This window comes from Phycodurus eques, chromosome 13, assembly GCF_024500275.1.
Source record: "Phycodurus eques isolate BA_2022a chromosome 13, UOR_Pequ_1.1, whole genome shotgun sequence".
Lineage (NCBI taxonomy): Eukaryota > Metazoa > Chordata > Actinopteri > Syngnathiformes > Syngnathidae > Phycodurus > Phycodurus eques.
The window spans coordinates 21,396,790-21,468,521 of NC_084537.1; the positions used below are offsets into that span (position 1 = coordinate 21,396,790).

Sequence of the window (71,732 nt, forward strand, 5' to 3'; positions counted from 1 at the left end):
CTCCTCCGGGCGTGCCCCTGCTCGGCCTTTATGACACGGCTGGTTAGGACAAGATAATGTCAAAGATGAAGACCACCCAACCCCCACCAGGCTTTGCAGGCAGAGCTTTGTTATTGTCTTCCTTTGGATGGATGGCAAGCCGGATTTTCGTGCCCTGATGGGAAAACTTGGGAAGTTGAAGTTATGACGTGGGATGAAAAAAGATGCAAAACATTAACTCGACTTCAGGATGTAAAAGAGGTCACTAGGGTAGAAATAAGATAATTACACAAAGTATTTGTGTAAATGACAGCAGTAATATCTCAATTATTGTATACAGTTTATATATTCTTATTCATAGCAGTAATGAAATTCTTTTCAGCATATTTCATCAATTCCTAGCTCAATTATTTAATTGATGTCCGTAATAATTTATAAACTTCCATCAATAATATCAATGGCATGTTTTTCTATACACGTGAGTCACTATGTTCATTAAATCTTATTTACCATAATTTATCATTTTGTGCAGTCACATAAATACTTCCTATCTGTTAAAAAAAAAAGGTATTTGTGGGACAATCTATTTTAATAAAAAGAAGAGAATAAACTGCACGACACCAACAGCAAGTGGTTTTGGATTATTGCGATGTAAAGCTCGTTGTCACCGAGATACTATGCATCCACATCACGTCATGCTCAATGAGAGTGCGACGGTCTCCAGCGCACTTAGCAGCTGACAAAGGGCCAAACACGGGATGGCGTCACTGCGAAACGGAGCCCACAGACACACAACAGTGCACATGTAGCGGATGCTACTGAAGAAATCATTGTGCGCTGCTTTCAACTCAAACTGTGTCAGGAACATGAGAAGGGTACCAGTGATGCCCCAAAAAAAAAAAAAAAAGTAACTACCTGTGTTGACCATTACATGTCTGTTAGCTGTCTTCAAAATGTCAGTAGTTTTATTTATTTTTTATATCATTATCACATTCACAAATTACGACCAACATAATCACATTCACAAATTTTTCAGAATGATTGATCAACTCACTATGCAGTATATTAATTCTTATCCCTGATATTATTATCCCTATACTAAATTGTGAGTACTGTTACTTTAAAATAATATGTAGTAGCTCTCCAAATTGCTTGAATAAAAGTACTCAGTGAAAAAAACTACTTAAGTACTGAGGAAATGGTAACTTCTGATTCATTGTTTTTATAATCAGAGCACTTATGTGAAATAGATAATATAAAGTACAAATGTGCAACTTCAGATATTGCACAACATCACTTCAACTAAAACAATAATAAACTAAATCTTCATAAAATAACATGATAATGATAACAATAAACACTTTGCTTCTGTGTGGGGTTAGGGTTGGTGGTCACTGTGTGCGGTCATGTGACTCCCTGGCTCAATTTCATTGGTCAAATGGGGGCCAACGTCACTCGTAAATTACGTTGCATTGGTGAAACAGTCATGCGACACGAGTCTCTCTGACGTGACAAAATCGATTGCGCAAGCAATAATAAACACCTGTCGATGAAAATACAAGTAGCGACCAGAATGTAGCTCAATGTAACTGAGTAAAAGTAGCGTTTCTTAAACTGAAAAATACTCAGGCAAAAGTAAAAAGTATGGCAGCATGTAAGTAAGTCCGACAAGCACAATTTATCCAAGTTACTTAAGTAATGACGTAAATGGAAGGTTGTTACTCCAGACTACCAACCATCAACAAGACTGTATCTAGATTATTTATTTTAATATGAATTCTTCCCCCTCAGGAGAATTTATTATCAAATTCCATCAATCATATCTAGACCTTTGAACTGTGTCATTATTAAGGATAATTAAGGTCTTCATTTTTGGATGCGCAGTTTGGCATTTACTACCCGATCGTCGTCAAGGCTTCCAAACTGCCAGCTATTCGCCACAATGCAGTTGGACAAACGTTGTTGAATTAAAAACTTCCTCACTTTTCTGAAACCGTTCAGCCTTGGCGGAGGTCTGCTCTCTAGCGAGTGCTATTCTAGTTTAGCATGTAGCTTAGTGTGTGTTTCCAGAGGCACTCGCCTTGCTGGAGAATAGCGCAACCGACTTTTCGTCATTCTGTGCCATCCGCTGCCACATTATTGTCATAGCGCTCTTTGCTGATTGCACAAAGTGCTGCTCGCCATAGTACGATTTTAGACAAACGCTAAGCCATTATTTGCCCCACACACTTTTGTTGATACTTTCGTCCAGTACGTTCTTTTTGTACGATTTGCTATTAAATATCCAGATAGGCCAGCAGGTTTTACATTGACTCTGCATGGTGGCTCCCATTGTCTTTTTGGGTGGGAGATTTATAACGGCGACACACTCGCGCAGAAAGCCAGTAGCCATGGCTCCTGCGCGCGAGACGCAGTGCAAGTTTGCCGGCGCCCACCTCAAGGCTTTTTCATCTCCGTCGCTTCAGTGGAGCCGGGCCTTAGTCAAACTGGCACGGGACGCGCTGGGCCCGCGGGTAGGATAGTCTCGGCTGAGAAAACGAGGAGCCAGATGAGCAAATGAGATAGGACTGCCACCACTCTCAGGCAGCCTATGGGATAACTCACCCCCACCGAACCCACCCAGACCGCAGCAATTGAATGATAGTGCCACACAGCACAGGCGGCGCAGGAGCAGTTGCATGTTTTGGCTTTGGTGTCTTGTGTCACTCTTTTCTCCGAGGGGGGGGGGGGGCGTAGGGGTTCGGGGGGGGGGGGGGGGGGGCATTTCCGAGTCACACGGGGGCAGCTCGATCTGTTACATAAATGCAGACCTCCACAGCCCCGCAGTCTGCTCGCATCAACTCTGCTCAGCACGACCGTGTGGTTTAAAAAAAAATACAAATAAATAAACTTGCGATGACATTAGTGGCAGTCAAGGAGAGTTGCCGTCGCGTCGACATCTTAACTCGGCTGCGCTGCCAACCCTCACAGCTCACACTGACCTCTTAAAAGGTGAAACACGCGTGACAGACAACAATGTCGAGGCCTGTCTTCCATTCGATCGTTAGAAAAATATTTTGTCCTTTTTTTCTCGGGCAAATTCAACTTCATTCATCAAATATTATAACTCTTCTCTCGTAACATTACAACAGGGCTTTCACCATTGAATCTTTTGAGAATCAATTCTCCTATTGATTATTGATCAAATAACCCAAAAATAATCGCCCTCCTACTATTACTAAAAAAATAAATCCTTAAACTGCATATGTTGGAACTGAGTGTATGATATAAATTAGGTGTACTTCTCGTAATATTACAACTTTATTCTAGTTATATTGAGAAGTTATTCCTGTCAGTGATTACTGTTATGTTAATTATATTAAGTTTGGTAGCATTGTGAGCATGTAAGTATTTTACATGTTTATGTTTCACTGCACGTAGCTAGCATAGGTAAATGAACAAAGATACATTATTTGTAGTAAGCAAATAATACTTTTCGGATCAATTAAGCGGAATTGGATCATTTTCCACAGCACACCTGATGATGTCATGACAAATTAATTTGCAACGGCATACGGTTTGGGAATCACTGAGGAGGAGTGCGCAAGTTATACACATTTCCGTTAAAATATAAATGTCTGTTCTACATGTCACACCCAAATATAACCTTATGAATATTAAAGAGTGCTGTTTGCCTGTCGCATGTTGCCAGACCTTGGACGGCGAGCAATGTCAAAACATGTCTTACAGGAGAAAGGCTGCTGGCGCTTCAATCAATAGTTATCAACATGAAGCACACTGTCCCACAGCTAGAACAGCCCGAATTATCTGAGGACACCAGGGCGACCGTCTCTGTTGTCATTGCTCGGAATCTGCTGCTGGTTTGGTTTCAAGCTGCGCTGACTTTTGAATGTTCGGAGACAGTCTCAGAAACTAGTTCGCTGACCGGCCACAAAATTGGGTACACCTAATTAGATACTAGATTGTCAGGTACATTGAATGAAGTCTTCAGAAAGTGTATCATGTTTTGTCCCCCCCCCCACCCCCCACACACACACACACATAGAAATCTTCAGTGCAAATAGCACTTGGCTTTACTAGTAACATAGTTTGGACCTTGAAGAGAAAAAATATATATATAAAATACTTTTGTAATTAAAGAAATAATACAAAGGTCTGAAAATAAATTTTTTTTAAAGTATGTTTGTAAGCTATTATTAATTGTATTATTTAATTTTAAAGTTATTCTAATGATATACTTTTGTCAAATTCATACAACAAACAATGGCGTGCATGGATTGTCACAAATGTTTTATTCACTCTCATTTAATGTATTTTTTAAAGCAGATTGGCATTTGTGTAGAGCAAGTGAATACTTTTATGTACGGTTATTTTTTCAAAAAAATTAAAACAATTATTAGAACAAAAATATATGCTTTGCCATTTCTTCTTGTTAAATCGTTTGTTACAGCAGGCAGTTGCGTAATCCAGCTACACACATTTTTCAATTCGTGTTTTTAATAAAAACTTTACAAAAAGTATTTTGTAGCCATATATTCCTCTATACTCTCATTTTATTGATTATAGCAAATTGGCTTTGATGCAATTCCAATTACAAAATGTTAATGATAAAAACAGAAAATGAAATATTTACGGTCAGGGCGGAGTGGGGAAAAAAAAGAATAAAGCTTACTCTATCTTTCAAATGACGCTATTTAAAGAGTGGATGTGCATGTCAGTATCATGTTTCATTAAATCACTGCGACCTGCGAGTGTTAATTGTCCATCACAGCCAGCCACTTCCCCTCACTGTCGAGGAACGCTGACTCAAAGTGACGTTGACTTTGACTGTCTCCAATGTTCACTTATCAGTCATCTGCGTCGTTTGGAGGAGGCAAAGATTTTGCCGCAGCAGCAGGGAGAAAAGTGTTAAAAGTTTGAGGGGGGAGGGGGAGGGGGGGCAAACACGTGCTTATTTGTCCCTGCGGGATTGCACATGTCCAAATCCCCACTGCTCACTCCAGCAGCATCCCCTGTCTTCTCACCAGGGGTGCTAGCTACGCCACATCTCCTCCGTCACATGGAGAGGGCAGGCTGCGAGGGGAGGAGCCCTGCGGGCCCATATGGCTTTTCTTTGGACTGGAAACTACTCAGCCAGCAACGAGACCCTCTCTCGTCTTGTTGCTTCTGCTCTGACAAAAGTGAGACAATGATGCTAATACAATGTAACAGTGAAACCCTGCATATTCACGGTTCGGCTTTCACAAATTTGCATATTGACTGGTGTCTTTTTTTTTTTTTTTTTTTGTGAAACGATGATCTGTTATTCGCTGAGAAACTCATCTATTCGCAGTTTTTGTGCTCAGACAAAAGCAAAAAAAAGTATAATTTAACTACTAAATACAGCGTTTATGTGACATGGGTTCATGATTGTGTACACGCTAGATGTATGGTGTTGATGCTTTACGGTCCTCTTCGTTTTAAAAGCTTTGCCAACATCTTGTGAGACTCCCTTTTATTGAGACCTCAATTATTTTGGGATTTTCGCTATTCGCGACGGTTGTTTACTATATTCCTCTTTGTAGCTAGTCATCATGAAGGGTTATTAAGGATCATGCGAGAATAACATTGTAGCATTTTATGTTCACCTTGACGATTTGCAGATACAAGCCAGGCACTAAACCGCCATGACTTGACTTTTGAAGGATCCCTTCCCGAATACGACAGCAAGCTTGGGTACGCTCTGTTATCTGTCCATGCTGCTGGATGGAAGATGTAAATATTATCATTACGACAAGTGACTGAGCGGATCTGCTCTGAAGACTCTCATGTCTTGTCTAGAATATTTCTGTCGTCAAAGTCTTATTTTACACTCCCCAAATCATATTCCCTTTATCACGTACAAGACATTTGGTCATGATATGATCTTGTGGAGGTACGTTGTTGAAGTGCCATGTTTTATGCGGACTCATCAAACCATCATGCTGCGCCCACACGCATTGAGGACAACGCAAAGGTTTTGCCATGTAGAGTCGTCCATGTGTCTAGTGTACTGGTAAGTGGTTTAAATTTGGTAGCAATTGGACAACATCTCTTGGAGTTTGCATTTGAAATGGCCAAAATAACCCTAAAATGGCCGCTTCAAAACCAAAATAGCAGACTTCCTGTGCTCTTTCAGGCATGCTTTATGCCTGAGCCCTAATGATAAAATGCATGGATTGAATAAACTGCCTTTTGAAGGTCATGCTGCAACATTTCAACCAGATTCACATCTGGACTTTGACTAGGCCACTAGAAAACCTTTTTATTTTTATTTTATTTTTTTTTTAAAAAAACATTTAGAAGTTGACTGGTTGGTGTGTTTTAGATCATTGTCCTGCTGCAGAACCCAAGTGTGATTCAGCTTGAGGTCACAAACGGATGGGTGAACATTCTCCTTCAGGATTTTCTGGTAAAGAGCAGATCATAACTGAGGCAAGGGAGGCCTGCAGTTCTTTAGATGTTGTCCTGGGTTCCTTTGTGACCTCCTGGATGAGTCGTCACTGTGCTCTTGGGGTAACTTTTTTTTAGGCCGGCCGCTCCTTGTTAGGTTCTGTTCCATGTTTTCTCCATTTGTGGATAATGGCTCTCACCGTGGTTCGCTGGAGTCCTGAAGCTTTAAAAAATGGCTTTGCAACCCTTTCCAGACTGATAGATTGATCAATGAGTTTATTTATCATATGTTCTCGAATTTCTTTGGATTGTGGCATTTTGTTGCAGCTTTTTGAGATCTTTTGGCTGACTTCATTTTATCAGACAGGTTCTATTTAAGTAATTTCTTGAATGAATTGTTCTGGAGCTAATCAGTGGTCAGTGAACATGAACTCAGCTTTCCAAAAAATTTAATTACCTACGGTTAATTCATGATTCAGCAAGGGGGGCAACAATATTTTCACACAGTGCCATGTCGCTTTCAATAGTTTTCCCCCCTTGATAGATAAAATCACCATTTAAAAACTGCATTTTAAGTTTACTTGGGCTATCCTTGTCTAGCATTTACATTCGTTCGAAGAAGACAATAAGAATTGTAAGAAGCACCACTTAATTCTTGTAATACCAATTCCCCCCCCCCCCAAAAAATACCACTTCAGTGCTGTAAATTAATACAATTATTGTTGATAATTACCACTTCATTCTTCAACCACAGTAATAAACACGGTTTGTAAATGCCTGACTTAAATGTCCATCAAGATTGGGCAGCATTAACTTTTTTAGAAGCAGATGTTTTGAACTTTTTTTATTGGATCTCGTCAGCTTGCACAGGTGTGTTGTGGTCAGTGTGTGTAGCTTAAGGAGAGAGAGAGAGAGAGAGAGAGAGAGAGAGAGAGAGAGAGAGAGAGAGAGAGACAGAGAGAGAGAGAGAGAGAGACAGAGAGCGAGAGCTATACATAAAGACAGAGTAAGAAAAACAGTGAGGACCGCTCATCATCCGCGTTACAAATGTTGCACATGAGCACCGATGAACACGCTCCCTCACGTCGGTGTTCATTTCACTCCGCACTAGCATATTTACACATCTCGACTCTTAGATGAGGGACTCTTGCCAGAGGAGGATTTCTTTTCGCCCCTTGTTCTTTAAGACTTTCTACAGAGTCAGAAAGCTGGTGTAAAAGAATCCAGACACGAGCCAGAATGTGAGGAGGGAAAACTGATCCAAAAAGAAAGCCTCGTGCGTTGTTTTGGGGTTTTGAAGAGTATCCAGAGAACAGAGGAGTCTGGGACTTTAGGATGGAGGTGGTGTTCTTCGCCTCAGATTGGGCAGGAGATCAAAAGGGGGACCTTTAGGACGGGAAATGCATGTGCCACTTCTCCAGGTGGGTTTGTTTTTTTCTTCCATTATCGATTTTACAATTAACAACATAACACTTAAGTGGGCATAGCAGAGGTCTTTGAAAAAATCTGCTGTAAATGCAAACCACAAAAATTACTGAAATAATGTAACATGTATATTTAACCCTAACTAACCCTAACCCTGATATATTGACACTAAATACCTGATCATAATATCTATTACATTTAATCAAAAGAATTTAGACATCTAGTCAGAAACAATACAAGAACTGCAATGCATAGCAATGAGCGGTGTACCTAATATTTTGGTTACCTTATTTCAAACACGGGCGGGGCAAAATATTCACAACACCTTTTTTAATTTTTTTGATTTATGACATTTCTATCGTGTAGGATCTCAGTACAGATCTACCAAATCTGCGAAACCAGTCTGTTATATTACCAAAAAAAAAAGAAGAAAAAAGAAAAAATGGAATTACACAATTGAAATATTTGTAACTATTTTATAAATATACAAATCTAATTTGTATTTAATCATATTTTTTTAATTATAATAACTACATATTTTCAATGATGTTTTATTAAATAATTATTTATGTACAATGCTTTATCATTTACAAACAATGTTACAGATGTCTACGACCAGTCACTTTGACCTTGAAAGAAATGTTAAGGACATTTTTGATATTTTTAAAAATATTTTTCACTAAATATGACTTTATTGTCTGTAATAATTGTCACAAATCATGTAATCATTTCCCTCACGAGTTCATTTTAGATTGATGATGTAATAGTCTATTTAAATAAATCGAACCTCTCCTTGCACCTGTTTAGAACGATATCAGCTGACCTACAGTACATCGTACTCATTTTAAAGGTGTATTGTGGATGGAAGTATTCATCGCAAGGCAGCCCCTCATGCCATGCCATCCTGAGGCACACTTACCCACCATTGGTGCCATCTGTCTCTACGAGGCCAAAGCCTTCCCCAGCGTCGGAAGTGCTGGAGCATAAGGGAGGGGTCTTCGGGGACTTGGGGAGGAGGTTGGGGGTGGGGGGGGGGGGGGGGGGGGGTGGGTCATGGCAGAGCCTCTCCTGTTCCCTCAGATGGCGGGGGAGATGGCACATCCCACGCCGGGTAGGCGGGGCGCCGTGAACTCAGGGGCTCGCCATCGAATCATAGAGACTATGAAAAGAACGAAGAGTGAATAGTTGTGTCCTTTGTCGAAAGGTTGCGCACGCCAGCACGGAAAATGCCGACTTTTTGGCACCCTTCTCTTATGGCACCAAGCGTAGTGGTATGGTACCAAAATGGTGGCGCTAGAGGTGGGCAAACATTTGTGCTTAAGGTCCATGTTTGATTTTTAAAACGGACAGGCGGAATTCATACAGTATTACAGGACTGTTGATAAAGTTGCAACTATCCCTGCATACATTGAGTGATTCAACTGTGTTTTCTCTCTCCACAGACTCTAGTTGAAAAGCTAGCGAGAGCAACATGAGTTGGAGCTTTCTCACCCGTCTCCTGGAAGAGATCCACAACCACTCCACCTTTGTGGGCAAAGTGTGGCTCACTGTGCTCATCATCTTCCGCATCGTGCTCACGGCCGTCGGAGGGGAGTCCATCTACTCGGACGAGCAGACCAAGTTCACCTGCAACACCAAGCAGCCGGGTTGTGACAACGTGTGCTACGATGCCTTTGCGCCGCTGTCGCACGTACGGTTCTGGGTCTTCCAGATCATCATGATCTCCACGCCCTCAATCATGTACATGGGCTACGCAATTCACAAGATCGCCCGCTCGTCGGAGCAGGAGTGGCGGAGGAACCACAGGAGCCCCAAAAAGCCACCGACTCACTCGAGATGGAGGGGAAGCCACCATCTGGAGGACGTCTTGGAGGGGGAGGATGACGACGCGGAGCCGATGATCTACGAAGATGCGCTGGAGGGTCCGGAGAGCAAACCAGAGGTGGTAAGCGGCACTTGCAAAGAGCAGCCAAAGCATGACGGTCGCAGAAGAATCCTGCAAGAGGGGCTGATGCGGATCTATGTTCTTCAGCTCTTGTCGCGAGCCATCTTTGAGATCGCTTTCCTTGCGGGACAGTACCTCCTGTATGGCTTTCAAGTTAGTCCTTCCTTTGTGTGCAACAGGCTCCCCTGTCCACACCGAGTGGACTGTTTCATCTCCAGGCCCACCGAGAAAACAATCTTCCTTCTCATCATGTATGTGGTAAGCTGCCTTTGCCTCATCTTGAACGTGTGCGAGATGCTTCACCTGGGAATCGGCACTTTTCGAGACACCCTGCGCCTCAAGAGGAACCGGGGTCGGCGGAGCTTCGGCTACCCGTTCTCCCGTAACATCCCGGCCTCCCCTCCCAGATACAACCTGGTGATGAAGACGGACAAGCCCGGCAGGATGCCGAACAGCCTCATCACCACCCACGACCAGAACATGGCCAACGTGGCCCAGGAGCAGCAGTGCACCAGCCCGGACGAGAACATCCCCTCCGACCTGGCCAGTCTCCACCGCCACTTGCGGGTGGCCCAGGAGCAGCTGGACATGGCCTTTCAGACGTACCAAACGAAAAACCACCAGCAGACCTCTAGAACCAGCAGTCCTGTGTCCGGGACTACCACGGCGGAACAAAACCGAGTCAACACGGTCCAGGAGAAGCACGGTGCCAGGCCCAAGTCGGCCACGGAGAAGGCTGCCACCATTGTAAAAAACGGAAAAACTTCAGTCTGGATCTAGACATATTTTGTGTTATTTAACAGTAATATCTTAAAGACTCTGCACTTGAAGATTTGCGCTACTTTGAACAACAATCAGACCATTTAAAGGATTACAGAATATAGTGGACTTCAGAGTTAAAATAAAATACACCAAGAAACTGTTGAGAATTGTCTTTGTTACTGTCCAGTGTCATTTTGTGCTTTCCCCGAATAACATACGCCTAGTTAGTTACGTCTCTAACTCGACTAATTCATCAAGACAGAAACCAAGAGTGTTCCGAGATATTTATTGACTGCTGCCAAACTGGATTTATTGGCTGATTTCTTGGGAGGCACGACTGCTGATTGTTCTCAGAAATAGGGGTGTTTCATGTGGAAGGCTTTTGTTTCAATATGGATGAGTGTTGCTGGAAGCAGATTAAATGTGACATGTTTTGATAAAGAATCATCACGTTCCTGAATGCTCTCTTGCTAACAGAGCCACACGTTTTCAGTCATTGCATGTTTACTATCCCCCCCAACTCAATATCACATTTTATAAGCAAGTCAAATGGTTATTTTACATCATACTGATTTTCTGTTATTGAAAGACGATGCATGCTTTACATAGGCTACAATAGAAAACACACCATTAGCGATTCCAATACAGCTACTTATGTGTAGGCATGTTGAGTTTCGAAGATGAGTGCTTTTAAGGTTTCATCCTGCCTTCACTTTTATCATTCATCAAAGTGCCTCAAACTTTTCAAGACTGTTCTTGTATTTTATTCTGGAAAATAAAATAAAGTTATTGGTAAATTCTGTGCTTCTCTCTTTCACACTAATAGTCATTTATTAGCCAAGAGCGAATAACATGGCATGACAAGAGAACATTTTAAACAGTTCCCAGCTTTCTTAACTCTTTCATTGCCCTGCATGTTTATACAGTATTCGTCAACTGGAATCCAAAAGCTTACTGCCACCGATTAATGTATTCGTCAAGTCCGTTTTTCGATGGGTAGGTATGGAAAAGAGTCTCGCCCAGCCTGTCTGTGAAATTCAGGTTTGTAAACCAATGTAATGACAGATCCCTGTAGATGTCAGCATTGCATTGGCTTGAATTTCAGATCAGCACATTTTTTAAGGTTAAAGACAAAGATTAGGCGGTTAATCTCATCTTGTCGCATCAATTATAAACGATAGGGTTAGATAGAGTTAGTTAGTTAGATAGAGTTCATAGAGTGAATGGCCAAGGCCATGTTAATAAATCACACTCGAGCCATGTGGCGTCTCAGCATCGCTCAGGGTGCGTTTCCTAATTGTATATCTGCAAATAAATTATTTTACCGTGAAAAGCCCTTTTTCTGTTGTGTTGTTGCTGTTGTTGAGGCTAGAGCAATATAGGCGAATGCCCATAAAGACAGCAAAAGCATTTGATTGTATTTTCACTTGTTAAGGCAAGTGAAGTTAAGGCAGCACCAAAACGCCTAATTACACTTCTTGACAAAAATAATAATCATCGTCGCAATTGACATATGAATGACCCTTCAGCATGGCAATGGCAATGATCTTTCGATGATGCCATTACATTGTTGCGTGGTTGCTTGTTGCACCATGACGGCTTTGTTCCTATTGAGAAAGAAGTACAATTCTTTGCAACTGGGATGAGGACAAATACTTCTTCAATGAGCCGCACGGTATGTATATGAGAAATGGCAACGGTGGTACCACGCAAACATTAGGTGAATGCTTGACTCTCAGCATTCTCTCGATTCATATTTTTTATGATGAGTGCCATTATACATTAAGAGGAAGAAAACTTTTTTTTTTTTTTACATACAATTATAATACATTAGTGTCAAGGTTTTATCCTCTCAGCATTTTCAGTTAACAATAATTATGTATATAATCCATCCATCCATTTTCTGAGCCGCTTCTCCTCACTAGGGTCGCGGGCATGCTGGAGCCTATCCCAGCTGTCATCGGGCAGGAGGCGGGGTACACCCTTAATTGGTTGCCAGCCAATCGCAGGGCACATAGAAACAAACAACCATTCACACTCACAGTCATGCCTACGGGCAATTTAGAGTCTCCAATTAATGTATGTATATAATATTATAATGAATTTGTTATATATTTAATTAAATATTTACATACACTGTATTTATTATAATATAATATACATAATACACGTTATTTTGTTGTTGCGATGTGGAACGTATTATAATATTTTGTTTTTTTGTCATTCAATTGTTTATTTACGATTTATATATGATTGTATTAGGTGTCACATAAATATAATCACTTATACGTATAATAAAATACATATTTTTAGACTCTTAAAGTAAAATGGATAATCATTTATGAATAATAACAATACAACACAAATTTGATATACGTTTATTTGCTATATACTGTGCAGTTGCATTTGTTCAGTTTTCGTTTTTTTTTTATTGTAATATAGAAAGTACATCTCGAGAGAACAATTTAAATAAATCACACACACTCCATCTGTAAAGGTGTGTCTCCTTGACTAAGCAGTTATTCAGCTATTACTGGAATAATATTTACACACAAAGTGTAAATACAGGGTGTCCCAAAAATGGAATTATTCTTTGACTGCACATTACTCAAGCAATTTTTGTTCAGACTGCTGCTGTTGTTGTTTTATGCCATTCAATTTAATTAAAATATCTTAAATGTAATGTTGTTTTCTTTAATTCAACTCATTATACTTGTATCTACATCAATAATCACCTAAATCAAAACAAAATACAGTATTGTACTGTACGTGAGTAATGGTAGCAGACGGAGTACATTTTTAAGACACTGTGGTTAGATCTCATAGATAATAATATATTTTTATATATATAATAAGTAAATGTATTCATTAAAATAAGTGTGGATTGAGCACTTGTTGACGCATCCGAGCTCCCCCGCTCCACTGTTATTATCGCGCAAAGCATTGTGGGTATACAAAATGGCTACATCCACAGTGTCTTGTATTACGCAGCTGCCAACTTTTCTTATTTAAGTGCACTTTCGCCTATTTTCCCACACACTGAACTATCTCGGAGGTGTTAATTATGAAGCTGTCTTGTATCGTGAGGCGTGTGCTCACCCCCGGTGGTCCCCTCGGTGTCTTCGCTGGCAAAAGCGCCGGCGTTAGCGTCAGCGTTTCGACTCGAACGGGAGTGCGGGTGATGAGGTACAGCCAGGCGGCACTTGAGGAGCAGCCAGCCACGCCGGGTAAGCTAGCGTGCTACCGCCTGGTTCACAGGGCGATGGTCCGGGTCCAAGGAGCCGAAACTGGCTCCTTCCTTCAGGGGCTGGTCACCAACGACGTGCGCGAGCTGGAGGAGCCCGGCGGCCGCGGGGCCGTGTACGCGCACTTCCTCAACGTCCAGGGCAGAACGCTTTATGACGTCATAATGTACAGGTGAGTGGTCATGTCAGACGCGGACTTTTTGGTGCGTTGGCGAAAACTCGGAAATGTGTCATTTGTTTATTTTGTGTAAAGAATAACATGAACAAGGCGAGACATGTTGTCAGTATACTCTCTAGTAACTAATTACATCTACTGTATTGTGCATTGAATGCTAAACAGCAGTTTATTAAACTAGTCAGCCGTGATGTTTTGTTTAGTCGAAAGTCCTAAGACCCAAGTTGGTCTCCTGTAGAGTTCCTGTTTGCTGGTTGCATCCACACATATTAGTCATTTATTTGTATTACAGTGAGCCCCAACATAGTTGTGGTTCATCTTTTGCAAATTCTTGGATTGTTTTAGTAACATATTCTCCGTTATTTGCTAAAAACTCAATTTTTTTCGCTGTTTTTGTGCTCAGCCCAAAGCCAGGAACTATGTTGAAGTGCGATGAGGAGCTTCATGTAGTCAGACTATAGCCTTTTCTAATACATCCATCCATTTTCTGAACCGCTTATCCTCACAAAAAGTAATTTGCCACCATCTTGTGGCATCTATAGGCAATTGCAAACAAACACATTTTGTTTACTTTTAACTGGAACGTTTTGGGGTTGGAAATCCTAAGCAGGAAGTTGGAGATGTCTTACTTTTCCTGCACTTCCTGTTGAGTTTCAGTTTGCCGGTTGCAGCAACCCAGAACAGGATAACCTGTATAGAAAATGGAGGACTGTAAATTGAGAATTCTGATTTCCCGCTTGCTGTATTCGCCTTCAGTCATAAGGAAGCGGCAACAGGAAGCGGCGTCTTCTTGGAGTGTGACGACACCGTGAAGGACTCGCTCCTGAGACACCTGAAATTCTTCAAGATCCGCAAGAAGATCGACATCAACCCGTGTCCTGATCTCTCGGTGTGGGCCGTGCTCCCCCTGCATCGAAACCACGGCCAGCGTTTCAGCAAGCCCGAGCTCTCCTCGCCGGAGAAGGCCACGGCGTGGGAAACGGACCCGCGGACGCATGACATGGGCTGGAGGTTGGTGCTGGGCAGTCAGGCGGACCCCTTGGAAGTCATCGCGTCGTGTCAGAAAGGTGACACGGAGGAGTACCACAGGCATCGCTATTCCATAGGTAAGCGCCAAACATCGTGGTCTTCCCGTTTTAATTTTTACCGCAGCCCCTCTAGGTAGGAATTATGCCATCTACCAGTGGCTGCCAAGTATTGTGTGTGTTGTAGGTTTATACAATAAAGCGTTATTAATAAAACCTCTTGATTTTATTTTAATGCTCATGCCTGCTTCCCGTAAACTTCCTGGTTTGATGACTACTGCAACCTGTCGAGGCTGCAAAGTACTACTGCCCTCTGCTGTTTGCAACCCAGTAGTAAAATCATTTAAAAAAAAAAAAAAAAAAAAAAAGTTTAATGTATTAAGAAACAATATATTAACAGTAACAATGTATATACTTTTTTTAACTTGTACATTTCTAAATTACATTATTTTAATTATATATTTTTAAAATAAAAAACATCTCCCAGCATTGTTTTTATGTTTAAATATTTGTTTTAAATAAAAATAAATGAATAAAATGTTGTGTATTAGAAAAGTTTGGGAGACATTTTAATTTACAACCTGTTTTCAGAATGTTAAAATTTTATTTCAGAATTTAAAAAAAAAAAAAAAAGTTTCCCAGTCTGTTTTATGACAAAAAAGTTATTAAAAATGGTACCTCTGAGTCCATGGAGTCGGTTTATTCAGTTTTGCAATATAAATTGTTCACATTGATAATGTGTGTGCCGTTTTGCCAGTGGGAAATGTGGATTTTAAAACCTGTTTTTCTTTGTGTTGTCTGTTGTCCAGGACTTCCAGAGGGAGTGAAAGACCTTCCTCCAGGAGTGGCGCTGCCGCTCGAGTCCAACCTAGTCTACATGCAAGGCATCAGTTTCAGCAAGGGCTGCTACATCGGCCAGGAGCTGACAGCCAGGACTCATCACACCGGCGTGGTTCGCAAGCGCCTCATGCCAGTGCGTTCGTCGGCGCCCGTCCAAGGCCTGGAGGAGGGCGCCGCGCTACACACGCGGTCGGGCAAGCCGGCCGGGAAGCACCGCGCGGGGCTTGGAAATCTGGGCCTGAGCCTGATCCGTCTGGCTCACGCCAAGGAGGCGCTGACGGTCAAATCCGCCGACGACACCCAAATGACGCTCGAGGCCTCCGTGCCCGACTGGTGGCCCGAAGAGGGGCAGAGCGACTCGGGAGCGTTCATGTGACTTACATGACACGTTTCAAACGGAGGCCGCAAGTGATGTTTCACTGTCACAACTTGAACGTGTTTATTTTTTTAAAGGGCAAACGATGAGATTGACACATGCACGTCACTGCCACAAACAAATCATGTCGAGAAAGGTCTTCAGTTTTAACAACGTGACAAACAACGCTGTTTGAAATAAATAAACGTTTAAAAAAAAAAGTGTCTTTAGTCATATTCTTTCATTTGCATTCAAGCTATTTCCAGGCTGCTCAATAGGATGCAGAAATTATCATTCTGGGAATTAAGAATTTATGCAAGCTTGGGACAATTAAACAGGCAGTTGGCAAAATTTTAAAAAACTATAACAAGCAATGCAGTTTTTCTTTGGGGAAAAATTGGAGGCCCCATACAGGCATTCAAATATGTTGATTACATTTGAATATTGTGTTTTGCTTCTTTTTTTTTTTCCTCTGAGAAAATGACTGGTGCTATATTAATAAATAAACCGAAGTAAAATTGGCATTAAGATTAAAGGGGCGATGAAGTGTAAAAAAAAAAAAAAATTTACCTAACGATTTTAACAGTTTGGTTTCTGGAGTGCCTGCCCTCCCATCAAGTGTGAAATTACAAGTAAACTACAATATAAATCATTTGCTAGCAGCCCATTTCTGAAAATGTGTCTATGAGCGAGCCGTTCAGAATTTGGCCCCACTGTGATGTCATCTTAGCTAAATTAGTTAATACCACCTGCAAACTCAGGCCGTGACTTAGCACCCAGACTAGGCGAAGATCTATTTTCAAGCTATGGTTGGACTATCATGTAAAAGCCAATAGTGTAAAAGCCAATAGGTAAGCAGAGCTGGAGGGCTGTTGGATGCACAGCTTAGCATTAGATTCTGATAAACTAAAATGAAGTGCTGCCTCCATGAGTGAAAACACAATCCATGCTTTTACCATTTTATGTGCGCTCGCTATTTTTTAGACTTGGAGCACAAGTAGTCACTATCTAGCACCCGCTCCGAGTTGCCATAGGAGCAAAAGCCATGCTATCGCTGCTCCAGGAGAGAAGGTGAGCAGTGGCTCATTTGTGTCACACAGGACCGCCCCCTCAAAACTGGTTAACTTCAGTGAGGCTCTAAAAATTATGTGTGCTGTAATACTTGATCCTTGGGGTATATTAACCCAAACATGTCAAAGATATATTTAAAAAAAAAAAAAAATGAAACTCTCATTACCTCTCATGCCATTTGTCCAAGTTAAAGTATTTGCACAGCTAAAGTTCACAGATTTCAACCATAAAATGTCTGGCTCTTCGCAACCCCATTACAATCGCTCTCTCAGTCCTGATAAAGAAGATGCTGCCCTCTAGTGGACTGTATGGTTTCCCGAATTTGCTGCAACAACGTTTCGGGCTGCACGGCGGACGCCGAGCGGTCGAGCCGCTTAAAGTCCTCGTTGCACAGCAAGAGCTCCAAGATGTGGGCCACCCGTTGCAAATCGAAGGCGGCGTGGTACGGCCCGAGGGTGACGAGCGCCTCCGACGGGTGGCGCGGGTAGTCGGCGGCGTCTCCCGGGGGGCGAGCGTTCAGGAACGTCATCCGGTTGTCCGCCACGATTTTGAGGAACGACGCGAACTCCCCGTAGTCGATGCCGGAGCAGGCCTTCATGATGACCTGGGAATGGAAGTTCAAAGCATCACAATGAGCAAATTTTGTTTGCCTTCGGATCATTGAGCGTTTCCTTCACTAGTGTTTTGCTTTTTCTTTGGACTTTCTGCGTTTTGTAATCGGAACAACTTGGAAGCGGACCACCGCTTTTTTTGTTGGTTTTTTTTTTACCTGGCAGTGCTGATGCCACGAATCCATGGTGTTTCTCCACTCGTCGATCTCTTTCTGAACAGAGGACAACTCGTTCTGCAGAAACTGCCACATGATGTCCACGTTGCAGCCGTTCAACCAGTTGTGATTGATGGAGATGGTGTCCTCCTACAAGAAAAGCTTGTGATTTATTATTTTTTTATATACATTAGGACCCTGTATTACCTCGATTCAAATGACCTCTGTTACCTCACAATCCAGCAAAATTTAGAACAGCCTGTTTATAATGTGTTGGTTTATTTCACAGTTGATGAGTGAGAGGACACGCCGGTCAATCGACTTTATGTAAGTTCATTTGACAAAATACTTCTGTTAAAGCCACTTGATTTGAACGTACCAGATTATAAACCTGATGGTGCCAACCGCTGGGCACAAAAATTATCTCCCCGGCCTCCTGGATGATCTCGAGGGGCTGGCCGGCCTGCGGGAAGCGCGGGAAAAGGCTGCCGTCGCGCAGGTCGGCCGACGTGACGTCAAAGGGGAGGTTGCCGTGCGTGTCTCTCAGGAACTCCTCCTGGCCGGGAGGATACAGCAGCCACTTCTTCCTGCCGCAGATGTTGGCCGACCAACTGTACGAGCGGAAAACGTCGGCGTGGAACGGCGTCCTGTGGGCAAGGTACAGCCAAAATAAAAAATAAATAAGAAAAAAAGTTCAGCTAATCCAGTTTTCTAAGAAGCAAAAAAATTATATTATAGAACTATAAACCCCCCGCCCAAAAAAGAATATAACTAACAGAATATATTTGTCCCAAAAACTGCTTTTAAATGATTTTCGATTTCATTAATATAATTAAGAAATGGCGGCACGGTGGCCGACTGGTTAGAGCGTCAGCCTCACAGTTCTGAGGACCCGGGTTCAATCCCAGGCCCCGACTGTGTGGAGTTTGCATGTTCTCCCCGTGCCTGCGTGGGTTTTCTCCGGGCACTTCGGTTTCCTCCCACATCCCAAAAACATGCATAAATTGGAGACTCTAAATTGCCCGTAGGTGTGACTGTGAGTGCGAATGTTTGTTTGTATGTGCCCTGCGATTGGCCGGCAACCAGTTCAGGGTGTACCCCGCCTCCTGCCCGATGACAGCTGGGATAGGCTCCAGCACGCCCGCGACCCGAGTGAGGAGAAGCGGCTCAGAAAATGGATGGATGGATGGATGGATGGATAATTTAGAAATATTAATACACAAGAAATTCATTAAATTCATTATTTATTTTAGACTATATATAGACTATATTATTTTAGACTATTGTATTAACACAATTTGAAAATCCTTTTTAACTAACTTAAATCATCATTTGAAAAGAAATGTTATTTTAAAAGTGTGCTTTCTAACACAAATTTGACCTTTTATTTGTATTTCTGTAACGGAGGATGGAAGAGCTTCACTTTTTTCTTTTTTCTTTTTTTGCACTGTAAATTCCACCGACAGTCACTCATGTACAGCCAAAATCCTTACCACGATCCTTTAGGACCCATGTAGACAAAGCGGTAGTCGTCCACTTCGAGCGCGTCCCAGTATTCATTCAGCCAGTCGGAGGTAAAGAAGATGGGCGTGGTGTAAACGTGATGCTCTGGAAAGTCCCTGCGGCGATCCAAAGATGATATTAGTAGTACAAGCAATGGGGTGTTGCTGTTCCCCCGCCCACACACTTATAAAACTACTTCAGCCTGAAATATACAAATATTAGAAGACTCACAATTGTGTGTAAATGGTTGTTTGTATGTGCCTGTGATTGACTGGCCCCTCTCATCCGAAATCAGCTGGGATTGACTCCAGCTAGAAAAATCGATGGACGGATGGATGTCGAGTGTGTCGCTACATGCTTGAATTGCATTTGCATTGTATTGTACCTGGCCATGTGCCAGTCTTTAAGATAGAGACATCCTTTCGGGGACGAGTGTCCATTCTGGATGTGCTCTTTCCAGTACTGGATGAATTCCTTGAAAGGCATCACTTGTTTGGGATTTGCATTGTATTCCTTTGCGTTGCAGTTGGCCACAGGTACAGGAGTTTCCCCTAAAGGGGGGGATTACAAATGTAATTAATTCAGTGTTTGCAGGTGGGGTGCACCGATTAAGAAGAAGAAAGAAAAAAAAAAACATTTACCAAATTCTTGCAGCAGCTTCTGGAAGTGAGGCTTGCCCTCCTCGGTCACCCACTGTTTCCTACACTTCCACTCATCGGTAAACCGCTTGGAAAAGACGCACGGGTGATTGGGAAGCAGGTACCTTTTGAAAAATTTGGAGTAGCACAGATCATTGTCGATGTAGTCGACGAAATGCGACGAGCAGAACTGGTCGTAGGACTGCCGTGGGATTTTGACCAGACTGCTACAGTTGCGGTAGGCATCCCTGTCCATGATGACGCAAACATGGGATCGGGAAATTTACAAATATAAAATAAAAATCGTTTGCTCTAAAGGTGATAGTGAAACGTTCCGAAAATCGTTCGGTAGAGGTGACATCATTCCATGGATGTCATTTTGTTGCTCCCCAACAAAAATAAGCATTCTGCTACACTTCATTTACTACGCTCTTGCCGATACTGTCACAGTGCTTATAATATATATTCTAAAATATTAATTAATAATAGGTAATAAACCCCCTTGTCTTTAATAGCCGAAATGTTTGTCACAAGGGATTGTCGCGGTAGCGCAGCCCATTCTGTTAGTGGACTTTCAAGTCGGGCAGTAAACAGTGCAACACCCATAACGGTAACGTCACTTCCCCCTAATATGCGCCGCCAAACCACACAAAATATTTTCCTAAATAATCACGTCCTGTCAGGAATATTATAAATTTGACGTGGACATATTTTATAAGGTGTAACTGACCCTACGATCAAGTATTTTATATGTTGTGTTGTCGCAGTGGGAAAATCGGACAGTAAATTTTGCATCACTTTGCATCAGTGACGTCACATCAGTGATGCCTGTTAAGCAATACAAACTATTTGGCTAAACGGGAAGGACTGACAAGAATGTTATCATTTATTATATTTTTTGGAGAAGAGACTTGATGGGAAGATCGTCAAATATTTAAATGTTATCTAAAATATTGTCGTGGTAGGCCAACCCGTTCTCTCAAACCGGCGCTTTTGGTTTTTGTCGTTGCAAATTAAATTTTTTCCCCCTGGAATTAATATGATGAAAACAGTGTTGAGAATATATAAAATATTGACTCAATGGTAAAACTATAGATATCTGTAAAAGGGTCAAACAGTGGGTATAGGCATATTAAATCTGTCAGCGCAGTTTCAAGTCGGACAGTGAACAATTTTGAAATGGTTCAATTGACTCGATGGTGAAGCGCTCAACGATAGAAGCTCCCCAACAACACGGAATATTTGGCTGAATCCGTTTGACCCACAAGAATATTACCCCCCCCCCCCCAGAAAAAAATAAATAAAATAAATAATAATAATTCAAATACAAATAAATTAATCTGACAACTGACTTTCACGTCGGAGACTATACAGTGCTACACTACACAAGTGACGGCATTTCCGTGATAAACATACGCAGCCGAACGAGGCGAGATCTTTTGTTTACGTCGCGAAAATAATGTTGTAAATGTTTTAACACGGTTTAGCTAAGTAAAAAAAAAAAACGCAAACAGCGTCGTGCGCATTTAGCAGGTATAACCGAAAGCTAAAGGTCGGTTATCAGCTCCCAAAATGAGCCGCGACGCTCCCATCCACATCTGGCCCGGCTCCTACTACCTCACCTCGGACAAGAGGTGGCAGAACGGCACGCTGTCCTTGAGCAGAACCGCGGTGCTTTTCGTCTCCAACCAAACCAAGGAGACCCTCGCCAGTTTCCGTCTCTCCCGCATCACGGAGATCAAAATGGAATCGTCCAGCTTCATCTTCAGCACCCTGACGGTGCTGGAGGAGGGCAACGTGAAGCACTGGTTCGGCTCCCTCAAGCCCAACCGGGTGGTGGTGTACAACGTGATGGAGCACTTCTGGAGAGAGCGCCTGCTGTCGCCCACCGACTCGGAGGCCAAGGGCGGGGCCCCCGGGAGTGAGCGCTCCAAGGGCCGGGAGCTCATCAACCTCGTCGCCGGGGCCCAAAGACGACTGGAGGACACCGGGAGGGTCCTCAGCCACCAGGGAGAGCAGTTTGACAGCATGATGCAGGACCTGGAGAAGATGGACTCGGACCTGGGAGTGGCTGATAAGTAAGGAAATTTTTCTTTTACTGGTGTAAAAGCAATTCAACCGCCTTAACTAACTTGTAATGCTTGCCATCTTACTTGCCCGTATGGATTCTTGTCTTCTCATCTTCTTCCTCGGACAGCCCTTGCCCTGAGTCAATCCAAAGTCCTCGTGAGGCTAGCCGAGGTCTCACAGTTAAACGCTAAACGCTACAAAGAATTTGAGTCTTAGTAAGACTCATGATCATATTCAATTGTCTTGGACTTGGTGAAGCAGCATGCGGCTCATCACCAGAGGTTATTTTTCTACTATCCTGCTCCAAGTAGCTGTAGATAACTGTACGTTCAGCTGCTAGTTGGAAGATTTTGTATACTGTGTTCCATGCGTTTGCGCTCTATATTGAAATGATCGCACACCAAAGACCTGGTGAAGCAGCATGTGGCTCATCACCCCAGCTTTTTTTAAATTTATTTTTTTGCATGCTCCTTCCAAGTAACTGTAAAAAATTGTATGTTTGTAGTCACGTGTGTCAGTGGGCAGAACTGTGTTTCCTGCATGCCATGCACCTGCTGTACAATCTCTCCCATTTCTCGCAATAATTGAATCTAGAATTATCATTTATGTTGCCACTTTATTGGTGTATAATTTCAACAAATTCTGGTAAAATTCTGAATTTTAACATGTCATCTTCCAATGACTTTGTCTTTGGACATGGTGAAGCAGCATATTGCTCATTTTTGCACTGTTCCAAGTCAGTGTCAAACAATAGCACGTGATCACGTGCAAACTCAAATTAGACTAGAATATATTTTTTTGTGTGTGGTTTTAGAGACATCTTGGATTACACGAGGTTGTTTCGCAATTTCCATGTACCGTATTTTCCGGACTATAAGCCGCTACTTTTTTCCCGCGCTCTGAACCCTGCGGCCTATGCAACGATGCGGCAAAAAAAAAAAAATTCCGCTAGCGGCTATCAGGGGGCGCAATAAGTGCAAAAACAAGACAGGCCCAACGTGTTTAAACATACTGCCAAAGTTGTTTGAACGTAATGCAAGGCTAAAAAAATGACTTTTCTGTTATTTGTTATCTGTATACATTTTACTGCATTCTGTGTTCTGTACAATTTCTCCTCTTTTTTTTTCTGCGCAGACTTTTGTCAGAGCTGGAGTCTCCTACCTGGTGGCCCTTTAGTAAACTCCCATGGAAGATTCAGCAGGAAGCCAAGGCGGAAGACGCGGCTCGGGCTGCCGCCGCCGCATCCAGAGCGTCCGCCCGGAGCAAAGTGATCATTAGCATCCCGGCCGTGGTGTCCAAAGACGGCGACGGCGACCTGCAGCCCGGCTGCCTGCTGGTGCTGCCGTCCTCCCTGGAGGTGCGCGACGCCGCCTGCCGCCTGCTGCGCGGCTTCGAGCGCGGCGATGTGGACGAGATCCGCGTGCACAGCCCGTACGAGATCACGGTGGGGCGGCGCTTCATCGGCAGGCCCGACGTCCGCTGCCGGCTGCTGTCGGCCAAGATGCCCGAGGCGCTGGCCGTGCTGGAGTTGCAGTACAAGAAGAAGGTGGAGTTCGCCGCGGAGTACGCCGCCTTCAGGGCCACGCCCGCCTCGTCGCCGTGTGACGCGCAGGCGGCCATTGTACACGACGGTCAGTCATGAAAAAAATTATTACAAAGTCAAGAGTCACAAGGTGAAAATACATTGCAACTCTACCAGATACATGTAGCACTGCATTTCGTCAAATAGTGACCGTCATATAATAGTGGTTATCAAACTGGAGTCCCCGGTCCCCCAGTGAGCCATACCTCAGGGGTCCAGGAGTCTAAATGGATTGCGCACTCCGTTTTTAAACCACCTTTACACTATCAAGAGTCCTGTTATATATGTCTTAATTTAGCCATTTCATTTAAAAAAAAAAAAAAAAAGTTTTTAAAAAAATATATTCATCCCTTAAATAATGTTCGTTAATTGATTTATTATAATGCAATAGAAAGACACAAATGCAACATTTAATTATGAATGTTTAACTATTAAAATAAGCATTTTCACATTTTTCTCACGTCCAAATCTCCAAATGACTTCTATAGGGAAGCTCGTTTAAATGAGAAATAAATTGTCATAATTATGAGGTACTAGCTCATTATTATAACTTAAAGCACCCACCATTAACAAAGCTTGTGCTATGTTATCCGGTGTTGTACTCTACAGGAATAACTGAGCTTTACGAAAGGTATTGTGCACCTGTACATGATAAAATGTAGTTAAATAATGTGAATTTTCCCTTTTCTGGAAGTATTTTGTCATTATTTTACTGATGGAAATATGCTTCCATACTTTGACCATCCATCTCTTTTCTAAATCAAAAGCACATTTTCCCCCACTCTTGCAGTCGATTTTACAATTTGACCACACAGGGGCAGCGTTGCTCCGTCAATAAACCACAGCACTCATCTGGAGCACTCTGAAGCCGAGCCATCCGATTCTCAGGCACTCATGGAACTCTCCACCCGCCCCACCTCAGGTTTGCTGCACGGGTGCCAGGAGACGGAGGTCCCCATGGAGGTCCCGGCGGGGGAGCTGTCCCAGCTGCAGGTGCAAGTCCTCCAGCCCGCCGTGAGCCAGACCGAAGCCCAGGAGCTCAAGCAGGTGACCAGCACGTAGACCCTCTGCTGCAATAATCAACGTAGTTGATACCTCTGTGATGGCATCAATCGTACAATCATAACATGAGCATTTTTATCTACGAAAAAGCGGCGCTTAGCATTCCGAGTAGAGGTGCATCGATTAATCGACAATTTATTGATAAATCGATTTTTGGTAATTTTCTGATTTATTTTCCTGTTCTTTGGACGTTTCCTCTTTTGTACTTGGCAAATAAAGATGATTCTGATTCTGAAGTCTCACAAAATAGAGGAGCTACTACTTCATATATTTGAGGGCTTTTTTATGCACGTACCGCACCTAGCTTGACCGCAGTGTGTGCAACGACTTGAACCAACGTGCGTGTGCGTGCAGATGCTGGTCCAGCTGAAGAGCCTGGCCCTGGAGGCCGAGACGGAGCTGGAACGTCAGGACGAGGCGCTCAACGTCCTGACCAACTCCGCCGATCAAGCCTCCATGACCATCGGGAAGCACACCTGCCGCATGAAGAGGCTGCTGTAAACAGGCGGGCGCTCACACGGTCCGTTGGGGCACTTCCAGAGACATGAAAGATTGACGAGAAACTGTTAGCACTTTGGATGACTTTGCGTTTGGTCAGAGACATGAAAGATTGACGAGAAACTGTTAGCACTTTGGATGACTTTGCGTTTGGTATTTTATTTGATCCTTTACAGTAACTATTGCTAACTATTTTTACAGGTTTGTCTAAATATGCAATGGATACAAAACGATTGCAATTATTATACATTTGAGTAATGATCATTTTAAGATTGTCATTAACAAAACATACAAAATACAGAAAATTATAATGGTATTGGGTCCACACTCTTATGAGTGCCCCTTGAGAGATGAGTTTACTGTAAAGTTAAAAACTTCCTTTAAAAATATTGCTTCAGAATCTTGTACTATTTAAAATATATTTATTCATTGTTTATTTTTAGTTTGGTCATTGCATCCACAATTCCTCCGAAATCGTTGGGACTATCGGCTTGTTCCGTCAAGGGTCGATGATTTTTAAAGTACCCATTTGAATCAGGGTCGCTAAAGGGTGTGTCGGGAAGTGCACAGCTCTATACAATACAGCTAGGATAGCATTTTAGCTCATTTCGTAAAACACACTCGATTGGGGCGCACAAGCTCAAGCTGATTATCCTTGATGCACAAAGCACGCTTGCGCTAGGAGACAAAGTGCATGCTCCACTGAGAACACATCTTTCTGCTTGTAAAGACCTACAGCCATGTGTTGCACTACATAGAGTAAGACTATTTCCTTAAAATCGTGAAAGCTGTCAAATATGTAAGGGACTGACATGCGCATAGTAATTAATGTACGTATTTGTTGTCGGTTATCACTGTTTTTATCTGTGTCATGTCCAAACAAATGAATTGCACGAACAATGTGAACCGGCATTGAGTGTCGAATCTCCACTATTAGAAGTATGAATAACACAAATAAAGCATCATCATCATCACTGGTTGTAATCAGTCCTGTTATTAAGTGATGGGCAAGCATCAGGGTATATGGTTACAAATTGATAGAAAATGTACACACCCATGATAAACCATACAAAAAAAAAAAAAAACTATATGCGGGAATTGTGACAACATCAATTTGAAAAACAAAACTTCTGTCCAATGGCGGTTCTAGTGAGTGGTCAGTGACCCCTAAAACCGTGCCTGGACCCCCCCTCCCTACCATACCAGAATTACGCAATACTGTCCGTAACGGTTATCGTCTTGCATTCCAGCACCATTCGTGAATGTGTCTCAGACACAAGGTCCGGTCTTGACCTGCGCCGTGTCTTCATGTTACGGAACCCAATCCGTGGTGATGTCTGTCAGCAGCCACGCGTTTCCGTTTATGTGTGCGTGTGCCCCGGCCACCACGCTCTTGTGGTAGTGTTGACACAGCGGTTCCTCAGCACTGTGGCTGCTGCGATCACGCTTCCTCTTTTTGCCATAGTTGTCCGTGCAGGACCAATCCGGATGTTGCAGGTTGTGGAGGATTCTGTGCTCTTCGGCTTGCTGGTAGTACTTTGCCTGCAACTTCTTTGGCAGCGACTTCCACATCTTCCCCAAAATTTTATTGACCACCGCAGAGTTGGTGATGTTGAACTCGGCGACGACGTTGGGACTCTGCTCTTTGCGGAACAGCATGAATGCGTTGGGCGGCTTCTTGATATACGGCTGATCCGCTTCCTGCTGGATGGACTGCGAGGCGTCTGTTGGAGGTTCAGCGGAGTCAGAGGAGGACGCCGTCCGGGCCCCGCACATCGCCGGCTCGACGTGAAGCCTCCCGGGAGGAGGCTGGTTCGTCACCGTGACGTTGTCCTCCGGGTCTTGGATGTTGATGGAGCCGCCCAGGTAGTCGGGCAACCAAAAGTCGTCTAGAACGTTGGCGAGTTCGTCGTCCGTTTCCGAGGGCCCCCACCCCAGGGGCAGCGAATCTATCGCCTCTTTGGGCTCACTCACTACAGTGGTAGTGGGCAGAGGACAGGCAGGTGTGGTACCCCACAGGATGGTGTCAGCCGACATTAGGATGTTCTCCAGCAGCTTGTCCCAGTTGACATCCTCATCGGTGGGCAGCGGCTGAAGGTGCTCCATGATGGTCACTACTGGCTGCCGGCCGGGCGCCTAAAATCGCCAACTAGTTCTCATCAAGAACCCTGACCCTGTGGACTGGAGTGTGTGGAAATTTGAGGTAGTCTAAAAAGGAGCCTGAAAAGCTTTCATCTTTAAAGTCATTAAAGTGCTTTGTTAGCTCATCGTGACCTGGTCACCCAACCTTCAGGTTCAAAGACTGCCTATTTGAATTTCATCAGCATTACATTAATTGTAGATTTATGGACCGCAAGTGCTGTACTTTCCTTTCCGAAGTCACGACCCACTTTCAGAGAAATTAAGAAGAAAGATTGTTTTGTTTGTTTAACGATAGCCTCTGAAAGCATATGTACGGCATATTATATTTTTAAATGACGTTTTAAATGGGTGTGCTCTACTGTTAAGTCCTTTTTGCTTTCCATGACATCCACCGCCCAAAGCTTGAGCTGCACTGTATTTGTTTCCAGTGTAAACTGGTGGCTAGAGAACAAGGAAGTAACATTTTTCGTCACTTTCCTGTTATATTTTATGTAGGAACTTAGCAGGACTGTACCGGAAAGATCAGTATAGGAATATATGTATTTTCTTTTTTACTAGCTCTCTGCGACGCACCCAAAAATGGGTCCACGACCCACTTTGGGCCCACGAGTCATCTGCTAGCTGTGTCAAGATTAATTATTTACCAAGGAGAGAGAGACCCGAAACAGCATTAATTATGATATGCCATAAATTGTGCAATTGTGCCACTGCTACAAAGAGGTAAAGAGACGCAGGACAACCCTGTCTAGTTTTACCACTATAATAATAATAAAGTCATTATCCTCAAATTGTGGAGTGTTCGGAAATCTTCTTTCTGAGTTTGCTCGGGGAGACGAGCGGAGGTCCACTCGGAAGCGTAAATTGGTTAAAAAAAAAAGAAAAAAAAAGTGAGCCTGAAAACCTTTCAACTTTAAAGTCATCAAAGCGCTTTTTAGGTCACCCAACCTTTAGAATCAAAGAGTTCCCATTTGAATTTGATCAGGATTACAGCTCCGAATTGTAGATTTATGGAGACCCAAGAACACTAAAAGACACAATTTCACCATTAACCCCCCAAAAAGGGGTTGCTTTGTCTTAATTTGTGAAAAGATAGCAAACTTGAAACGTTCATCAAACAAGTATAAATGGTAGACAAACAATCGTTCACACTCACATTCATACCAATGGACAATTTACAACCTCAATTCCAATGAAGTTGGAACGTTGTGTTAAACATAAATAAAAACTGAATACAATAATTTGCAAATCACGGGTTTTCTATATTTAATTGAATAGACAACAAAGACAAGATATTTAATGTTCAAACTGATCAACTTGATTGTTTTTAGCAAATAATCATTAACTTGGAATTTTACGGCTGCAACACATTCCAAAAAAGCTGGGACAGGGTCATGTTTACCACTGTGTTACGTCACCTTTTCTTTTAACAACATTCAATAAACGTTTGGGAAGTGAGGACACTAATTGTGGAAGCTTTGAAGGTGGAATTCTTTCCCATTCTTGCTCGACGTACAGCTTCAGCTGTTCAACAGTCGGGGGTCTCCGTTGTCGTATTTTACGCTTCATAATGCGCCACACATTTTCAATGGGAGACAGGTCTGGACTGCAGGCAGGCCAGTCTAGTACCCGCACTCTTTTGCTACGAAGCCACGCTGTTGTAACACGTGCGGAATGTGGTTTGGCATTGTCTTGCTGAAATAAGCAGGGGCGTCCATGAAAAAGACGTTGCTTGTGCATTGCCAGATAACTAGCAACCCTTTATTGCTCAGTGATGTTTTTCTCAATGTCTTTATGTCTCAAAAACGGGTTCTGTCAATTGACTGTCTGTTGTCGAGCTAGAGCAGCTCCAACTACCGGAGACAAATTCCTTGTGTGTTTTTTCGGACATACTTGGCAAATAAAGATGATTCTGATTCTGATTCTGATTCTGATTCTGATCGGATGGCGGCATATGTTTCTCCCAAACCTGTACGTACCTTAATGGTGCCGTCACAGATGACGCCGTCCACAATTTCCAAAAACAATTTGAAATGCGGACTCGTCGGACCACCGAACACTTTTCCACTCTGCATCGGTCCATCTTAGATGAGCTCGGGTCCAGAGAAGCCGGCGGCGTTTCTGGGTGTTGTTGATAAATGGCTTTTGCTTTGCATAGTGGAGTTTCAGGTTGCACTTACGGATGTAACGCCAAACTGTATTTACTGACATTGGTTTTCTGAAGTGTTCCTGAGCCCATGTGGTGATATCCTTTACACATTGATGTCGGTTTTTGATGCAGTGCCGCCTGAGGGATCGAAGGTCACGGGCATTCAATATTGGTTTTCGGCCTTGCCGCCTACATGCAGTGATTTCTCCAGATTCTCTGAACCTTTTGATGATATTATGGACCGTAGATGATGAAATCCCTAAATTCCTCACAATTCTACGTTGAGGAACATTGTCCTTAAACTGTTCGACTAGTTTCTCACGCACTTGTTCACAAAGAGGTGAACCTCGCCCCATCCTTGCTTGTGAATGACTGAGCAATTCAGAGAAGCTCTTTTTATACCCACTTATGGCACCCACCTGTTCCCAATTAGCCTGTTCACCTGTGGGATGTTCCAAGCAGGTGTTTGAGGAGCATTCCTCAACTTTCTCAGTCTTTTTTGCCACCTGTCCCAGCTTTTTTGGAACGTGTTGCAGCCATAAAATTCAAAGTTAATGATTATTTGCTAAAAACAATAAAGTTGATCAGTTTGCACATTAAATATCTTGTCTTTGTAATGTATTCAATTAAATATAGGCTGAACATGATTTGCAAATCATTATATTCTGTTTTTATTTATGTTTAACACAACGTCTCAACTTCATTGGAATTGGAGTAGTAGAACAATGGTTCTTCACCTGGATTCGATCGAACCCCGGGAGTTCGGTGAGGCAGTCGCTGGGGTTCAATGGGGGAATGGCAACAGCAAAATTCCCGTTCACTTACACTAGATTTTCATTGAATTTTATTTGATTTATTTTTGGTGAAATTCATGTTTTGTTGGTTTTGTTCTTTTAACACAATGATTTTGTGTGCGTGGTTCATTTTGTGCATGACTTGGATGACTGAGAATCCACACAGAATAAAATATATACCTGTTTTGAATTTGAAATAAACCATATTTTATTTTTCAAATTAGGAAGGTGTTCCGTGAACTCCAGATGAAACTTGCAGGGTTCCCGACCTCCAACTGTTTCAAATTGTGAAAACATGCATAATATGTCTCTAAAGCATCTCAAAATGTTATCATTCAGTCATAATGGCACAATGCAGGACTCCACCATTCTTTTCTTCCTCAGCTTCAAGTCAACAGGACGACGCCCTTCACCGTCGTCTCCCATGTGGCAAATATGAAAACACTGGCAAACTGCAAACGGATGCAATTACTGTTGCAGCGGCCTCAGTTTTTGCATCCTGGAAGGCTCGGCAGTCTGCTCCCAGGCAGTCGGCGTGGACGCTGACACGGTGAAGTGGCGAGGGGCAAAGGCGCACACGGCATTCTCGTGTCAACTACACACACACACACGCATACATACACACGCTGGCGTGGTTTGCGAGCAGCCTTGCAACACGAGGAAGCAGCGGCGGCGGCGGAGGCCTCGTCCTCACCGCAGACACACGAGAGCGGGCTTTCCCTGAACGGATGGTATGGATACTCAGGGGATTGGGCCGACCTTGACGCCTTGTTTGCGGGCCGTGCGTGACTCCGCCGATGGCCACTCAGTCAACAAAGAAGAAGGCGAGTGCGGGCCGCAACGGCACACATGTGGGCGGCCTGGCGTTCCACAATGTGGAGCCATGTGACTTTGAAGACAAACAGTGTGGAGGGAATCATCCTTGGGAATCTTTTTCACTCTGCGTCCATTTGCTTTGCTCATTTTTTTTTAGAGTCATACTGCAGAGTATTAATGAAATTCAGGAATTTCTGGCAAGTGTTGGCTGTTTCCTAAAAGGGTCAACAGTCTACCTGGCCTGGCATTCTTTAATGTGGAGCCATGTGGCTGCTGTATATTACTTCTAACTTTAGAGGAGATGCAGGAATTTCTGGCGAGTGCTGGCTGTTTCCTACACGTGACAACAATCTACCGTATTTTCCCCAAATTTTCAAAAAGGAATATTATGTATAAAACATAGAGGGTGTCCCAAAAAAAAATCCTCACTTTTTGACTGGCCAGTATTCATAGAAATATGTCCTTTTGATTCAGGTGTTCATTGACATACATTTGATACAAGTAAAGCGTTTGAAGAAAAAAATAAATTAAATAATAATAAATAAATAAGGCGGCACGGTTGACGACTGGTTGGTACAGCTGCCTCACAGTTCTCAGGTCCCGGCCCCGCCTGTGTGGAGTTTGCATGTTCTCCCCGTGCCTGCGTGGGTTTTCTCCGGGCACTTCGGTTTCCTCCCACATCCCAAAAACATGCGTGGTAGGTTGATTGAAGACTCTAAATTGCCCGTAGGTGTGACTGTGAGTGCGAATGGTTGTTTGTTTCTATGTGCCCTACGATTGTCTGGCGACTGGTTCAGGGTGTACCCCGCCTCTCGCCCGAAGATAGCTGGGATAGGCTCCAGCACGGCCGCGACCCTTGTGAGGATAATGCGGTACAGAAAATGGATGGATGGATGGATGGATGAATATTTTTTTTTTTTAAATACATACATAAATAATAAAAATCTAAAAATAAATCTCAAGTCTAAAAATGTATTTTATATAAAAAATGAATTTTGCTAAATAAATGACATTATCAATTATTAAAAATTTTCCAGAATGAATCATATATATGAAAAGCAAATAACTGCTAATGATTCGACCATGTCCAGCCGAGTTTTTGGCCTCTCCTCACGAGCGCAGGTGTTGCCGGGCTTTCGATTTGCTGAGGGAGTTTCTGGTTTCAGGAAACACGATGATAACGGCCTGGTGGTTTAATGTCAGAACTGGGACGAAAACCTTCCCGGAACAAAGGTGCTGGACTCCAAGCAGGGGGTGTATATGCTGAATATGTTATTTGCAGCATACACACATACACAACAAGCACAGCAGCCCACGCGAACATTTTTCTTCACTTCCTGTTGTTATTCCGTGCGGTCCAATGTGATTGATAATGTGGCCCCCTGAGAAAAAACATTGTTGGGCATTTTTACTTTATCAACAACAATATACAAAAAATACAGTACATTGTCTATACATATATATTAAAATCTTAACAATATATAATGTAAAATTGTTGAAAAAGATTTTAAAAAAACATTACATTGAAGTAGATTAGATCATATATGAATTTTGATGTAATATTTCATATTTATTTAAAGACATTTACTCACAATAGACAATAACTGCAAATGCTATTTATGATCAAATATTAATAAAATATTTAGAACATGTCAAACGTATTTAAGGAATAGGTAACATTTTATAAAATAGTAATAGTAGTGAGTGTGACGTTTTGTGTGTTTCTACAGTATTGTATATGTACCCTGCGATTGGCTGGCAACCGGTTCAGGGTGTACCCCGCCTCCCGCCCGAAGATAGCTGGGATTGGCTACAGCAGCTCGGGACCCTACTGAGGATAAGCGGTGAAGAAAATGGATGGATGGACATCCTGTAACAGCCCTAGAAATACATAACGCATCAAGTGAATCAGAATTTTAGTCGTAATATATTCATTCAAATCTCTTCTATCGTACTTTGCGGTCAGTCCAGCAGGAAGCCGACACTGACTGCATCCGTTTTTTTTTCAAGCGGGGTCTCCAAGAAATGACTGTTGTTAATTCTTTCCACAGCAAAGGGAAACACTAAACCCCGTCCATCATTCGTTTTCTATGCCGCCTAGCTTGTTGAGGATCACAGGTGAGCTGGAGCCTATCCTAGCTGATTTTGGGCAAAAGGTGGACTACACCCTGGACTGTTTGCCAGTCAGTCTCAGGGCACATATACAATACTGTAGAATCACACAAAACGTCACACTCATATTCACACCGTCATTGAATGGGAACTGAACTGCTGCACCAAAGTCAGGCACGTGTACTACTATATACCATCAGTGACTGGAAACACTTAACTCCCACAATCAATTCACATCCCGAATCGTGGCGCACTAAAACCCCCAGTTTGCTACTAACGGGACAAATTCTGGATTTGCACGTCAAAACCTTCTCGAAATTTGCGATAGTAATGACTTTGGACTGCGTGAACTCGCAGGAGAGAACAACAACAATCGCACTCGGGTTGTTGCCCCGGCGTCCGGTTTGATTAAAATTAAAGATGTGCCTCCTCAACCCTCCCACCTCGCCAGATAAAAATAGTCTTTCTCGGTTAGTGTCCAAAGTAAATAAGCAGGCCACCGATCCAGAGGACAGCGATGGTTTGGGATCATTAAAAACAGATAACAAGGGAGACAGCGGTTCTGGCGTGGGCCACATAAAACACACACTCCAGGGGGGTTACACATGATTAACCCTTACATACCGTTTATTTTCCACGCACACATCGTATGTTCCGGGGTTAATTTTGACACGGGCCAAGAACGTCGTCATTATATTCGTATGTATCAAATTATGAATTAGACATCTTTTCAAAATGTAGTCGTAGCCTGTCTGATGTTAATGAATTGATGAGTAGTCCTTAATCAATGTGTCAGAGAAAAGAGAAAGTGTATTTTTTAAATATATTTTCCACCATCTGTTTCTAGTGGTTTTTAGTATTTAGTACGATGATCCTTCTTATGCTGTTTTTTTTACTCTTTACTCCAACAGACAGTTGGGGAGTAACTAATTGCATGTAACTACACTAATGTAATTTAATTACAAAATGTATGTAATTGAAATCCATTACAGTATTGGGAGATAATGTCTCATGAAATTACAGTTAGTTTTGGAAATTCCCATGATTACAATTTTGGCTACATTTCAAAAATAGCTGCAAAAGCTCCGATTTAAATTTTTGTTTTTTTATATCACTTCATCCTCCCAAAGCCGGCGCTTGTGATTGGCTCTCTTTGATCAGGTGCCATTCCGCTGTAGTTTCAAACATGACGTATTTTATTCAAAATATGACCTCAAAGCGCTACCTTGTGGCGCAACCTATTAGTTTGTCTAAGATTTTGAAAAGGTTAGACACATAGTTCGATTTTTGAACACATAAAAGAACAGTGACTTTTAAACAGTTTAATCTTTATAATTGTAGACTTTTCTTTTTTTTTTTTTACTTTTTTATTACTTATCTGGGTTTTCGCATGAAGCAATATTCTCTAAATTGTGCATATTTGTCAGTAGGTCAACATGCTGTGGCATGGTCATTTTCCACATGTTGTAACACATTATGCAACAAACAATTTTTTTTAAATGAAGTATTTGCATTGAATCAAATTTTGTCATAATTTAAATTTGAATCAAACAGTATCTAAGGGTTAAAGCCATCAATGTCAACTTCCGAGAATGATGAGGTGTGCGTTGGCCCCCTTGCAGGGAACTCTGCTGAAATAATCCCAATTCTTTATAATAGTTTTAGTTTAATACAGCAGCTGAGCAAACAGATTGTTGTTGAAATATCACCTCACTGCTAAGATGTGACACCACCGCGCGTTTGCCGAGATTCCCGCTGGAAGCATAACAAACGCAGCTGAGTCTGGCATTTACATGGCGGCGGAACGGCGGCGGCACGCAGAGTCCGGGCACGGATTTTGGGGTGGAAAAACGAGCCGCGATGGTGAAAGATGGTGCCTTTTTTCCCCTTTAAGGCCACCGTATGTTCCCTTATGTCTGGCCATGCCCCACCCCCAAAAAACATCAGCCCCTGAAGCCAGTTTTACTCAGCACCAGGAAATTTGGTATGACGTCTATCATCGGTAGACCCACCAAAAAGTCTCAACAAGCCATACATTTTAGTGGGCATTTTATTTTTTGGATGATTATTTTTGCCTGGTCCAGGGGTTCTTCAAAGCATCGGTGTTAAACATAGAGCCCGCGAGCCAAAACCGGTCCACTTGGTAAGGTGTAACAGGGTTACTGTAATAGGAGTGATTCCACTTTTTCGGATGGGTTTTGGTTTATTTGAGGGCTCAATAGCCGGTTCGTAAGCGCCACCACTGAGGTTGCTAGTTACCTCATTAGCCATAACGCTAATGTGACTTACTGTCCTTCACAGTGTGCCTGCAAAAGCCAAACATTGACTTGTTTATTATTGTTTATTGGATTTGGTTGTCAACGCATTGACAACAAATGGCATAAATGAATCAAAACTGAACAAGGAACAAGAGACGTGCTTAATCTCTGCTTAGCACTTTTCATTATTCACTATATGAGTTTATTTCCATAATTGCAAGGTTTTTTGGGGGGTACAACACCTATTCCGCAATCCCAGATGCTTTGCAACTACGGGGTCAACTGTGTAATTGGAGAAGATGTAGTGGAGTACACGCACGTACACAGAGTAACGTATCCTGGTGATGTATGGAAAAAAAAAAAAAGAAAAGATTACCAGATGTTTACCCATATGTGGCCCGGTTATTCTGCGTTGAACCTTTGACCATGTGACCACGAAGGCCGTCAAACAACGACGCGTTCCCGCAAACAGGAAAGGTAGCGTCCCTCAATCAGGAATCCCCTTTTTAGTGTCGGAAACCGTGCCTGGTTCCAATTAAAGCATTGAATATCAAAGACAATCGCTTCCATTTTTAATGTGCATTCTTTACGCGTTCCCCCGTTTATTTGGACAGCAAATTTGTGGGTGGATCCCTCGGCTAATTAGTATGGGAAACTTGCACCTGTGGTCGACCGATGTTTTGAGAGTCCGCAGCGTCGAAATATTTGGAAGCGGCAGCCCAGCTTTTTGTGTGAAAAACAATTCCAGACGGCATGTGATGTGGAAGATTTTCTGGAACAATACGGCGACGCGGCGGTTAGGAGTTTTCCGAGATTTGATTTCAAAGCGAGGCCCATATAATTTGTCATTCATCGCAAAGCCTTTGAACCACGTACTTGCTCTCACACAACCGGCCTTAAAGACTTCATTGTGGTGCCACCACTTGCTGCAATGCAGTTATGTCTGCTCCACAATGGATGATGTCATGCTTTCTTAAGACCTCAAAACACTTCTGTTCGCTTTATTCTACGTTTGAAATACTATTATCATGATAGTTACACTTTTCAAGCATTTATAGGCTATTTATTCATTTGGCACAAAGAAATCAATCCATTTTCTATTGTACTTGTTCTCATTACTGTTGCTGGTTAGCCTATCCCAGTCAATCAAATTAATCAATCACAGCATACATACAGACAAACAACTATTCACATTCACACCTTTGGACAATTTTGAGGCTCCAATGAAGCTAACATGGATGTTTTTGGAACGTGAGACAAAGTACCAAGAGAAAACCCACGCAAACACACACAGAAGGTGCAAAAGCCAAGATTAAAAATCTCTGAGGCAGACGCGTTATCTACTAGGCAACCACGTCGCCCTAAAAATAAATCAATGAATCAAAAAAATGGTCTGCTTTCCTTGAGGAACTTGAATTCTCACTCTCCCACTTACACATGGCGTTCCTCAAGGGTCAATTGTCAACCCCTCAGTCATTTACATTTCTCTAAAGCGGGGAGCACGCATTTTTTAACAGTCTAACTGACTTTAAAAGGAAAAAATCTGCAGGTGTGTGCTTACTGCTCTTATTGTGTGTGTTGTACTCCAGATACACTGCATATGAAACCATACCTCCACCAACAATCGGGAGTCTCTTCACTCAAACCAGATAGTAGCACCAGGATTGAACTCTGAGAGGATTCGTGGTGGCACAGGGCATCCCTACTGCTGGCTTCAGGCCGTGTGCTAGTTGGCTATCGTTCTGTTTCACGTCACAATCATGTAGTGCGAGCAGATCGGGAAGGATAATCGCTCAGGATAATCTTTTACAGACATCTAAAAATCAGGCCTTCGATTGGATTGCGGAAAAATGCTAACATTTGGCTGGATTTCTTATGTGTGTGTACCCCACTTAAGCAAAATTCAACAGCAGAGCTTGTGAAATTTAGGACATGTTTTTGGTCCCTAAAAAGCTAAATATGATTAGAAGATGTGCTTGGGGCACCTGTACAAGGGACACGTCACCCATATAAGTTTTTCTTTTCCATTTGGGCTCTGAATAAAGCTATGTGATGTTCCGCATAGTTGCTTGAATCTCTCAAGTATCGACAGGTAGACTTTTGTCTGCCCCAAGGTAGGCAATGTACGTGTATAATATGTAAAATAAAGTCATGATGTTGAATCAAACCGCTGAAGTGAGGTGTAGTTACTGTCATTGGCGCTAAGCTAACGAGGCTAGTGACAGGCTCCTGGTTGCGGGGCTTGGAGTGGACAGTGCGCGTCATTTGGTAGGCTTAGCAACAGTAACTTTGTTTTTTCCAACCCTTTAGCCACAAAAGTGTATGAATATATAAGATTATTACGCAGCTGCATATAACCCAGACTATTTTTCTTACATTAAATAGTATCAAATTCTGGATACCTTTTACAGCTCAATGAGCCAAATTGTGGGGTCATTAACTATGGACGTTTAAACAAGGGATTGAATTGATTTTTTTCTTTTTTCCCAGCGATACTGTGCAATTTAGGCTCTTTCAACTGAAAGACGCTGGGGGGGAAAAGTAATATATTTCTTATCTCAATGAGGCCTTGAGAAGTCTTTGATCTCGCAGCCTCCTCATTGTTCCCACTGCGTGCCCGCGGCCGTGTTTTCACTCCCAGTCGTGCAGCTGCACAACTCCCTGCCCAATAACAAACTTAACGAGCACTTGATTATTTCTTGAATCACTTATTTGACATACGCGCAGTTTATCAGCTCGTATGTCTTTATAATGTGTGGCTTTATCTTGACTGCTGGAGCTATGTTTAGGCTTGAAGCGTTTCACATTGACCGTGCTTTGAAATGTAACATTCTTCGTGTGTACTCGTCACACACAACGCAGCTGACTATTTCCGCTGCATAGTATATTTCAGCATTCTGTGTATATATCATTATTCATGTGTAGTTGACAACCCACTGCTGACAATTGATTTTAAGAATTTCTGGGGAAGTATTTATTGACAGATGTATCATTTTTGCCCACATACAATGACGACTAGTTGTGCTGCATAACATAACTGTAATATAGAATTCTGTACATATCTTTACATCATTTATTCATGTATACAGTCGTTATTAATCCACTTCCATTCACTTCTGCACATACAGAATGTATAGTTTAGTATTCTGTGTGTATATATAGCTAATACTGTGTAGGTTTTTTTTTTTTTTGCTATACATGCTGCTGACTACTATTGCTGCTACTCACGTTCGATCGAATCTGTACATACAGGTATGGTCCTTTTTTTATTTATGTACCGTTTTCCATTCACATCTGTATATATGGTATGCACAGCATAGTATTCTATATATATAGATATTCATGTTTTTGCTACATACAATGCTGCAGACTGTTCTCGTTCACTTCTGTATGTATGGTATCTTTTTATTCATGTACATTTGCCACATTCACTGACCACGTTCAGCTTGTGTGGGGCGGATCCATAATGGCATTCCCTCCTGTCAGGTGACGGGATATATACGGATATTTATTTATATGTACACAGCCTAGTGCGTCACTCACCTCCGTTGTGGTTTTTCGTGGACGAGGGGCGCAACTGAAAGTGACTGTGCAGTTCTATGATCGTCAAATTACAGGCCTGGGTCATTAGGCACTGCTCACATCTGCAAACAGGAGGGTGCCATAGGGTCCCCTTCTCAATGTATAGCCCACCAGCTCGCTATTTACGACCAGATAGCACACTAAAAAAAAAATTAAAAAATGAATACTGTGAACCCAGTTTCTCGTAAAAATCTGCCACCATTATATACAGTGTTACCTTGAGATAGGAGTTTAACTTGTATTGTGACTCCGCTCTCAACGCAAAACACTCGATCCCAAATCCTTTCCCCCCTTTGAAATGAATGCAAATGCTATTGATATGTTTCAGCCTCCCCAAAGAAGAACAGAAGAATTATTTTTTTTTAAATCAGGAAAATAGCACTCTAAAATATTGTACTTGGTAAACACATATAGTAATAACATTTAAATAGATTGTAGTATAATATTGACATGCAGACACAAAGGAAGAAGACTAGGGACTACCGTAAGTGACTCAGTAAGCTGTATCCACGATATAGTGGGGGGCTGTATTACATGAATGTTGTTATTGTAAATGGTTTGAGTCCAAAACATGCGCCACATCCATTTTGGGGGTCTTTTACTATTTGTTTTGAACTACCAATCTCAGACACCTAGTTTTGCTGTCAGTGTAAAAACCCCGTCAGTTTTGATTGCAGTCCAGGTAAACGTGGGAGATCGTGGAGCTGAAAAGTGAAATGAGGTGAAATGAATTTGTTCCCCGTCGTCACGATTCCCTCGCAGCCTGACCTTCATTCATCCGTCCGGCAGAGGAAGAAACCTATTTGGTTTGAATGTCTTCCCACAAACAAGATGGTGGATGTACTTTTAAAAATAATATTCAGACAAATTCTCAAACGATGGATAACTTTCAGACAGCAAGCTTTTGTTTTTTTGTCAGAGTAAGACCCTATTTGCTTTGAATGATATCCTTTGAAGAGTGCGCTCAAAGGTCCGATCAGGATATATTTACTTTTGGCACTCTCCTTGTGACAATTTCTCAAACCATCCAATGTCCCGACACCACTTCTCAGTGTCAGAGCAAGAACCCTATTTGTTTTGAATGCTATCCAGTTAAATGTGACCGGCACGGGTGAGCTCAAATGAGGAAATGTTCTCTCCCAGCATGCTACCGTCAGACACGGTGGGGGAGCGGAGCATGGTAACTTGTTATTTTAATGATGTCCTCCCGCATTCATGTGATGGATGTGGGCCACACAAGTGGATATACAGTATGTGTGGCTCCACGCCGGCCAACATCAGCTTAGGTTCGCTCGTGATTGTTCGTCGGCATGGAGAATGTGGTGGCCATTCGTTCACCTTAAAAAAAAAAAAAAGAAAAATCTGTATCCCGCTCTTTTGCTAATTGTGTCGAAAAAAAAGTGGGGGAAAAGGTGAGTGTACACCATAAATATGTAAATAAATATCAATTTACTCCGCATTGTGCCTTTTATTTGGGTTTTGTGTGTGATGCCACCACAAAAGCGTCCCAGTGAAGGGAAAGCAATGTGTCTGGCACCACTTAATTAAATATCAATTATCGAGACAAATAAATGTCACCAGGTCGATGCTAACGTGGGCAGCATGGTGGACCAAGTGTTTAGCATATCTGCCTCACAGTCGATAGCCAATCGCAGGGCACATTGAGACAAACTACCATTCACACTCACATTCAAACCTACGGACAATTTAGATGAAGCGAATACGCATGTCTTTGGAACGTGGGATGAAGCGGGAGGCGAACACATTTGATTTAGTTTTATTGGTTAGCTTCTTTTTCAACTTTTACACAATTACGAATGTTAAAATATCACTTAAAACACTGCCCGTACAGTTAATAAAGGTTTTATGACGACGACAGTTTGAGCCTGGACTGAATTCATTCACGTTAAATGATTCTCCATTGGAAACGTTTCGGAAACTCAGAAGTCTGGCAGCGTCACGTAATGGATTGTGTTCACATTGTACTTTATAGCTTTAAATTGTGATTAAGCGCCTCTTGGCTACGGGTTACGGAGCTAATTTGTTATCCAATGAAAATGAGAAAGCCTGTCTCTGGTGGCGACTCTCATAACTTGATCGAGTGCAGATGTTTCTGTCTTTTGTAATCAACCGATTCGACATGTTGACCCTTAGTGCACATTAGTTGATATTTAGCTAGTAAGGAGACTTCATCACGCATTGGAAAGTACAAACGGGACACTTTCGATAGCCACGCTTGATTGACGTCAGGGCTAACGCGGTGTGTCCGCTCATTAATATTACTTTACACTCTGCAGACTTTCCTCTGCTTTTGACATTTAGCTTCATCCTTCCATCACAACAAAACAATCAGCGGCTGTGCAACCCCCGTAATTAGATTCTCTGTGGGGACTCGAGGGGTTATGGAACACGCATACAAGAGCAGTCATGACATGACTTGGACAAATATACGCCGGATGTCAATGACACCATGACTCCAAGCCCTTAAAAGTCAATCCAGGAGAAAATGAGTGGTGGCTAATTTCCTTTGAGATGTGTAAATGATTCAAACATGCTATGCGCCCTTGGATTGGGGATTCTCATTCAGCGTGACGAGCAAATCAATCCGGTGAAAAGATGGTAAATCAGGTTTCCAGTGCCTCTGGTTGACACTCTGCAGAGCTGCATGCGTGGTTCATTGGTCACGCAGCAGAGGAACGACCTGAAGTTTATATGCAGGCGCTTAAGAGACCTGGGACGCGCTCAACGATGATTTGTTATTGTCTTTGGGAATCACTTCTGAAGCTAGAGGTTAGGGCTAGGGATGAGGGTTTTAGGTATCAGGGTTAGGGTTTAGGCCTGAGGGTTGAGGTTTAAATTCTAGGGTTAGAGTTAGAGAGGTTCGGTTCAAGGGTTTGGGTTTAGGGTTAGGGTTTAGATTTGAGGGCTGCTCAAGAACCCATGCAACATTGCCCTATGATTGACTGGCGACTAATCCTTTTACCCAGCCGGGATAGACTACAGTGAGCCTGAAACCCTGACTTGGATGAAAAAAAAATGGAGAGAAATCAGTTACCCTGGCAACCAGAGCTTGGACCAATTGGTTCCTGATGAGCATCTTTGACAGATGTATTCTCCCCCCTTACTTTAGGTTTTAGTGTTACGGTTTCGGTTTAGGGCTAGGTTAGGTCCAGACTTATGGTTTATGGTTAATTGGTTAGTAGAGTTGAGGTTTATGGGTTAGGGTTAGCTGTTGAATAATCCTTCACCCAACAAACATCAGTTGGGATAGACTCCAATTCCCCGGCAACTCTGAACAGGATTCGAAAATAGGGCGAAGTCAGTTACCTTGGTAACAAGAATTTTCACCAACTGGTTCCACATGCGCATCCTTAGCGGATCTGACCTATCTCCTCCCACTTTACTCTGGCAACGTCCGACCGTGGGTGGGGAGACGGAAGCGTGGGGAGCTCCCAGTCCACCGGCGACGGAGGAGAATCCAGATCCAGCCAGCCGAGGGGGAAGCCGTGTTGCGCGCGGTGAGGTCATGCTCCAGACATCTGCAGCGGGTTCTAATTACGCCAGAACAAGTTCGACAACGTCTGACTGCGTTTTTGGCGAGGGAATGGGCCAGAACAAGCCGTTCTGCGCTTGCCGTCGTCCAGGCCTGGAGAATGCCTTCACGCTGCCCACACCCCCTCATCAACATTCTCCAACAACAGCTTCATCCTGCATTACATTCATAAGTGCTTTGGGAAGCTGGAGGTTACAATCCATCAGTCAAGCGTGCGTACGGAAAGCTGGCGTGTGCAAAGCAAATGTCTTGCGTGGGGACCTTTTAACCCAGGGATGGGGAAACAATAGCCCGATTAAATACAATTAATAATCAGCCTCTCAGGTGAGTATATTAATTGTTTTGTTTTTGAAAGGTTATTAGATAAATATTGATTCCGAATTGCTCCGGATGATGTACGTAGCGCAGTTACGTGCTGTTATAGTGCGTTTTTGTTTCGTATTGACATTTTCTATAATTGCGACATGATACTGGTGGGAGTAAGAGGCGGATTATTTCAGGTAACCCCACAAATGCACACCTCACCACCGATCGCATCGTTAAAACAGCAACTCAAATGGTGCACAAGACGTTTGGACAGTCGTGTACATTCAACAACGTTGAATTTATTTTAATGAACACATGGTTCATTCATAATAATTAGATACATTGTGGTGGTGGTGCTACTGGATATAACTGCTGTCAGGCCAATCAAGAGGAAAAAGGCCATAGTTGAAGATTCAGAAATTCTTTATGAGCTCAGAAACCGCAGTGATATCCAGTTGGAGGGGAATAACTAAGGATCCTATCCTTCACTTTAGATGACTGCCTGAGGAACCGCATATGACTTGTAAAGTTCCAGCTCGCACTCATCTATCATCCGCACCCACCTTGAAGGCTTCGCTCGTAAAGACATGGGGAAAAAAATACGTCCTTATTTTCATAATTGGATTGATATTTCCTCCCCGGTGACAAAATTAAAGTGTCTCGCAATGGAGACGGTAACTGGAGTAAAATTGCACTTTTGGAGTGGAACCTCTGATTTCTGAGGAAGCCGTAAACCCAAAGTTGACAGTGATTAACACGAAAAACACTCGCTGCTGTGGCAACCAATCAACGTGGCGCCGAAAGTCGAAACGCCCGCGATACGGTTTGGGTCATACCTTGAAATTATGTTAATTGTTTACTTCATGCTCTGAGAATGATTGTAATTCCGTTTCAAACACGGGCTCCAGACGGGCCGCCGTCAAAAGGGACTTTTCAGTAAACTTTGCAAGAAGTCAAAGTTGAAAAAGTGCTATGGATTTCAATAGAAATTCAATTTGAAGGAAAGTTGACTTTTTATTTGCTTGCATACGAATGGTTGCTTCTCTGGAGTGAGCAGCGCATTCATTGGACTTGATTGTCCGTCAAAGATGTCAACTTGGCAGGAAGTATATATGTTTGCCCGTGTGTCTTCTGCATGTGCCACATGCATGGATCCACACGCAAATTGCCAAGTGTCATTCATTCATGTTTTTTTTTGGAGTAACCTGCACAACATTGGAAGTAGCTGCTGATTTAATCTCAACTTCCAAACGTGTTATGCCCTGTGCTACAAGGCCCAGCACAAACCACTTCGTAGTCAGAGTGGTGACAGTTTAATGCACACCACACCCCTACCAACAGGCATGAAAAGCCCCTCTGCCCACCACTTTCCTCTGGCGTGCGTGGTGACTTCAGTCTGCTCGGCGTATAAGCGGGTGAAATCCCCTTAAAGCAACGGCGCGACACGTGCGTGACTGCGGGTGGAAATTCTGCCGCCCACCATCACAGCCGACAAGGCTCCTAATGTCAACATTTACCTTCCATTTATTTATGTTAATCAGTCACAAGCGGACTCTCTCCTGACACGGAAAAAAAAAAGGAGGCAGAATTCGATATCGAACTGATTGAAAGCTGGACGGACGCGTATAATTTTATCACGCGCTGGGAATTCCTTCCACTCCCGAGACGAGGCGCTCATTCCATTGTAATGAATTCTCGTCCTCGCCATTCATTTTCAAGGCTTTTCCAAATAACGAGACACATAGGTTGCAAAAGTATTCACAATCTGTGCTTAAGTACAGATACCTGTGTAAAAAAAATAAATAAATACATTTAAAAAATAGGACTAATGATTCAACATACAGACTATGAAATGTATTTAAATATAATGGTAAAAAAGGACTCAATGAAGAAGTACATCTCTGCACACAAAAAGTTTCCCTCTTTAACTTGCAAAGTGTTTTTACTTAGAATAAAAAAAAATCACTAGACACAGTTTCACTGCAAGCTAAATTTCGACAGCATAATCAGGGTTGAAGGAACTGCATGTCCTGCATGAGCAATAACGAAACAAAATGACAAAGATGCTAAATTAGCATTAGGCACCTGAAAAATGCCTGTATGTGTTTTTTTTTTTTTTTTTTTTTAGATTGCACCAGAAGCTTTTGGGTTTTGGCCTGGCTCAAGACAACACATTTGCCACAAATCGTTGTCATGGTCAACAACATCCCAAATAATTAAGAAACAAATCCGTGGGTGGGGGGATTTCTTCATTGCTTTTAATGCAGACTGGTTCACATGATTCCATGTTGATGCTGTTCCCCCCCCCCCCCCCTCCTTGCTAGGCTATGTCTCCAAGACCTAATAAATCAAGATCTCAACTGCTGTTGACTTGTCATGTCATCATCTGTGCAGGCTGAGAAAAAGTACTGAGTGTTTTTGACAAAGAAATGAATAGAACGTAGAGATATTTGTTTTCAAATGTACGGATCAAAAGTAAAATGTCATCAGAAAAAGAAATATTCAACTAATGTAAACATACCAGAAAAAAAGTACACTAACAAAGTATTCATACTTGCTTACTCCCTGCCATTGACAAGTCAGGACTTGCCGTCCATATGGAGAATTACAACCCGCAGACATTCTGTCCCGGGGACCCTCTTTTGAAATGCAGCCCCTGTGGCCCTGACAGTGTTTTAGCGTGAGACAGTCCAGATGGGAGATCCCACACACGCCGCTGTCCTAATGAGCGCGGCGCTATCGCCGCTAAACCGCCGTGATGTGACAGGAAGAAGGAGAGCCTCCATTCATTAAGCTAACGACGCTCCGCAAGCGAGCGGGTCAGCGGGGGTGACGACACAGGGCGTCGTAGAGAGCGGATGCTTACTTACTGTTTTGACCTCGGAGGCCCACAATAAACACGCGGCGGCAGCCAAATGAGTCAGTGATTTGTTTGAGGGAACACGTAACTGTTTTGTGTCATTAATATGACAGGCGGCGGAAACAACAGCGCGCACTTCACTTTGTCATGCGCGCTCAAGCACACGTCAGCCTGAAATGAGATAAGGGCGGATTTCAAATCAATATTTTCCACTTTTTCCCAACGTGTCACAACATAAAAAGACTCTCGAAGTATTCATAATTGCCAATAACTGACTCAAACAGTGACAGAGCCTGATTTGTTATGAATCATATTTGACCGGACTGGCTGGGTTTTTCCCGTTTGACCGTCTTTACAAATTAAGGATTAACTCCCTGTATCAGAGGAGGAATATTATAGATTTTTAGCATTAGAACCCATAATTCTCAATCATCATATTCCCTCTTGGTTGTAAAGCATATCTGACACGAGATGACCACTGTAGCTGGGAACTTTCAACATGTCACAACAGCAGAAATATCGCTTAATGGTAATTACTGACTCTAATGTCATTTTCCCCCAAGAGTTTGATTTTTAATCATATCTGCTCAGGGTATCAGTAAAAGTAATGCCTAGATCAGATCAAGATTTTTTCCCTTTTTTGCTATCGGGAGCAATTTGTCTGATAAAATGGCCGACTCCTTGGTTCGAGCATGGCTTCATGAGACTTTTTTTTGTGGGTCTGCACATGATGGACATGCCTACCAAATTTCACGTCACGAAGTAAAAGTAGCTTGAGAAAGTGAATTTTCAAATACAAAGCAATTCATTTCAAGAGGGTCTTCCTTCGCGCAGCAAATGTCATTCACTCACGAGCCGTATCACTAATCCTCTACAAACAAGGAGTGGTCGAAATATTGTTCCTGAGCATTTTTAGCCCTGAGGCCATGCAGGAGATAGAGTCCTCTGAGAAGGGAAGCACTGTGTTGATATGTGCAGAGGCGGTGGGAAAAAAAGGCCTGTGTGAACTGTCAGCACCAGATAGACACAGCCATGTGCCACTCGGACCCTCGCTGACCCACTTCCTCCACATGCACACCGACGGAACACGAGGAGGAGGGTCCGGGTGGATACCCTCGGCTGGAAGCGCAGATAGCGTATTTCCCCAAGTAGTGGCCGGAGGCGTATCTTCGCTCAATTGCAGATTATACTTTATGGGCAAGGACTAAATAGGAGTGGTAACCTGTATTTGTAAAAATGCATTTTTAGACTCATGTACGGTACCGTATTTCCACAAATAGTGGTTGGGAGCAAGAGGTATCTATGCTTAACCTTTATTTAAAGGAAATTGTCGTTAATACTGTCCAGGGAATTAAAGACAACAGACTGCTGTTTTGGTTAGCAGTTCAAATGGTCTCTCTGGATGCACGTAAATATGCTCTCAGATGACGTTTTACCCAGCAGAAAAAAAAAAACAGATGGTAACTGTAATTTTCTCAGTTCATAAAGACACGTATGAACATGTACTGTATGACATGTTCATTCATTCATTCATCTTCCGTTCCGCTTCTCCTCACTTGGGTCGCGGGCGTGCTGGAGCCTATCCCAGCTATCTCCGGGCGAGAGGCGGGGTACACCCCGAATTGGTCGCCAGCCAATCACAGGGCACATATAAACAAACAACCTTTCACACTGACAATCCCACCTACGGGCAATTTAGAGTTTTCAATTAACCTACCCTGCATGTTTTTGGGACCTTGGGAGGAAACCGGAGTGCCCGGAGAAACCCCATCGAGGCACGGGGAGAACATGCAAACTCCACACAGGCGGGGCCGGGATTTGAACCCTGGTCCTCAGAACTGTGAGGCAGATGTGCTAACCAGTCGGCCCCCGTGCCGCCTGTATGAGATGTGTGACTGTGAATTTGCTTTTTAATCTAATGAAAGCCAACCAAGAGGCAGTTTACATGTGTTGGTGCTGCTGTTTTGATGAACAACAGCGTTCCAATGGGTTCAGTGATTAACTCATTAATGTCAGTGTGTGAACGAGAGAATCTATGAATTTAGATAATTAGCGTTACAACCCATTTTATTTCCTGACAGGAAAAATGTCATCAGGATGAGCATTTATGTGCTTTGGTGCTGCTGTTTTGGCGAGCAACACAGTTCAAATGGGATCAGTTATTAACTGATAGTCTGTGTGTGAACAATCACGTTAATAAACTGAGATAATAACAATTACTAGCTGTTCCCCCCCGATGGTGAAATTGTCATATGAGAGTGTTTATGTGCTTCAGTACGTGCTGTTGTTTTTGTTAGCAAAATAGCTCCAGTGGTCTCATTGGTCAACTCCTTAATGTGCGTGTGTGAACAGTAGCCTCTGTGAATTTGGATATTTTACAATTACAGCCTGCACAAGCTGCTGTTTTGGTTAGCAACACAGATGAAATGATCTCAGTGGTTTACTTGTTCATGTCTGTGTGTGAATGATATAATCTATTAACTGAGATACTGTGTGTACAGTTCTACCTGTTTTTTGTTCTGTTGGGGAGAAAGTTAAGCAATCATCTGCTTGAGGGAGGCGTTTATTTATGTCAGTGGACGACGCCATGACTTATTCTGGCGCCAGTGCGCTCTTCGAAAGATGCCTCATGGGCCAGGCTTTGGGAACCAACTTAGAATTGAGCCTTAAATCTGTCTCGCCCACAGCGGGAAGCCACAATAACACAAGGACAAAACTGTGCTATCTCAATCGGCAGATCGAAGGTGTTGACACGCAGCTTGGGCTCTAATTAAGAGCGCTCCCGTCCAGACAATGGAAAAACGTCTGCTTTAATGAGCCACTCCCGGCTGAACGAGGAGAGCAAATAAAGGATTTGTTTGCTCAGTGAGTAAGATTTGGAAATGGATGGAAGATGGATGGACCAAGCCCCATGATATCATTCCTTCACTGTAAAGCTCCTGCATGAGCCTGGTCATGATTCATTAACTGTGAAGACTGCCTGTCTTTGCATCACAGCTGCACGTTTCCTTGGATTGCTGTGCAGTGCAGGAAAAGGCAGCAAAGTTGTCACGACACAACAACAAGCTCAACTTGGAAGCCTATATTAATCATTGTTTGTTTGTTTGTTTATTTAGCAGATGGATTCAAATACTATTCAACTACTTTTTTTTTTTTAAAAAACAAAACTATTTTCTAGAAACTTAATAAAACCGTAATGGCATTGGCCAAGGAAAAACCCATTAAAATTTGATGCAGATTGGAATTTTTATTTTATTAATATTGCCAGCGTCATTCTAGGTACGTACCTTCATGAAAAGTGTAAAACAAGATGTTACGTGAGTTAGTTTGTCAGCTTTGTCAAACTAAATAACTGATTTTTCTTGAGACTACTACTTGAGACAAACGAAAAATCTGGCGCACATCGGTACTAATGACAGATGCAGGCCTTTTGTGAGCGTCGTTGTAGCTACTTCAACAAAAACGCAAACAGAAGAAGTCAGCTAGCTAACAGGATTATGTAAAAACTACATGAACACGTTTTCTCAAGACTTTGTGAAACCCACTCAAAATCTGTGCAGATTGGAATGATTTTAACTTTTGTAACAATTGTGGAAAGGGATCTTTTTGAAGCGCCATTCTAGCTACCACCAGCAAAATGTGAAAAACACAATGCAAAATGTTGATTAGCTAGCTAGTTCGGACTAAGACTGAGAGAAATGGTACGGCATGGCTCAAGGAGGAACACCTTTGAAACACAATGTGGTGCAGATCAGAAATGACTTAACCTTTACAACATTGAGGCATATGCAGAAGTTGTACCAAGTGTATAATCCGATGCTGATCCAAATTCAGGTGCTTTAGACTTGGTAGAGGTTGAGCTACATCTGCGACAGTGTGAAAAAGCGCAAAGCATGAAGTGAAGAAGTTCGTCAGTTTTTGGTTAACGGTTAACAGCTGGGAGAGACTCCAGCACATACGACCCGAGTGAGAATAAGCGATATAGAAAATGGATGGATTTGTAGTTGTAGTTTGCTTCTATTGGGGCAAAGTAGAGAAATGACCCACCAGACACAGGCGGTGTGAAAAAGAATGGCATGTGTGGTAGTTGACTACAACCTTTTAATAGCCTTACCACCATCTACAGGACTGGAGTGGAGTGCTATGGTTGTTCAATCCAATGAGTCAGATGGGCATGTTTGGGAGTGATGAGCCCAGGCAGAAGTCAGGGATCATTAAAAAAAAAAAAAAAGACAACACAAACCAATTTCTATGAAAAGCATGGGCCAAGAAATCATTTTGTTGAAGATAAGAATAAATGTATGTAAGTAGGGAATTCCTTTCACTTTTGTCATTTGCAGTCTGCTTGCATTGGGGCCAACTGCGGCAGTGACCTCCCAGCTCCAGCAGATAGAGCTGTGGTGAAAGAAAACATTTTGGGGTAGTTGGCACCAACTGTGAAGTTCGCATTACCTCCGCCTACAGGAATGGAGTGGAACTCTATTTTTTTGTTTGTTTTGGCTGTTGACAAACTAACCCTTAACTCGACTGCCAGAGCAGAAGCCAGCCTGAACACACACACACACATACGTACATGAATCAAAAGTGGGAATCACGTCCTCGCCAACAGAGATAAATACACACTTCCTCTCTTCCCTTTCACACTGTTTTTTTTCCCACACTCCTCAGACCCCCGTGCTGTATAGGCAGACCGGACCCGGAGGAAACGACAGAGCCACATCAAGAAGCTCGCCGTGCTTTGACAGGAGGACTCATGCCAGCCAACGAGGCTCTTGCCTTGATTTCGGGGGATGGGGAGGTTGGGAGGTGGGTGGGGGGGGGGTATGTAGAGTAGATGGTTTTTACACTCTTTTGGACAAATTCAGCATATTCACACCAGTTGCCGTCAATCATCTCCTGATGCATTCAACCGCATTGTGGCTGTGATTGTGCTAATAATGCTTTTATTAGTTTGTGCTGACGCATCAAAGCAGCGAGACTCGTGTTGGCTTAGCGGCTAGTAGCATAATTTGAGCATTTAGAGCTAACAACTGCATGCCATTATCCATCCATTCTCCATAGCGCTTGTCCTCATTAGGCTCGCAGGTGAGCCTGGAGCCTATCCCAGCTGACTTTGGTTACAACCTGGAGTGTTTGCCAACCAGACACAATTAAGGCATATGTAGACAAACATCCATTCACACTTTTGTTCACACCTGTGGACAACATAGCGCCTTCAATGGACAATATATCACATTCATGTTTTTTGGGGAAATTGGGAGAAAGCTGGAGTAGCAGAAGCAGACATGCATGCTAACCACTAGTTCACCATTCTGTGCTGCCATGTGATGGGCTACTTTGCGTTTGTAGATTTTTTTCACATGGTTAAATCATATCAAATGAAGAGGGATAAAGAGAAAAAAAACGAAGTGTGCTCTTATTGCTTTTATAGTGTGTGGTGTACTGGAGATGACCAACACAGCACACCACACACATAACCTTATCTCCACCAAACCAGCTGTCTGGCATAATACCAAGATTGAGCTGTGGGAGGCAGCATGGTGTCACACGGGATCAGAGACTGCCATAAAATGCAAAGAAGACGAAATAGAAGAAGCTAGACTAAACTGTTAGATTATTAGGTAACAACATTGTGGCGGCATCCGAGAATCGGGCCTTTACTGACTTGATTGTAAGGGACGGAAAAGGCTCAAATTTGGTATGTGTGTGTATCTCACTTTAGCGAAATGTCAATTGACTCAACAGGCCAAACTTCTGGCATGTAAACAGTTAGATTAGCTTCCTCCGAGTCGGTGTATTCTCTAATGATACATCATGAGTGCTTCCTGATGCTTTGGCTGTCATTCTCACCTGTTTCCTCAATCGGAAACATAAGCGCGCATTCTCATGGAGTAACTCACGCTCTTTAAATTGATGCAGCAAAAAAAAAAAAAAAAAAAAACAAGCAAAAATCATGTGATGTCAGGGAATTCCCTGAGCAGCCACTGTTTTTATATTTTTTTTTGGGGGGGGGGGGGGTGAGGGGCAGTATCCAAGGCCACCCAAAACAAAATTATGTAATGCCATATTATTATTCCACTACTTTACTACAAATAGGAGGCAATGCCAGATGCTCCTCATAGGGACGGGTTGCTTTTCCCAGGTTTCTGCGGCGCATTTTTATGCTCCTCAGGAAATCCACCCATGCTCACAAGTTTCTCTACCTGCTTGGAAAAAGATGCCTGCAAAGGATCATAAGCCAGGCGCTTAATGAGCAAATGTAATGCAATGTTCGAAAGGAGAGAATGAATCACGCTACACGTAGCTTCTGTAACACTTCATGCTGTTTGTGGCATTTAGACATTTATAAAGAACATTCAGTTGGACACTGAATGATTCATTCTCTCCTATTAATCAAAACTTGATAAATATACTCCTTACTCATTGTAAAAGTTCCATTAGTAAGTTCAGTCATGTGTGGTCATATAGCCACCAGATTAATAATCAAATTGTGTACAGAATACCTGGAAACAGGCCGTTTTCTTACCATTTTGATTCTAAAGCAGGGTATCAAATTCTATGGGAAAATTAAAATAACAAAAGTGAACAAAAAATGTGGAGGACTGTATTTATGTTTGTCGGTCTACTTTTCTAGGCATTTTGAGCTAACGAAAGCATGCCAGCCTAATTCTTGGTTCAGGGAGGATGATGTCAGAAACCTGGAGGGCGAGGGGTTAACCGTTCCATCACAACTCAGATAGTAAAAAGACAAAATTGCGAATAAAAATGGACAAATTGAAGAGCACAACATTTTTCTGTGTTTGTCTGTTAGCTAGCAGGCTACTTCCTTGTTCTGGTCGGGTGCCGTAAGACAACAGGAAGGCACCGTTTTTCATTCTGCTGTGAGGGGTAACAGTTCCATCATGACTCTTACAATAAAAAGAGAACACATTCATGTAACAAAAGTGGATGAATTCTAACTTGGTACATATTTTTTGTTTGTTGTTGTTGTATGTTACCTAGGAGGCTGCTACTTGCTTCAGAGAGGTTGACATAGCACAACGGCGCTACCATTTTTGATTCTGGAGAAGGGGGAATCAGTTCGATTCTGACCCAACTAAAAAAGAACGTAAAAAGATCCATCTGTCAAGCAAAACTGAAAAAAAAAGTTTAGTGTAGCCTTTTCGTTTGTTTGTTTGTTAGCTAGTAGGCTAACAAAGGTAGAGGGACATAAGAATCGGACTGTTCCAGTTTGCACTTTGCATTTATTTTCTCTTTAGCAGGCTACTTCCTGGTTCATGGGGAAAGGGGTAAGATGTTTGAGTGAGACGGATGGTAACGGGAATGATTCCATCGTGACTCAAATACCAAAAAGAGAAAGTAAGTTCCTCTATTTTTAGATGATTTCACACCTACATTTAATAGGTTCTGCCACAAACCTTCATGCTGAATTTTTGTGCTATCCTGCCAACTAATCAAACAACCACCGAAACTGTCATCAAAACAAAACTTTGTCGCCTTTTGCAATTGGCGGAGGTAATTAAAGGCCTTTTAAAATACTAAAATAAATGGCTGCAGTGACGTAGCACTTAAGATTTTAGTGATGCTCATTGGACCTTAGCATTGTCAGGGGAATGTCGTATAGGAGGCAGGGGCAGAATGTCCTAGTATTTTATCACTCTGTTTATTTTGTGGCTCGTTTTTAAAGTTCTTGGCTCAGGACCACCCCCCTTCTCTTTACCGCACACCTTTTCCCTCACCATTTGTAATGACCGCACCGTTACTCCAAAAATCCACTGCAGGTCTGATTCCCCCCCCCCCTTTGGCTTGGCTCCTCTCTGACATGCCTGGGAAGGGCAAGGAAAGGAAATGGGTGGACCGGTCGCTCTTGGTTCCCCCAGAGCAAAGCGAAGCTCGGGAGAAACCAGTCAGCTCGGTGTTTTTTTCGCCTCGGCCAGTCTTGTAAGGCAGTGCGAGGGCATCTGCTTCTAATAAATCCTCCATGCGGCTCCCCGACTGAATTGCCGGACCTGTTAGGGGACTCCATCGCTGAAACAGCTCAAATTAAGCAGGCAAATTGCTGATGGAGGTGTGGTGTAGTAAAGTGTTCTACCCTGTTTCCAAACCATGAGGTACTACAGTGGTACCTTGACTTTCGAGTTCCCCAACTGAAATCTTTTTTTCTGCATATGGTCATTGTCAGGCAGAAACCTCTTAAACTTAATATCCATCCATCCATCCATTTTCTGAGCCGCTTCTCCTCACCAGGGTCGCGGGCGCGCTGGAGCCTATCCCAGCTATCATCAGGCAGGAGGCGGGTTACACCCTGAACTGGTTGCCAGCCAATCGCATGGCACATACAAACAAACAACCATTTGCACTCACATTCACACCTACGGGCAATTTAGAGTTGTCAAATAACCTACTATGCATGTTTTGTGGGATGTTGGAGGAAACCCGAGTGCCGGGAGAAAACCCACGCAGGCACGAGGAGAACATGCAAACTCCACACAAGCGGGGCCGGGGATTGAACCCCAGTCCTCAGAACTGTGAGGCAGATGCTCTAACCAGTCGGTCACCGTGCCGCTAAACTTAATATTTTTCAACAAATTGATTCTTTTGGTCAGTCCCAACGTGAGTCTGTTATTTTTACAAATGATTGGCCAAGGTAAAAGGGTTGAAAATGGCTCACTCTCTTTTATGATACAATGATAATGGTTCAACAAACATGCTATTTTATTTATTTTTTTTCCTGTAAAGTGATGCTCCTCCTTGAGCTGTCAAATTATCTTGGTGGAAGGGTTTGTGTGTCCCAATGGTTATAGGAGCTAAGTTGTCTGGGGTTTTACGCCTGTCCTTGGAGGAAGACGCCTGTCCGCTGGGGACTCAATCTGCTGGGGGACTTCAATGTTCACGTGGGCAATGACAGTGAGACCTGGAAGGGTGTGACTGGGAGGGACGACTCCTACGATCAGAACCCGAGCGGTGTTCTGTTATTGGACTTCTGTGCTCATCACGAATTGCATTGCATCGTTCCATATAGAACTTATTATATTATTATTATATTTTCAAGCCTAATGGTGTCCATATGTGTACTTGGCACCAGGACACCTTGGGCCACAGTTCGATGATCGACTTTGTGGTCTTGTCATTGAACTTGCGGCCGTATGTCTTGGACATGAAGAGAGGGGCGGAGCTGTCAACTGATCACCACCTGGTGGTGTGTTGGCTCCAATGGTGGGGGAAGATGCCGGTCCGACTTGGCAGGCCTAAACGTATTGTGAGGGTTTGCTGGGAACATCTGGCAGAATCCCCTGTCAAAAGCAGTTTCAACTCCCACCTCCGGCAGAACTTCACCCATGTCCCGGAGGAGGCAGGGGACATTGAGTCCAAGTGGACAATGTTCCGCGCCTCCATTGCCCAGGCGGCTGACTGAAGCTGTGGCTGTAAGGTGGTCGGTGCCTGTCATGGCGGCATCCCCCGCACCATCAGGGGAAAGTAGTGCACCATCAACACTGTGCTTAGCGGGAATGGGGCGCTACTTACTTCGAATTGGGACATTGTGAGTCGGTGGGGAGACTACATCGAAGACCTCCTCAATTTCACCGATGTGCCTTCCCATGAGGAAGCATAGTCTGGGGTCTCTGAGGTGGGCTCTCCTGTCTCTGAGGTTGAGGTCAACCGAGGTGGTTAAAAAACTCCTCGGTGGCAAGGCCCCGGCAGTGGATGAGATTCTCCCAGAGTTCCTAAACGCTCGTCAACCTCAGCAGGGTCCTCGAGGGTGCATGTGAGTTCCCCCAACCAGTCTACATGTGTTTTGTGGACTTGGAGAAGGCATTCGACCGTGTCCCTTGGGGAGTCCTGTGGGCAGTGCTTCGGGAGTATGGTATACCGAACGCCCAGATACGGGCTGTTCAGTCCCTGTACGACCAGAGTCAGAGTCTGGCAGTAAGTTGGATTCATTTCCGGTGAGGGTTGGACTCCGCCAAGGCTGCCCTTTGTCACCAATTGTGGTCATAACCTTTAGGGACAGAATTTCTAGACGGAGCCAAGGCGTAGAGTTGGTGGCCTCAGTATTGCATCTCTGGTTTTTGCAGATGATGTAGTTCTGTTGGCTTCATCAAGCCGTGATCTCCAACTCTCACTGGAGCGGTTTGCAGCTAAGTGTGAAGCAGTTTGGATGAAAATCAGCACCTCCAAATCTGATACCAAGGTTCTCAGTCGGAAAAGGGTGGAGTGCCCTCTCCAGGATGGGGATGAGATCATGCCCATTCTCACGAGTGAGGGAAGAATGGAACGGGAGATCAACAGGCAGATCGGTGCAGCGTATGCGGTGATGCAGACTTTGACGGTTCGTTGTGGTGAAGAAAAAGCTAAGCCGAAAGGCAAAGTTCTCAATTTACCAGTCGATCTACGTTCCTACCCTCATCTATGGTGACGAGCTGTGGGTCATGAAAGAACGAGAGAAATAACAAGATGTCGGGCACAAGCCAGGCTCTCTCTTAGAGATAGGGTGAGAACCTCGGTCATCTCGGAGGGGCTCAGAGTACAGCCACTGCTCCTCTGCATTGAGGGGAGCCAGATGAGGTGGCTCGGGCATCTGATTCGAATGCCTCCTGTACGCCTCCCTGGTGAGATGTCCCACCGGGAGGAGACCACTGTGACGACCCAGGACACGCTGGAGAGACTATGTCTCCCGGCTGGCCTGGGAACGCCTTGGGATCCCCTCGGAAGAGCTGGAGGAAGTGGCTGGGGAGAAGGAAAGCTGGGCTTCCCTGCTCAGGTTACTGCCCCCGCGATCCGACCTCAGATAAGCGGAAGAAAATGGGTGGTTGGATGGATGGATGGATGAAAAGTGATCCACTGATCATCCTTAAAATGGTTCTACACCTTCATTGGAGTCCAAAGTGGAATTGACAGCATCCATCACGTATTAAAAAATAATGTGTCTCGTGAAAGCTTATTCCAAGAATTTAAAATGAAAGGTGTTAAAGGAAATTAACACCTTTCATTTGAAATTGTTCTTCAATCCTATAAAGTTAGAACAACAATCCTAAAAAGATTCTCAACATGTGCAAATACTTTAGAACTACTTCCACAAAACAAAAAAACGTTCAAAAGTGCAGTGGGTACGGAAAGTATTCAGACCCCCTTAAATTTTTCACTCTTTGTTATAATGCAGCCATTTGCTAAAATCATTTACAGTAAATATATTTTTTTCCTCATTAATGTACACACGGCACCCCATATTGACAGAAAAAAATGAATTGTTGAAAATCTTTCCGATTTATTAAAAAAGAAAAACTGAAATATCACCATAAGTAATCAGACCGTTTGCTGTGACACTCATATTTAACTCGGGTGCAGTCCATTTCTTCTGATCATCCTTGAGATGTTTCTACACCTTCATTGGATTCCAGCTGTGTTTGATTATTCTGATTTGACTTGATTAGAAAAGCCACACCCCTGTCTTTATAAGACCTTAAAGCTACAGTGCATGTCAGAGCAAATGAGAATCATGAGGTCAAAGGAACTGCCTGAAGAACTCAGCGACAGAATTGTGGCAAGGCACAGATCTGGCCAAGGTTACAAAAAAAATTCTACTGCACTCAAGGTTGCTAAGAACACAGTGGCCTCCATAATCCTGAAATAGAAGACGTTTGGGACGATCAGAACCCTTCCGAGAGCTGGCCGTCCGGCCAAACTGAGCAATTGGGGGAGAAGAGCCTTGGTGACAGAGGTAAAGAAAAACCCAAAGATCACTGTGGCTGAGCTCCAGAGATGCAGTCGGAAGATAGGAGAAAGTTCTAGAAAGTCAACCATCACTACAGCCCTCCACCAGTCGGGCCTTTATGGCAGAGTGGCCCGACGGAAGCCTCTCCTCAGTGCAAGACTCATGAAAGCCCGCATGGAGTTTGCGGGAGGAAACCGGAGTGCCCGGAGAAAACATGCAAACGCCACACAGGCGGGGCTGGGATTTGAACCCCGGTCCCCATAACTGAGAGGCAGATGTGCTAATATGTATGTGTGTGTGTGTGTGTGTGTGTGTATATATATATATATATATATATATATATATATATGTGTATGTGTGTGTGTGTTTCAACTTTGTATATAAATTGAAACACACAATGCATATACAATGTTGCTTTGTGTAAATACCATCTATTTATTCATCTACAGTTGCCACATACACTGGTCTTCTCTCTCTCTCTTGTTCTGCAATCTTTAAGTGTGTGTAAAAATGTTATATGCGCACCGAGAGAGGAGGAAAAAAATTGTTGTCTTATAGCCTGCCAGATTGTGAGGTCACACGGCGCTACCCCAGTCCTGTCTGCCTCCCGCCTAACTGCCAGGCGTGTATTTATGACGTGTTGGCTGCCGACCGGCGCTTGTGAGGTCAAAGCCATCAAAGACAACGCAACATCTGTCCTCATCTTTCACACCTTTTTTTCCTCAGACCTCCCTGCTCTCACTTCCCTCTCATTGGAAACCCTGATTTCGGGCAAGCAGATAAAATAACACAAGCATTTACAGTAGCTTGATTTATAAAATTCACATGAACTCAGCATCTTCTCATGTAAACTCTTTGATAGCATTCAACTGGCAAAATCTTGTGCGGAATGTGTAGAATTCAATAATGGCGTCTGACACAGCGTCTCAAAGGCATGTGACACAAGTGTCAGTCAATGACAGTTTAATAATATTAGCAACAATAATGATACAATATCCCACAGGTATTATCCTTTCATTAAAAGGGGCTATTAATGAGATTTGGGTGGCAGGTTTTCACGAGAGACCACACAAGGGGTAAGCCCGTATTTGTACGCGCTTAATCTGATTACAACTTGGAAACAGAGCGACACAGACTTCACAGGAATGTTGACATCCACCAAGCACCTCCTCATTGGCTATTGTGCAATATTTCCCCATCATACAACATTGGCAACACCTGCAAAATGTAACAATATCCGATGCAAGATCTGTACTAGAATAAACAGTTTTTCCAAAGATAATAATATAAAATTTTGATTGACACTGTTCGAGTACGTCAATCAACACAACTCCTCTGATTATGAGCCATTGGGCCCTCTCTCGGGTCTAACGTCAGTGACCTCACTAATGTTCCTCCGGATGAGTGGACACAAATTCCAACGCCACACACACACTCACACACTCCAACGTCTAGTGTCGGAAGTATTCCCAGAAGAGTGGAAGCTGTTATCGCTGCAAACGCCATATTTTTTTCTTCCTTGTAAACATCGGGTTTGGACCATATGACCTCCACTCTTAAATCTTTGGAACTGCAGAGAAAAATCCTTTATTTTCACTGTAGGCTAAATAAATTAAGAGATGGACATTTTAGTTTTTATTTCCAGCTTTGACTCCAGAAGTATTGGGATGTGTCATTAATGAGTGGCATGTGTCTCATGGGATGGATTTACATGGAGCCTTGGATTCCAATTAGGATCGAGTTAGAATCCCAAAACCGAATGAAAATGCTTCAATAAAAGTGTAAAAACAATTACAACTACTGTGCTAAATGACCTCCGTCGTGATGAATTATGTGATGTTCACGTTGATCTGCGCATGTCATACGGCTTTAAAATGGCTGTTGCGATCAAACGTGGGTCACATATGTACACCAGCTCAGAATAGATAAGTTCATAATCATTTTTAATGTGAGCAAAAGGACTGGTTGAAAAATAAGCCATTGTGAAGCTGAGAGAAGACAGAAAAAAAATAAAAATAAAAATAAATAAATCTAATTGGAGCCTATGCAAAATCATTGGCCATAGCCAACATAACCATTTGGAATGTTCTGAAGAAGAAAGACACTACCCGTGTGCTAAGTAACGGATACGTAGTTCAAGGAAAACAACAGCCTTTGACAACAAAAACGTTGTGACAGCTATAATGAAAGACCTTTAAACAACTGTTTAGACATCCGCAACAACCTCTAGATTGAAAGGAGAGAAGGTCATGAACGTGAACATAAGTATGGATGCTACCCTAGAAAATGAAAACCACTCATTAGTAAGAAGAATTGGAAGGCCAGTCTGGAATTTGCCAAAAATATACAGGGACAAGCCTAAAAACAAATCTAGGTTTGGTTTCTCCCGGTCGTGTTTCTTCCTCCCACATTCCAAAACATGCATGTCATGTTAATTGAAGACTAAATTGTCCATAAGCATGAATGTGAGTGTAAATGTGAGTGTTTGTCTCCAGCAGTCTTTCCCAACCAGGGTGCCTTGGCACACTAGTTTGTTGTGGTAGATCCCAAGAGGTGCTGTGGGAAAAAAGATCCAATTTCATTTAATTTGTCAGAGAATTTGTTATTAATTGCAAATATATTTTTCTTCATCTATCTATGCCATTGATGACAGGCAGAACAATTACATATTATTTAATTACTGTAAATGACAGGGTACATTACAAAAATGTGTGTATCCACCTGTTGCCATACATACGACAGATTCAGTCATGGCTTCCTGCGAGGATATCACTTCTAGTTCAATTCAACAGGCCCAGATTTCACACTGAGTAACTAAATGTGTGGGTAAATTGAGACCCGATCATCATTTCAATATTCATACATTTCTTGACATAATTGTTTGGTAGTGTTCCGTGAGACTTTTCTTATGTAAAATGGATGCTCTGGATCAATAAAGGTTTGGAAACACTGGTCTGTACTGTACTGTACTGTATTGTACTGTACTCTACCTATTCCAGGGTGAACCCCACCTCCTGCCTCGAAGTCACCTGGAATAGGCTCCGGCTCAACTGTGACACTAATTGGTATTTTCTATGTGTCTATTTTCTTGGGAACACTCTAAAAATATCTTTACACACAGGATTCAACAGTCATGCAAAAAGAGCAACTGAAGAAAAAATATTCAACACCCTCATGTACTGTGTATGTGTGTATAGGTATTTCTTTGTATTTTCTTTTGCGGCAAACTTTATGTTCAGACATGCAAAGTAGAACACGTGGTATAGATCAGTGAATTGCAAGGAGGAACAGGGAAAAGCCAGATGTCCACCTTCAGCCTTCAAGGCAGTTAAAATGTGTCCTAAAAACAAAAAACTCATAGGGGACATTATTGCCGCCCCTCTGTATCATAAGCATCCTACATGTTGTCTGTCCTTGATGTCATTTGACTGCAGGGCAGATTCTTTGCAGGCTGCAGTAGTTCCACTACTGATAATTTTTGTCATTAAACATTCCAAGAGACCACCGGCCTGTAAGTACTGCTCGTGCCCACTGCTGGGCTGCCGGTTGAAGGTAGGCTGCAGTATTGTATTTCAAAGTGTTGAAGGAATAATTTGGCATTTTCTTTGGGGGGAAAAAATGAAACATCACAGTAAAAACAGAAGAATGGAAAATGAAACTATCCCAAAATCTTCTGCGCAGTGCAGTCATCGGGCAATTTATTAGATCCAGCTGATGTACACCTGCATGTATTATGCAGGAGCAGTGCACGATACTGCAAGATTTGGTATCAATAAAATGCAGGGCCAGTATCGCTGATACTAGGACTCGCCCACTAAATCCCTATTTGTGATTCGTGTCAACTGTAATGAATGACACCGAATCAGAATCGAATCGTTACTCCATGAACTATTGTGAAATAAAGACATGTCATAGTCCAACAAATGAAAATTCCTATTTGACTATTTGAAAACTATCTATTGAACCGGAAAGATATAACTGTGAGTGAGCTCTTCTGCACTTCCACTCCACTGTTGTGTATCAGTCGGGATAATTTACATAACAACCAACCCCACACCGAGCTTTATTGATATTTCAGCTCGACTGGGCAAGGATCCGGAGCCACTTCCAAGTGAGACCATGTCTGAAACATTATCCCGCACAGGCACTATCATGCAGAAAGACTCATTGTCCTCACAGGTGTGACGCTTCTGCTATCACATTAAGGTCAACGGGTAAGCAGAGCTGCATAGAGCTTTGTTGGATGCACAAATTAGCTTTAGCTAACAGCATTAGCTTCTGGTAACCAGCACATACTTGATCGCTCGGTGTGAAGTAAACGTGGTTGTGGTGGTGGCGTTCTATGCACCGCATACACAGCGTGTAGTGTATGAAGCGCTGTTTTGACAAATTAAAATGCATTTATTTTCTCAACGGGTGCACACATTTTTCCCCATCACTCAGTGCTTTCCTCCTGCAAGTAGAAATCACTCTAGTTGCAAGACTCGGGCTCCGACTCCGGTCATCATGGTAACGAAATATGGACTGGCGAAGCAGTATATGGGACGGCATAAGGACTGTCTCACTTGCTAAAAACTGGCTTATTTTAGCGAGACAAGAAATGGTGTGTGTGTGAATGGTAAAAATCTTTTATCCTTGGGTGCAGTACCTTGGCAGAAGAAGAATCAAGACACAAGGGAACTATTTAGAGTGTGAGAAAAAAAATGCACAGTATGTGTCTCCTTTCAAATGTGAGTGTAGCTGTAGAGTTCATAAAGTGGATGGTGACTTTGACCCTGGAGCTGCTTATTTCGATGATTTCCAATTGGGAAAATTGTTTAGAGATCCAATAAATTGGAGGTTAACCAGCGTCACAAATTGACAAAAGTGGAACAGTGTTGGCGAGCCCGAAGCAAGAAGATTTCAATCTAGCTAATTTTCTTTGGGAATAACATTTCGGTAGGTTGTCTAAACAGTGAAGACGTCTTGAACGCCTCACTCTGACAGGTGTGGTCATCTGGCTGAGATCTTGCCAGCAGACATTTAGGTAAAGCTAAATATAAAACACACCTGTCATGCATCAGAATGAACTACTTGTTTGTTTTTTTCCCTCATGTCCACCAGCATTTAACCTGCGATGGCTAAAGAAGACAACGCGGGCGGTTTAGACTAGACTGCAAGTAGTACTGCTGAACATAAAATGACTCACCTGACGCTGGCTGCGCTCACATTTTCCCCACACCCTTTTTTTAGTAAGTCTAAAAAATTAAAATACCTTACTGTAGACACTTTTCACAGCACAGTAATTGTAGGATGTATAACACAATGGACGTTTCTCTGACTCATTTTGTTTGCTTAATCCCATCGATCAGCAGGTACAGTAAATTATTTAGCACATATACATGCTGTCTAATGAGGGCATTTTCAAAGAAGTTCTTTGTAAATAAAAACTCAAGTAACATGCTATCATTAGCTGGCTAACTGGTGTTCGTTTGCTATCAAATGTCAAATGCATGTTATAGCTATACCTTGGCTGAACTTTAACACACTACCTTTTTCAAGCAAAACTTAAACTTGATGTAAGGTCTCATTTTTAATTGACTAATTCGCTGGTGTTAAACTGCTATCATATTTTAGCATTTTACGGCTAAACCTTGACTATATGTTAGCTTACATGCTGTCATTTTGGAGGAAAACATTTAGTAAATAAAACTTTTATGTAACATTTTATCATTAACTGGCTAACTAGTCTAAGTTTTCCATTATATTTTGGCATGTTACAGCTAGACGTTTTCTGAACATGGGTTTAAGTGCTGTCTTAAAATGCCATTTTCAAGGAAAACCTTTGTAAACATTGTATTTTTTTTTTTAGGTCACATGCTATCATTAGATGGCTAGCTAGTGTTAGTTTGCTATCTAATGTTAGCACATCATGGTTAAACCCTGGTTGAACCTTAGCTTACAACCCTTGAAAGGACTTTTTCAAAGGAAACCACGCTATCATTACTGGCTAGCTTTTGCTAGTTGGCCATAATATTTAAATATATTTAATGTTAGCATGGCCATTTTCAAGGAAAACATTTGTAAATAAAACTTTAGGTGACATGCTATGATTAGCTGACTTGCTAGTGCTAGTTTGCTATCATATTCTAGAATATTTCAGTTCAACCTTGGCTAATCATTAACCTAAATGCTGACTTTTACAAGGAAACCCTTTGTAAATAATACTTGTAGTAACACTCTACTGTTAGCTAGCTAGTCCTTGTTTGCAATCAGATTTTAGCATGTTTCAGTTAAACCAAGGCTGAGGATAAGCTGTCTTGAAATGCTATCTTTAAGGAAAATCTCTGTTTGTTTAAAAAAAAATATTACGGTAAATAGCAATTGTTAATTTGTTGTCAAATGTTAGCATAATATGACAAAGCATAGTTTAAATTATAGTTTATTAACTTATTTTTAAAGGAAAACCTTTATATAGGCGGCCGACTGGTTAGAGCGTCAGCGTCAGCGTCACAGTTCTGAGGACCCGGGTTCAATCCCCGGGTCCCGCCTGCGTGGAGTTTGCATGTTCTCCCCGTGCCTGCGTGGGTTTTCTCCGGGCACTCCGGTTTCCTCCCACATCCCAAAAACATGCATTAATTAGAGACTCTAAATTGCCCGCAGGTGTGAATGTGAGTGCAAATGGTTGTTTGTTTCTGTGTGCCCTGCGATTGGCTGGCAATCAGTTCAGGGTGTACCCCGCCTCCTGCCCGATGACAGCTGGGATTGGCTCCAGCACGCCCGCGACCCTAGTGAGGAGAAGCGGCTCAGAAAATGGATGGATGGAACCTTTATATATAACTAGCTAGCTAGTGTTATAATGGACTGTCAAATGTTAGCAGGTGGCTAAACTTTGGCCGAACTTTAGTTTACACTCTGCTTTTTAATCTATTTATTTATTTATTTTTTAAAAAAGGAAACCGAAAATAAAACTTTACATAACATGCTATTATTAGCTGGCTAGCTAGTGTTAGTTTACTATCATTATCTGGCTTGCTAGTATTAGTTTGCTATTATTTTGGCTAGCTAACGTTAGATCACTATCATCATCTGGGTAGCAAATGTTGTTGCGTATTTAACATTTCCGTGACTCAACTTGTTTGCTTTTTATTCTGTCGTGTAGCAGGTTTGTTATTTACCTGGTTGCTGTGGTAGCATGGCGGGTATCCTGCAGTGCTTCACATTGGCCGAGGTGTGTTTGTGTTGTGTTTTGGTAGCACTGTGAGGGAAACGTGTCAAACGCTCCCATTCCGTGTGTGGGCCAAGTGTCGCTCTGGGAAAGCAATGGTTCACAGGCAGCCATGCTGTCTGCTGATGGATGCCACACGAGGTAGGAGATGACCTCAAGTGAAAAACAGCGAGGCTGTCTGTCATTTCTTGCTTATGTGTTTTACTTATTAAGCGTTTATTTATTCCTTTGGCTTGGGAATTTAATGTGTAGAGGAAACAAACTCTCTCAGACAGAGACAGAGATGAATTGCTCTGAGCTTTAAGTCGGTTAACATTACCTCCGCCAGTGCGAAGTGGCGTACTTCAGGAACTACTGTACAGTATGTTCTGTTGGGATCCAGTTTTGTACATTATAATTATTATTATTATTGTCGTTAGTAGTAGTAGGAGGAGGAGGAGGAGGAGCAGTAATAGTAGTAGACTGAGTCTTGGGTAGTACTATTAGTAAGTCTTTAGGTCTGCTTGAGGTTTCTTACCAAGAGGGAGATTTTCCTTGCCTCAGTCACCTAGTGTTTGCTCATGTGGGATTCAGTTGGTGTTTTAATGAGTGAGAAGTGTGGTCTTTGACCTGCTCTATGTGTAAAGTGCCCTGAGACAACTTCTGTTGTGATTCAGCGCTGTATAAATACAAATTTTAAAAATGAAGAGTATTGTGGTAGTCCTCAAACACTTTGTAATGTGCATTATTGCCACTGAAAGAACTGGAGTGCCTACTAAGCATTGGAGGTGCTGCTGCATCAAAATGAGTTGTATTCCACCAGAAAATAGTAGCGTTACAATATGTTTGTTTTATCCTGTAAATCCAATCTATTCCTCTTTTGCTGTGGCACAACATTTAAATAACCTTTATAATATTTAATGGTTTTGTCACAGACTTTCCCAAAAAGTGTTACATTTAGATTTTCTACGAATTGTGTCAAAATGTACAAAACAGTAAAATGTATCTTGCCAGGCCAAGAGCTCAGCATCCCTAAACCTCTGTTCCTAGAATCGCCCCTCTGGCTATGCAATATTATCGCTTAAAAAATATGATTTTTGAAACATTTTGTATAAATTACACATTTTGTAAATTGTAAATGTGTGTTTTTGTTTCACCCACCTGCAAATGACAATAGTTATAGTACTCAAACTGAAGAATGTCAATTTACCATGATAAATATTTGAAGTGCTAGAGCGATTTTGAAAGGATGCGACAACAACCGCACAGTCAGTGGGCAAAACACAACAAATACGGGGTTATCTGTGTTTAGGCATCTTTAAATATATCTTATCTGGAGCGACTTCTGCTTTCCAAATAAAGACAAATCTCTTTCCTCTCTCTTGGGCACAAGCAGACATGCAATGTGAGTAGGTCTCTGCTCTCACCGCATCAGTCCACCATGTTGTATTCATTTGCCCAGAGGAATAAATAATGAAATCATGACATGGAAAACCTTTGTACTTTAACCACATTGCATAGCTGTTTTAAAAGGCTGCTTAAATCCATTTTCAAGGTGGATAGCTAGTGTTGTCAAATGTTGGCATGTTTCAGCTGTACTTTGGCTTAATATTAATTTACATACCATCTTTTAAAGGCCATTTTAGTCAATTTCCAAAGTGGCTAGCTCACCCTGTTATATTTTAGTATGGTGCAGCTCTACTTTGGCTTAACGTTAGTTTACATGTTGTTTTCACAGGCTGTTTGAATCGATTTTCAAGGTAGCTTTTAAACATTGTCATATTTAAGAATTTAACAGCTGTGCTTGGCCTTACCGTTACCTTACATGCTGTCTTGAAATGCCTTTTTAATGCATTTTCAATGTGGCCATGCTGAGTAGGAAGAAAAGAAGGGGGCTCCAGATAGAACATTGTGGAAAACCAGCAGGGTGGGATTTTAAAGAACGAGCATTCATATTAATCTTCTCTTAACACCCCTTGTTGAGGTGGCTCCTCAATAACTAAACGTCTTGGGGTGTGGTGGTGGTGGGGGGCAAAGAAAAAGCTAAACACTGTTAATACTTTGTTGCTCGCTGAACTGAGGTCAGATATAATGATGGTTCCAATTTGGAAACTCTGTGCAACTATAAAGGCTTTTTTTTACCCCCTAGAAATTCTCGGACAAATTCCGAACTACATCAGGGGGTGTTCGGCTTTCACGGTTCATCTCTGTGACTAATACTTTCGTTCTACAGTTACCAAAAAGTACCTTTTTATAGATGCCATTTTTCCTTGGGAACACATCTTCCAAACTTCCAAAGCAACACATTCCTGTGAGTTTTGGCAACACAGTGCTGAAATAGTCGGTGGATTGCTGGAAAGCCAACCAGCACACTTCAGGCCAGCTCTTATTTTTGTTCACGAGTAGAGTTTTTGCTCAGTTTCAGCTTAGTGATTTTGTTAACTTTATGTTCAAGTGTGATATTTAGGACTAACTTCTCAGTCAACACATAAAGTAACTTTTTTCCCTCATTTTGAAACTAATGCTATTTGGCTCTGTAAACAGATGCTTCGGATTGGCTATAATGGTCTTTCAGTTACAGGTTATAGTGCCGCCTAATGCTTTGGCATGCATTCTACAGTTGGTTATTGATTTGCCTTTTCCAATTCTGACTTTATTTTCGGATTGGTTTGGTCATAGTACCACCTATTGTATTGGCATGCACTCTACCGTCTGTGTGATATGACTCATTTCCATCTTCAAATTTAAAAATGACTTTACTGACAAATGTTAGCTTTCATTCAAAATAATTTTTTGTGCAGTTATTATTATTTTTGCTTCTGATTGTCTAGCATAGCCTTAAGCCCACCGTACACCAAGCGACGGAGCTGAATCTAACTGAACTGTTGTGCAGTGTGCTGGGTTTGGGTTTCATGAATGGCGGCCAACCATGTGTTTTCAAGAGATGTTTTTAAATTATTATTATTATTATTTATTTTTTTTTACTTCTAACGCACACAAGGATTTGCGATCATAAATATTGCACAGGTTGAACATTTCATAATTTCAGCCAAGACTGTTTTCCGAGCAGGTCTGAAAGGAAAAATCACACCCCAGATTAAGGGATAATCTCTCAGTATAATCTTTCAGAGACATTGGATGATCGAGCCTTTGCTAATTTGAAGATGGAGGAAAAAAAAGTTAAAATTCGGCCCAATTATCAGAATGTATATAACCTGTTTTAATGCCTCAGCCTTATGAGAAAACCCAGATATACACAGGAAGTGGGTATTTTATAATAAAAGCATAGGTGTTTTTTTTATTATTATTAATTATTTTTAAAGTACATTTTAAACAATCATAACTGTTGCCAAAGTGTAAAAATAAGTTACCAGAAGATGAAAGGAATAAACATTTACTGGCGGTTCGAATTTCAAATGTTTGTGCATATTTTCTCCAAACATTTTGCTCGAGTTCAGTCACTTTTGAGGTATCCACCATACTATTTAGTCATTACGCAGACAATACCACATGAATTAAATTGATGTCTAAATAATGTAGGGTTTCCACCCATCTGTCTTTAAACAAAGGGGATTTTTCAGTTTGTTTGAGTATTTTTCGGTGTTGACCTCCTGCCTTCTTCTTCTTCTCACCATGGCTTGTCTTGTTCAAAGCTTTAATCAAACACACATCTGGATTGCATCAAAAGAACTGATTGCCATTGAGCACACCACAGCAGCACTGATGTCACTTTAAAAAATTTTTTTTTTTTTTTACATAAATGAATTATAAAATTGCCTATAGTAGTTGCATTTATTGTCCTGTCTGCTACAGGGTGATACTGAATACTATTTCCAGACATTATTGGAGACCCTAGTGGTTTTATATATTGTTTTACATACTGTAAATATGATACACATACAAGCAATTGTTGACCTTCCTCAGACCTTTTGTCTGCTCTAGAGTTTCCGTCAGTTTTGACATTCATGGGTGGGCTCATTTGATGTAATTGTGTCTATAAATGTAATCTGTTGCTCTGAAGTCTGTTTCCAATATGGTATCTGGCTTGGAGGCTGTGCTGCAGTGTCAACACATATTAAATGCAACATGAGGGAGTGCAAAGAGAGAAAGGGGAGGTTTCTCGAAATCTTAATTGCACTGGTAACAATGAAGAACATGTTTTTTGAAAGCCTCTTTCACACACAATCATCCATGGTGCTTGCTGACTATGGATATGAGGTGGGGTACACCCTGGACTGTTTGCCAGTCAATCACAGGGTTCTCTTTCATGTAGGGAGCCAGCAAAATAGCTGGAGCAGAACCGTATCAATAATCCTGCATTTATCAGTCTTTTCCTGTTATGCAGAACCCCGGCGGTATATTGCCACATCATTGTGCACTTTGACGCATCAGATAATTGATGTCACCACAACAATAAATACAATTACTTTAACAAGACAGATCGGGAGACGTGAGTGTCAGGTGTCAGACCTATGCCCTGCCTTTCCAGCAATCTAGCTTTCTGTTACAGCTCTGCTAGCATGTAAAGGTGGATTTTTTTCTTAAAACGTTGCGTGGTACAGTAGTTATTGGTTAGCACGTGTGACTCAGAGTCAGGCGATCCATTTCATTGTTTGTTTCGGGTGCTCCGGCTTCCTTCCACATTTCAGAAACATGCGTGTTAGGTTCATTAAAGACACTACATTGTCCATAAATGTGAATGCAAATGGTTGTTTGTTAATATGTCCTCTCTGATTGGCTGGCAACCAGTCCAGGGTGTACCCTGGCTCTCACCCAAAAGTCAGCTGGAATAGGCGTTGGGTCACCTGCCACCTTAATGGAAACAAATGTGAAAAAAAATGGACAGATGGAAGACACACAATGATCAATTCATCCATCCATCCATTTTCTATACATCTTACCCTGTTTGGGGTTACAGGAAGCTGACTTTGGGCAAAAGACTGCCTTACACACTGGACTGATCGCCAGTTAATCGCATGGTACATTTAGACAAACAACCATTCATGCATATGACTAATTTGGTCTTCAATGAACCTAACATTCATGTTTTTGGGATGTGGGAGGAAGCTGAAGTACCATCAGAAAACCCACACAGGAAGGCCTGAGCTAAGATTCGAACCGTGAACCTCAGAACTGTGAGGCAGACCTGTTAACCACTAGGTCAACATGCTGCCATTCTAGGCCCCCCAATGTGTCGTCAAATTCCCAACCTTATAAATAGTCTGGTACACCTGGATAATGTAATCCGATCCAATATAAGCCGTATCAGAACCTTTGCCCTTATAAGGATAACTATGCTCAGCTTCTCCAATAGCAAACCACGCCCTGACAAAAATGCTTTTAGGTATTGGAAGAAATGTCCTGCAATTATTCACAATCACCAAAATGTAAAATATTCTGACCTCATACCCATGGTTCGAGGTCTCGGGACTCTCTATATTTGGACATGTTCACCATTTGGACATTCCTGGACCATCTGCTTTTCATAGTCATTATGTTCTGTTTTCACTCCAAATGACGTCTCGCTGTGTTGGTCTGTTTATTGTGGGACTTGAAAGTTATGTAAATGACCATTCAAAAGGATGATTTGGGTTAAAAGAGAAAGTGAATCGGCCACTGTGATGTTCCCTTGTAATGCTGAAATGAAACCCAGTGGAAAATCATTCCAATTCTTGTTTTTTAGATTTTTAGTTGTTTTGTTCCCTGTTAATCGCCCATTGACGTCACCTGTCCTCATCTCTATTAGCCAATCATCTGCTTGCAAGCCACTATGTTACACCAAACCTGTCATTACACAATGGTTGCTGTCCTTCTCCCCAACTACGACAATATTACATGAGCAACAAATACAGTGCATTATAAAAATACATACTAGATTAATACTAATTTGGGACATCTTTAGTAACAGATTGTCCTGCTTTAATTTTTTTGTTAGTAGTATTCATATACTGAAGGAATGCCTTAATAATGCCTGGAGGATTTGTTTACTCAAAAGCAGAGAGTAACAGGTGTCTATTTGAGAGGAGGTCTTTTTAATTGAAACTGTGTGGAGTTAGCATGTTGTCCCCGTGCCTGCGTGGGTTTTCTCCGGGCACTCCGGTTTCCTCCCACATCCCAAAAACATGCATGATAGGTTGATTGAAGACTCTAAATTGCCCGTAGGTGTGAATGTGAGTGTGAATGGTTGGTTGTTTCTATGTGCCCTGCGATTGGCTGGCAACCAGTTTAGGGTGTACCCCGCCTCCTGCCTGAAGATAGCTCGGATAGGCTTCAGCACTCCCGTGACCCTTGTGAGGATAAGCGACTCAGAAAATGGATGTATGTATGGCATTTATTAGAATGCCGTCTGCTGTGTGAAGATGTATGGTAGAATCTATAGCAAAGTAATTATACCTACCTAACGGCAACGCTTATTTATTTGCCTGAGGGGGGAAAATAGTCGTCCATATGAGAGGAGCCGTTAAGTGGCAACGCACCTGGAGATTAATTGAGACGTGGCTTTTTTAGTATCAGGGCTGCTGTTGGAGCATATACGGTTGTTTTTTAAGTGGCTATAGTACGAATCATTGTGGGTAGGGGTAGCTACAAGAGGTCCACAGACATACTGTATTTTAGTCGCTCGCGGTTATCAGCAGATCATACTGTATTTAATCATGTTTCCTGTTGCAAAACCGGCCAACAGCAATGGCAATGTTCCAGTCATGCACAGTTCTTTCGTGTGTCACATTTAAAGGGAATGAGAGGAGCCGCTTTGATTGGGGGCAACTGAAGATGGCTGAAGACTGACCCCCTTTTTTTTTAATATGCCAGCTGCGTATGTCTGTTAAATTACAAAAACCCAGTCTAACATGCCTCCTAGCAGAGTTAACGCCATGCCTGATTTAAGCTTGTCACAAATAGAGCCCACGGCAT

General features: G+C 42.5%; 5 protein-coding genes across 5 annotated transcripts; 3 read left to right on the forward strand and 2 right to left on the reverse strand.

The window, feature by feature from the left end:
- The first annotated feature begins 7,451 nt into the window (after positions 1 to 7,451).
- On the forward strand, positions 7,452 to 11,251 carry gjc2 (gap junction protein gamma 2). Its single transcript, XM_061693682.1, has 2 exons — positions 7,452 to 7,811; positions 9,258 to 11,251. Exon 2 carries the CDS (start codon positions 9,287 to 9,289, stop codon positions 10,538 to 10,540), a length of 1,254 nt encoding a protein of 417 aa, XP_061549666.1. The 5' UTR covers positions 7,452 to 7,811; positions 9,258 to 9,286; the 3' UTR covers positions 10,541 to 11,251.
- Positions 11,252 to 13,472: 2,221 nt separating this feature from the next.
- iba57 (iron-sulfur cluster assembly factor IBA57) lies at positions 13,473 to 16,371 on the forward strand. Its single transcript, XM_061693683.1, has 3 exons — positions 13,473 to 13,939; positions 14,699 to 15,048; positions 15,777 to 16,371. Exons 1-3 carry the CDS (start codon positions 13,587 to 13,589, stop codon positions 16,181 to 16,183), a joined length of 1,110 nt encoding a protein of 369 aa, XP_061549667.1. The 5' UTR covers positions 13,473 to 13,586; the 3' UTR covers positions 16,184 to 16,371.
- Positions 16,194 to 20,736, reverse strand: jmjd4 (jumonji domain containing 4). The gene is made up of 6 exons (XM_061693680.1): positions 20,144 to 20,736; positions 19,888 to 20,053; positions 19,493 to 19,618; positions 18,379 to 18,646; positions 18,003 to 18,149; positions 16,194 to 17,837 (listed from the first exon to the last, which is right to left on the reverse strand). The coding sequence occupies exons 1-6, from the start codon at positions 20,394 to 20,396 to the stop codon at positions 17,502 to 17,504; spliced, it is 1,296 nt and encodes a 431-aa protein (XP_061549664.1). The 5' UTR covers positions 20,397 to 20,736; the 3' UTR covers positions 16,194 to 17,501.
- An 803-nt stretch (positions 20,737 to 21,539) lies between these two features.
- snap47 (synaptosome associated protein 47) lies at positions 21,540 to 26,318 on the forward strand. Its single transcript, XM_061693681.1, has 4 exons — positions 21,540 to 22,218; positions 23,345 to 23,841; positions 24,715 to 24,839; positions 25,209 to 26,318. The coding sequence occupies exons 1-4, from the start codon at positions 21,713 to 21,715 to the stop codon at positions 25,353 to 25,355; spliced, it is 1,275 nt and encodes a 424-aa protein (XP_061549665.1). The 5' UTR covers positions 21,540 to 21,712; the 3' UTR covers positions 25,356 to 26,318.
- On the reverse strand, positions 25,483 to 27,547 carry LOC133411372 (transcription factor SOX-18-like). Its single transcript, XM_061693684.1, has one exon. It carries the CDS (start codon positions 27,456 to 27,458, stop codon positions 26,664 to 26,666), a length of 795 nt encoding a protein of 264 aa, XP_061549668.1. The 5' UTR covers positions 27,459 to 27,547; the 3' UTR covers positions 25,483 to 26,663.
- Between the last annotated feature and the right edge of the window lie 44,185 nt (positions 27,548 to 71,732).

Bases quoted from the DNA above. Each gene is read 5' to 3' on its own strand.
- gjc2 (XM_061693682.1), top strand. From the start codon at position 9,287: ATGAGTTGGAGCTTTCTCACCCGTCTCCTGGAAGAGATCCACAACCAC.
- iba57 (XM_061693683.1), top strand. From the start codon at position 13,587: ATGAAGCTGTCTTGTATCGTGAGGCGTGTGCTCACCCCCGGTGGTCCC. The intron at 13,940-14,698 runs GTGAGTGGTCAT...ATTCGCCTTCAG, and splicing joins TATGACGTCATAATGTACAG to TCATAAGGAAGCGGCAACAG. The intron at 15,049-15,776 runs GTAAGCGCCAAA...TCTGTTGTCCAG, and splicing joins CAGGCATCGCTATTCCATAG to GACTTCCAGAGGGAGTGAAA.
- jmjd4 (XM_061693680.1), bottom strand. From the start codon at position 20,396: ATGGACAGGGATGCCTACCGCAACTGTAGCAGTCTGGTCAAAATCCCA. The intron at 18,647-19,492 runs GTAAGGATTTTG...CCTTGCCCACAG, and splicing joins ATGGGTCCTAAAGGATCGTG to GACGCCGTTCCACGCCGACG. The intron at 17,838-18,002 runs GTAAAAAAAAAA...TTCCATTCCCAG, and splicing joins CGTGGCATCAGCACTGCCAG to GTCATCATGAAGGCCTGCTC.
- snap47 (XM_061693681.1), top strand. From the start codon at position 21,713: ATGAGCCGCGACGCTCCCATCCACATCTGGCCCGGCTCCTACTACCTC. The intron at 23,842-24,714 runs GTCAGTCATGAA...GCCCCACCTCAG, and splicing joins GGCGGCCATTGTACACGACG to GTTTGCTGCACGGGTGCCAG. The intron at 24,840-25,208 runs GTGACCAGCACG...GTGTGCGTGCAG, and splicing joins AAGCCCAGGAGCTCAAGCAG to ATGCTGGTCCAGCTGAAGAG.
- LOC133411372 (XM_061693684.1), bottom strand. From the start codon at position 27,458: ATGGAGCACCTTCAGCCGCTGCCCACCGATGAGGATGTCAACTGGGAC.